This window comes from Rutidosis leptorrhynchoides, chromosome 9 (genome assembly GCF_046630445.1).
Source record: "Rutidosis leptorrhynchoides isolate AG116_Rl617_1_P2 chromosome 9, CSIRO_AGI_Rlap_v1, whole genome shotgun sequence".
In the NCBI taxonomy this organism is placed as follows: domain Eukaryota; kingdom Viridiplantae; phylum Streptophyta; class Magnoliopsida; order Asterales; family Asteraceae; genus Rutidosis; species Rutidosis leptorrhynchoides.
The window spans coordinates 280,124,932-280,197,020 of record NC_092341.1 but is presented as its reverse complement, the minus strand read 5'-3'; the positions used below and the strand labels follow the sequence as shown (position 1 = coordinate 280,197,020).

The 72,089-nt window shown below is 36.8% G+C and overlaps 3 protein-coding genes across 3 annotated transcripts; 2 read left to right on the top strand and 1 right to left on the bottom strand.

The window, feature by feature from the left end:
* Window positions 1-17,777: 17,777 nt before the first annotated feature.
* On the top strand, window positions 17,778-57,681 carry LOC139868805 (uncharacterized). The gene is made up of 3 exons (XM_071857147.1): window positions 17,778-17,990; window positions 18,548-19,162; window positions 55,096-57,681. The coding sequence occupies exons 1-3, from the start codon at window positions 17,778-17,780 to the stop codon at window positions 57,679-57,681; spliced, it is 3,414 nt and encodes a 1,137-aa protein (XP_071713248.1).
* Window positions 57,682-62,818: 5,137 nt separating this feature from the next.
* LOC139865688 (probable inactive receptor kinase At5g67200) lies at window positions 62,819-66,023 on the top strand. Its single transcript, XM_071853768.1, has 2 exons — window positions 62,819-64,476; window positions 65,163-66,023. The coding sequence occupies exons 1-2, from the start codon at window positions 63,024-63,026 to the stop codon at window positions 65,726-65,728; spliced, it is 2,019 nt and encodes a 672-aa protein (XP_071709869.1). The 5' UTR covers window positions 62,819-63,023; the 3' UTR covers window positions 65,729-66,023.
* A 192-nt stretch (window positions 66,024-66,215) lies between these two features.
* LOC139866810 (kinesin-like protein KIN-4A) lies at window positions 66,216-68,130 on the bottom strand. Its single transcript, XM_071855099.1, has 4 exons — window positions 68,037-68,130; window positions 67,114-67,390; window positions 66,886-67,032; window positions 66,216-66,812 (listed from the first exon to the last, which is right to left on the bottom strand). The coding sequence occupies exons 1-4, from the start codon at window positions 68,102-68,104 to the stop codon at window positions 66,579-66,581; spliced, it is 726 nt and encodes a 241-aa protein (XP_071711200.1). The 5' UTR covers window positions 68,105-68,130; the 3' UTR covers window positions 66,216-66,578.
* Between the last annotated feature and the right edge of the window lie 3,959 nt (window positions 68,131-72,089).

The window sequence follows — 72,089 nt, the reverse complement described above, 5'->3', positions numbered from 1 at the left end:
AAAGAGTTAATTTGATGTATACGAGATATGTATATATACATTACGCATGAGAATGTATGTGTGTATAAGTATACACATGGTTTAGGAGTGTATTATGACATGTGAGGCTTTATGATGGAGTTTAGACATATATAGGAAGCGAGAACGAAGTGTACTAGTCGCATAAATCGATAGTTGGATTAAAGTTGTCGAAATGGTCAGTGTTAGGCCATTGCCGCGCCGCGAGGGTTCTGGTCGCGCCGCGACAAATATCTCGAACCAGATTCAGGAGGAGGTTTAAACAGCTCGGATTTTATATGAAATGCCACGCCGCGGCATATGGAGGTCGCGCCGTGACCTTGCTGTCAGTCTGACTCCGAATTCAGTTTTAAAAAGGGTAATTCGAGGGTATATTCGTCCTTTCGAGTGTGGATTTGATTGGGACTCTAAATCTCAGCCACTTATCCATCTTTATTCATTTCTTTTCCATTTTCTTTCTCTATTTTTCTCTCAAACACAAAACCGATTTGAATTCAAAGTGAGATTTGAGAGTGAAGATTTGAGATTTGATCTTTGGAGCAAAAAGTAAAATTATTCTCCTCGTTCTTAGCTACGAGTGGATAGTGTTGGTAAGTCTTAACTCCGTGTTTTGAGTTTTAGTTAACTTATGGCTAGGGTTTGGCCATTTGAGACTTGTAAGACCCATTTGGGGACTTAAAGGGGTGAATTTGGGTTAATTTGATGTAAGGAAACCAAAATGATGTTTGTAACATCCCGCGTTTTTTCGTTAAATTTATTTTAACACCGTATTTTTTTTTAATAATATCTTTCGTCATTTAATTTGGCATCTTTCGTTAACTAACGTTCATAATATCCTCGTTATTTAATTATAACGTCACCCGTTTACTCGAGCGTTTTAAATATTCGTTTGGTTATTTCCCGCACCCGCTTTGAAACTAGAGGGACCAAACTTGCAAAGAGGCCAAAGATTTGACTAGGTCAACTAGTCAAACCTTCAACCTCCTCCTCTCATTCATCTCTCTCTTTCTCCTTTTGATACTTCCAAATCCTCTCAACTTTCTAACATAAATTCATCATCTAAATCCGGATTAGGGAGCTAGCAACCAAATAAATTACATATTCTTGATCCTCTCATCATCCTCTTCGATTTGATGCTAACTACTTCGATTTTGGGTAACATTTCTAAAACACTAGATTTCTTTAAATTTGTGTTCTTGACTTAAAAGTGTGTTAATTAGTGTCTATGGCTCATTGTGATGTCGTGTATGTAATTTGTATGCTCGATTTGTTGTTTTTGGTGTAACTAGCTTGGATATGAAAATTGCTTGCTTAATCTTTGATTTTGGATGATTAAAAGTTGTTTAATTGTTAAAGTTCATGTATTAAATGTGTTACTAGCATCATTAGCTTCAAATTGATGTGTAGGTTGATTAAGAAAACTTCAAAAACATGATTATTGATTTTGAGATGTTTGACTAGGGTTTGATAGTTCTTGACATGAATTTTTGGATGCTTGAATGTCATGGAATGTTAATTGTTAGTGTTTAGTAGTAATGTATGCTTCATTACCTTCAAAACGGCATATCATATGTGTGAATTGGTTTCCCGAAACTCAAAATGCAGTTGATGAACTTGAAACTTTGAAAATGGACTTTTATTGTTCGCTTGATGAGTTTTCGGCTATTGTAAATGATGTTATTGTTGGACCATAAGTGCTTAGTTGTATTCCTCGTCAAAATACCTTTCCAACGATATATGATAGGCATTATAAGTGTTTGCGGGTCAAGAGTTGGGTTGGAAAAGGTTTTGGTTCGTGCATACTTTGAAAAACTGACCAGAATTCTCTGCCCAGATGGTGGCGCGGCGCGCCCCATCCCCGCGCGGCGCGCGGATTGGCCTGGTCAGATTCTGACCTCTTTGTCCCATTTCACGTGAAATGTTTGACTAGCTACCGACCTCCGATTCACATGAAACTTGTTCTAATATACTTGTATATGAATAATTAGCATAGAAAAATAGTCCGGGACCCGACCCGAACATGTTGACTTTTTCGTTGACTTTGACCCGACCAAGTTTGACTTTTTGTCAAACTTAACCAATTAATTATGCAATCTTTCTAACATGATTCCATACTTGTATCTTGCATGAAACTTGACAATTTTCTTCACATGCTACATAATCGAGTCGTGTCGAGCCATAGGACTAATTGAACAACTTTGACCCTTCGTGACTATCGTTATTGATACAACCTACTTGTTTAGGTCGAGATTAGCTTTGTCTTTGCACGCGTTTACTCGTTGAAGTACTTTATTGACTCTTGCGCTCAAGGTGAGATCATAGTCCCACTTTTACTCTTTTTGAACTTATATTTGGGATGAGAAAACATAAACGATTCTTTTGAATTAAGTGAACACAAGAACGGGAAAACAAACATTCTACATACGAGTTTAGAACAAAAATCCTCAATTCGATTATCATTAGTTACACTTGACGGGTGTAAGCGAGAACTTATGTTATATGGCCATATGGGTTGACAACCCTCATCTTTGACGGTTCGCTACCGTCTACGGATGAAATATATTTTCGAGAATCAGTGTTTGTTCTAGCACTATGGATGGGGTATACAATGGATGGAATGTTAAGCTTTGATAATTGGGTGCTCGTGAATATTAACTTTTAGAATGTATTACTATTATTTCAACTTTGCAAACCTTGTGGTTCGACTTACTTACTTTCACTCACTTACGTACTTAAACCTATGATTTCACCAACGTTTTCGTTGACAGATTTCTATGTTTTTCTCAGGTCTTGCACGATATGTGATACATGCTTCCGCTCATTATTTGATACTTGCATTGGATGTCGAGTATACATGCATTTCATGGAGCGTCTTATGACTTTACTTTAAACCGTGTCGCCTAGATTTCATTTGTACTTATAACCTTGTAACTTAACTTTTGGTTGAACAATTCTTTTAAACTTTGGAAACAATCTTTATGTTGAAATGAAGGCGACATATTTTGGTCAAACGTTGTCATAAAGACTTATGACCAGGTAATGGGACCCATGTAGATGACGCCGTCACTTGACGATTTGTCGGGGTCGCTACAAGTGGTATCAGAGCTTTGGTTGTAGGGATTTAGAGTTCATTTGTGTCCACCCCGAGTCATAGGGTACATAGGTGAATCTAGACTACAACCGGCATATAGACTGAAGTAGGAATTACTTGACTATTTGTGCATTTATACTCGAACTCTTCTATCATATCTAACTCGTATTCGATCTTGATCTTACGTTGATAAATTTTGTTGACGCGCCACCTTGACTTTATGAAGTAATGTTAAATGCACATGAGAATCCGGGTAATATAATTTCCGGGATTATATTACGGTGATTCACATGGACGTTCCGACATTATGACATAAAGAATTTAAGGCGAGTCAAGGAAAAATTTTCTCTCTATCCTTATTCCATATCACGGTTAGTATTGTTAAGAATACTAATCAACGATATTCTTGTGTCATGAAGGAACAATGGCTCACCAAGGTCAACACAATACCCCTCTCGAAACTCTAGAACAAGCTCTTCAACGAATGATAACCACCGCCGTGGGTACGGCCGTGCCCGATCACTTTTCCAACAACACCAATCGTGGAGCCGGTAATTCAAGCGAAGGTTGCTCCTACAAGAACTTCATGAAGTACAACCCTCCCACTTTCGATGGAACCGGAGGACCGGTTGTTCTCACCCGATGGTTTGAACAAATGGAGACCGTTTTTAACACAAGCGGTTGTCGAGACCAAGATAAGGTCAAGTTTTCCACCCTCACTTTCACCGGCATTGCTCTTTCGTGGTGGAACAAGTACGTACAATCGGTGGGTATTGATGAAGCCCGCACACTCTCATGGACCGAATTAAGAGAAAGAATGATCACCGAATATTTTCTGCGCGACGAGACTCGAAGGCTCGAACAGGGTCTAAGGAATTTAAAAACGGTCGGGAATGACCTCGAAACTTATAATCAACGGTTCACCGAACTAGTCTCAATGTGTCCAAATCTCATGACTCCCGAATCCCTAAGAGTCGAACTTTACATGGATGGCCTCCCTAAGAGCATTCAACACGGGGTAATGGCATCCCAACCCACTAACATACAAGAGGCTTTAACCAAGGCCCGCCAAACTTTAGAAACGGCGAATGAAATGGAAGCACCGGCACCAATGGTCGAGAACCACCCGAGTAACAACAAAAGAAAATGGGAAGCCTCCCAATCAAGCAACCGCAACAATAACAACTTCACCAAAGAGCCCTTTTTCCCCGGCGACAAGAAAGGGTATGCCGGAAAACTACCTTTTTGTAACGAATGCCACAAGCATCACTTTGAAGGATGTGGCAGGTTTCGCCACCGGTGCCAAGGAAGTGGTCACATCGACAAACATTGTGGAAGTGCCACCCCCGTCCCTCGAAAGGGACCCAACACACAAAAGTCGGTCACTTGCTACGCATGTGGCCAAACGGGTCATTTTAGGAATGAATGCCCAAATAAGAAAATCAACCCCAACGCACGCCGTTAAACTTTCAACATCAACGCCTAGGATGCCCGAGACGATGATGGACTAGTCACGGGTATGTTTCTTCTTGAAATTCTCACGTTTCATGTTTATTCGATTCGGTTACCGTTAGACGTTTTATAAACAAGGCTCTGACTCATACTCTTTGCACTTCACCTTTTCCCCTAGACACTACTTAGGCAATTTAAGTGACCAACGGAAAATATTGTGTGCCTATAAATTTTATTGGAGGATATACGTTAAGACTTTTGACTTGACACCTATAGAACTAGGGAGCTCGGAACCTATTCGTTAAAAAGAAAACGTTTCCCCATCATCTTGTATAGATTATTGTGAACTGAGTAATTTTCGGTTGGAAACCGATACCCTCTCCCTCGCATCCATGACCTCATGATTTCTTGCATGAATCCCGTGTGTATTCCAAAACGACCTCCGTTCCGGTTATCATCAATTGGGGGTTAAGGGAGACGATGTCTCCTAAGCCATCTTCCGAACTCGCAATGTTAGTTGTAAATCTCTCTTAGTACCGTCGATTTATTTAGGACTCCGTCCGTATTCATGAACCTCCTAAACCACGTATGCAAACTTATCTAGACAAATCTGTTATCGTATTTATAGATGACATCTTAACTTATTCAACTAAGTCCAATTTTCTAGACTATGATGTTAATGGTCAAGGCATTACAATCAATCTCGAAATCAAGCCACATGTAATCAGGGAACTCTCCCAACTCAGACTTGTATTCGTAAAAATCTTAGATCTCACCGCTTCTTACCGAAAATTCATTTCTGACTTTTCTCGTGTTACACGACTTTAATCTCTCCGCGATCGAACCTTGAGCGTGATTCTTCACACCAACATTTCTAGCTAAATTCGTACAACACCAGATGGGACTCAAATATGGAAATATTTCTACTTGGACGCCGAAAGGCATACTCCCTCGACTCGAAATCAACGGAACGGAAATTCGTTATTTTGCACGAAGAATTCGAATACTAAATTGTGGATCCGATCAATATTTTCGTCATCACGTACCACACTACATACCTCTGTTATTTCACCGTTACCGTCTGATATTACTGGAAATTAAGATAACACACAATCCAACGATACTTCACTCTTCTTTGACTTAACGCCCCTGTGTTTCTGATAATCGGCCAACTATTATTCAACCCCGAACTATACAACTACGTGTACTATCTCGTTTCTCTTTCAGACTTCAACTTTTGACAACTAGAGGCACGTTATGGCAACTTCGAGATGCAAGCTCATCCTATTCTAAGTCCTCATTTCACTCCTATCTTTATCGCTCGCATTTCCGTTTAAAGAAACTCCTTGTAACATTTCTCCATGGATAGAGAAATTCCTCATATTACATTAGTATTCGCCACGAGGGTGAATAGTCCTAACGAACATTTTTCGAACCCTAACTGACCTGTTCAAACATATCTTAAGAGATTCTATTCCAACACGGAGTATCTTTGTCAATTATCCCGTATCGAAATACTCGTTTCGCCTCTAGTTTTACAAGAAACCTTGGAGACCCGCTTAGACATGAGTACCGCGTACCACCCACAAACAGACGAACCAAACAAACGAACGATTTACGTCTTCGAAAGACATGTTTCAAACTTGCATGGTCGCTTTTAGTAGATCCCTCTTACAACAGTAGTTACCACTCGTGTGTTCACACGCACTTTCCGAAACCCTATATGACCGCTAATGTCATACCCCTATTCGTTGGACCAAAGCATGTGGCAAACAAAACACCGAATCTTAACTCATCCAAGAAACAACAATTGAGATAATCCAAGTCCGAGAAGGGCTCGAGACGACCCGTAGTCGCCCAAAAGATTCATACCAAACTTAGATGAAAACCTCACAAATCCCAGTGTGTAACCGCGTAATATTGAGAAACCGCACCTTGGAAAGGTGTAATCCATTTTGGGAAATCGAGAAAGGCTATATCCGCAATATCGAACCTTTTGAAACCTTGGGGCGTATTGGAACCGCTTCCTATCGTTTAGAACTTTCGACTCAATTAAGTTTCCGTTTACCCTACATTTCGTGTAACAAACTTAGAAACGTGTCCTGCGGAACAGGAACGTGCAATCCTTCTAGATGCACCAACTATTGATGACAAACTCCTCCTCATAGGAAAAACCGGCTGAACTTGTGGATCGTAAAACCAAGCCCTAATACAACGTAACACCCCGACTATCCGGATTCATGGAATGTCCAAGAAAGTACCTTCAATCATTCGTAGAGTTACTACACTGGGTCTCGAGTAAGAGACATCGACTATTACTTCCAACTAAATTTCGGGACAAAATTTCTTTTGAGGTGTGGATAATGTAACATCCCGCGTTTTTCCGTTAAATTTATTTTAACACCGTCTTTTTTTTTAATAATATCTTTCGTCATTTAATTTGGCATCTTTCGTTAACTAACGTTCATAATATCCTCGTTATTTAATTATAACGTCACCCGTTTACTCGAGCGTTTTAAATATTCGTTTGGTTATTTCCCGCACCCGCTTTGAAACTAGAGGGACCAAACTTGCAAAGAGGCCAAAGATTTGACTAGGTCAACTAGTCAAACCTTCAACCTCCTCCTCTCATTCATCTCTCTCTTTCTCCTTTTGATACTTCCAAATCCTCTCAACTTTCTAACATAAATTCATCATCTAAATCCGGATTAGGGAGCTAGCAACCAAATAAATTACATATTCTTGATCCTCTCATCATCCTCTTCGATTTGATGCTAACTACTTCGATTTTGGGTAACATTTCTAAAACACTAGATTTCTTTAAATTTGTGTTCTTGACTTAAAAGTGTGTTAATTAGTGTCTATGGCTCATTGTGATGTCGTGTATGTAATTTGTATGCTCGATTTGTTGTTTTTGGTGTAACTAGCTTGGATATGAAAATTGCTTGCTTAATCTTTGATTTTGGATGATTAAAAGTTGTTTAATTGTTAAAGTTCATGTATTAAATGTGTTACTAGCATCATTAGCTTCAAATTGATGTGTAGGTTGATTAAGAAAACTTCAAAAACATGATTATTGATTTTGAGATGTTTGACTAGGGTTTGATAGTTCTTGACATGAATTTTTGGATGCTTGAATGTCATGGAATGTTAATTGTTAGTGTTTAGTAGTAATGTATGCTTCATTACCTTCAAAACGGCATATCATATGTGTGAATTGGTTTCCCGAAACTCAAAATGCAATTGATGAACTTGAAACTTTGAAAATGGACTTTTATTGTTCGCTTGATGAGTTTTCGGCTATTGTAAATGATGTTATTGTTGGACCATAAGTGCTTAGTTGTATTCCTCGTCAAAATACCTTTCCAACGATATATGATAGGCATTATAAGTGTTTGCGGGTCAAGAGTTGGGTTGGAAAAGGTTTTGGTTCGTGCATACTTTGAAAAACTGACCAGAATTCTCTGCCCAGATGGTGGCGCGGCGCGCCCCATCCCCGCGCGGCGCGTGGATTGGCCTGGTCAGATTCTGACCTCTTTGTCCCATTTCACGTGAAATGTTTGACTAGCTACCGACCTCCGATTCACATGAAACTTGTTCTAATATACTTGTATATGAATAATTAGCATAGAAAAATAGTCCGGGACCCGACCCGAATGTAACGACCCGACCAAATCGTCATTGACGGCGCCGCTACTTAGGTCCCGTTGCGTGGTCATAGTCCCTATATGAGACTCGTTTGACCAAAATTATGTCGCGTTCATTTGAAAGGTACAAAGTTTAGTTTAACAAACGGATCGACAATAAGTTTAATTTTACAAAGTTATAAAGTATGAATGAAATAACTTGCGACATAATTAGTTTGAAACCACAATTGCTATAAATAGCGTAAGTATGTAAACAATATGTTTGAATCCAAAAGTGATATCACTAGCGTATGCATGTATGTATGCTTGACTCCAAGCAAGAAATCAGAGTGTATGCATGTATGCTTGACCCCAAGCAAGTATGTATGTACGCGGAAGCATGTATCAAATAGCCATGTATGAACCTGAGAAACATATAGAAAACTGTCAACGAAAAACGTTGGTGAAATCATAGGTGTATTAGTAAATGTTATATTTTGAACCACAAGATTTAGTATTTCCATAAATTGATCATCCAAAAGTTGCATTCCAAAAGTTGGTTCGCGAGCACCCAATTATCAAAGCTTAACATTCCTCCCATTGTATACCCCATCACTTAGTGCTAGAACAAACACTGATTCTCGAAAATATATTTCATCCGTAGACGGTAGCGAACCGTCAAAGATGAGGGTTGTCAACCCATATGGCCATATAACATAAGTTCTCGCTTACACCCGGCAAGTGTAACTAATGATAATCGAATTGAGGATTTTCGTTCTAAACTCGCTGTAGAATGTTTGTTTTCCTTGTACTTGTGTTCAAAGTATAAAAGTAAGTAGTACAAAATGTAACAAAGTATATGTTTCTCAGCCCACAATTTAAAAGTATAAAAAGTTGTTGAAAAGGTGGGACTATGATCTCACCTCGAGTGCACGAGTATAAAAGTACTTCACAAAGTAAACGTGTGCATGAAAGTTGCTTAGTCTTGACCTAAACAAGTAAATTGTATCAATTAACCGGTTACGACACAAGGTCGGGTGAAATGTGTTCAATTAGTCCTATGGCTCGTTACGACTCGAATAGTATAGCATGTGAATCACGTTGTCAAGTTTCATGCAAGAATCAAGTATAAAAGCATGTTAGAACGATTGTAATAAAGTTTGAGTTGACATTTCAAAACCTTACCATTAGAAAGGAAATCTTATTACGTTTCCAATGATATTTGATTCATCGAAAACGGAGTTACGGTCAAAAAGTTATGGCCAAAACAAGTTTGCTGAAGTTCGGATGAAACAGGCAACTGTCACGGCGCGACAAATTGCTCCGCGGCGCGACAAATGCCTATGTTGAAGGTCAGAAAGCCTGAAAAACATGTTCTAAAATCACCCTTTGGGCCACGGCGCGACAATTTGCTCCGCGGCGCGACAATGGCCGTGGCCTGGTCCCTGGCCTGTTTCACTTGTTCAAGGCTTGGTAAAATTTCAAACAAACGCAAAACTCAAACCGTAAACAATTAGGAAGCGTATCTTATACCGTTGGAAAGCTCTTTTGACAAGGAACACAACTAAACATGTTTCATCAAACAAAAACAACATTTTCCATAACCTATTTCTCGTCAAGTGATCGTTTAAAAGTCCATTTTCAAAGTTTCAAGTTCATCAATGCATTTTGAGTTTCGGGAATCCAATTCTCACATATGATATGCCGTTTTGAAGGTAATGAGGCATACATTACAACTAAACACTAACAATTAACATTCCATGGCATTTAAGCATCCAAAAGTTCATGTCAAGAACTATCAAACCCTAGTCAAACATCACAAAATCATTAATCGGGTTTTTGAAGTTTTCTTAATCAACCTACACATCCAAATGTGGCTAATGATACTAGTAACACAATTATAACATGCACTTTAACAATCTAACAACATTAACTCATCCAAAATCAAGGATTAAGCAAACCCATTTCAAAAACTCAAACTAGTTACTCCAAACCACAAATCGAGCAAACAAAACATATATTCATGTTACACACGAGCCATAGACACTAACTAACACAATTTCAAGTATATAAAACGAATTTAGAGAAATTTAGTGTTTTAGAAATGTTACCCAAAATGGATGAAATTGGTACCAAATCGAAGAGGATGATGAGAGGATCACGAATATGTAATTTGTTTTGAAGTTTGCTTCCCGATCCGAATTTAGATGATGAATTATGTTTGTGTTCTTGAGAGAAAAAAAGAAAGAAAGAGAGAGAGAGGGAGATGATGGAAATGGTGGTGATTGGGGTGGACTAGTTGACCTAGTCAACTAGTTTGCCCCGTGTCAATTTTAGTCCCTCGAGTTTAGAAGCGGGTGCGGGATTTAACCAAACGAATATTTTAAAAACGCTCGAGTAGACGAGTGATGTTATAATTAAATAACGAGAAGATTATAAACGTTAGTCAACGGAAATTGGGAATTTAAATAGCGAAAGATATTATTTAAAAAAAAGACGGTGTTAAAAATAAATTTAACGGAAAAACGCGGGATGTTACATTATCCACACCTCAAAAGAAATTTCGTCCCGAAATTTAGTTGGAAGTAGTAGTTGTTGAATCTTCCTCGAGATTTTGTGTTGCCAATCCTACGAATGAGGGAGAAGTACGTTCTAGGGTATTTCAACGAATTTTGACTATCGGGATCATATGTTGTTTTAAGGTTTGGCTTCACGATTTATGGTTTCAACCGGTCCGCCTAGGAAGTGAGGGTTATCGTCGATAGTGAGTTCATCAAAGGAGATAACAAGTTCTCGTTTCGCAAAACACGTCTTTGAGTTGATACATCGAATGTAGGATAAACGGAGACTCAAAATGAGTCGGAAAAGTCTAAACGGCTAGCGACGGGTCCAAAACACCTCAAGAATTTAAAGGATCGAAATATAGTGGATTTAGCTTCCTACGTTTCCCGAAACGGATTGCACCTTTCCAAGGTGCGACTCTTAACGTGACGCGGTTTCCCACGCGGAATTTGAAATGTTTACGTCTAACATCGGCGTAGCTCTTGGTGATTACGAGTCGCGTAGGGTTTTACCTGAATATGAATAAATTTTCTCGGTTGCTCATGAATAACCTCGGCCCCGGTGAATTGATCATCGTTTACTTGGTTCGACAAAGGAGAATGACGTTTCCGGTCACATGTGGTTTCAAAAGGAGTGACGTTAAAACTCGAATGAAAATCATTGTAGTACGAGGATTCGGTTTAAGGAAAATACTTTTCTCAAGTAAATTTGAAGTTGGTAATACAAACTTGTATTATGGTTTCCAAGGTTTAAATCGCATGTTTGTTCGGTCCGTCGGGTTGTGGATGGTACGCGGTACTCATGTCTAAACGCGGTCCCGAGGCTTTTTGTAAGGTACTCCAAAATCTAGAAGTGAAACGAGGATCTCGATTCGAAACAAAGTACATTCCGCAAGGTATATTTGAACAAGTTTGTTAGGACAAGTTTCTCAAGAAAATTCGCGTCGCGGAAGATTTATCGTTTTCCAAAAATGTTCGTCGGGGCAAGTTCTTATCGGGTTTTGAAAACGATTGTTAGGACTATCCACCCTCGCGGCGAATATTTGTACGACGTGAAGAGTCGCTCTCCATTGCGAATTTAGAATAAGGACCTCCTGAACCGGAAGTACGAGGGTGATGCAAGAGAAGTTTCCGCCCCGATGTAAGCATAACGAGTAAATTGTAGTTAATCAATAAGACTGTGCGAGGACGAGATAGTATACACGTGTAACATACGGTTGAAGTCGAGAGGAATCGGTAATTCATTTGGAAGCATAAGTATAGTTCGACAAAAGTCGAAGGGGTGTCCCCGGTATGGCTGTTATCAATATTCTCAGAGTTTTCGGATGTCCAAACATGAAAGGATGAAGTCATGTACATGGCACATGGTGGTGTTTAGGTTGATCGAGTCTAACCACCATCACGCGTCACTAGAACTTTGGTATGTCTTACCGTAATATAACTACGTTGATCGAGTGTAGTTATATTATGCTAACTCATACCTCCATTCCCACATCACTCCATAGATTCAAGTTCGTGTCATCGCGAAAATCTAAAATGAACAAAATGTAACGACGTCTCAAACGTGACTCGTATTAAATCGAAAGAATTTCTGCAACTCTAAGGAAGCGTTCCCCGAGGGAAGTGTATAAATGATTGTTCACGTCAATGCGGTTCGAGTCAGACAATAATGTATTTAGATATGAAAAGAGTAACGAGTCATGATAACAAGTAGTACGCAACCGTAGTGATAAACAGTGATGACGATACTCATCTAGAGTGGTGGTGGTAACTTTACAACACTTGTGGATAGTAAGCTGAGACGGGGTGGATAACAACCAAGGAGTCAGAATTCCCGAACTAGAGTGACTAACGAAGTCGTGGTCATCCGTACGCGTATGAACCTTGAATTCACGTGTGTTACCAAAAAGTGGCGGAATACGAGTTCGTATGATGAAGGTTGGGTACCATTAAAAAGTTTGATTAAGAATGATTCAAGTATAATGCACAAGTAGTCAAGTAAGTGCTATCTATAGCAAATGTATGTCAGAATGCAATGGCTAACTATCCGGTTGTAGTCTAGATTCACTAATGCGTCCTAACGACTCTGTCAGACACACTAATGCACATCCTAGTTCCCTACAACCAACGCTCTGATACCATCTGTAACGACCCGACCAAATCGTCATTGACGGCGCCGCTACTTAGGTCCCGTTGCGTGGTCATAGTCCCTATATGAGACTCGTTTGACCAAAATTATGTCGCGTTCATTTGAAAGGTACAAAGTTTAGTTTAACAAACGGATCGACAATAAGTTTAATTTTACAAAGTTATAAAGTATGAATGAAATAACTTGCGACATAATTAGTTTGAAACCACAATTGCTATAAATAGCGTAAGTATGTAAACAATATGTTTGAATCCAAAAGTGCTATCACTAGCGTATGCATGTATGTATGCTTGACTCCAAGCAAGAAATCAGAGTGTATGCATGTATGCTTGACCCCAAGCAAGTATGTATGTACGCGGAAGCATGTATCAAATAGCCATGTATGAACCTGAGAAACATATAGAAAACTGTCAACGAAAAACGTTGGTGAAATCATAGGTGTATTAGTAAATGTTATATTTTGAACCACAAGATTTAGTATTTCCATAAATTGATCATCCAAAAGTTGCATTCCAAAAGTTGGTTCGCGAGCACCCAATTATCAAAGCTTAACATTCCTCCCATTGTATACCTCATCACTTAGTGCTAGAACAAACACTGATTCTCGAAAATATATTTCATCCGTAGACGGTAGCGAACCGTCAAAGATGAGGGTTGTCAACCCATATGGCCATATAACATAAGTTCTCGCTTACACCCGGCAAGTGTAACTAATGATAATCGAATTGAGGATTTTCGTTCTAAACTCGCTGTAGAATGTTTGTTTTCCTTGTACTTGTGTTCAAAGTATAAAAGTAAGTAGTACAAAATGTAACAAAGTATATGTTTCTCAGCCCACAATTTAAAACTATAAAAAGTTGTTGAAAAGGTGGGACTATGATCTCACCTCGAGTGCACGAGTATAAAAGTACTTCACAAAGTAAACGTGTGCATGAAAGTTGCTTAGTCTTGACCTAAACAAGTAAATTGTATCAATTAACTGGTTACGACACAAGGTCGGGTGAAATGTGTTCAATTAGTCCTATGGCTCGTTACGACTCGAATAGTATAGCATGTGAATCACGTTGTCAAGTTTCATGCAAGAATCAAGTATAAAAGCATGTTAGAACGATTGTAATAAAGTTTTAGTTGACATTTCAAAACCTTACCATTAGAAAGGAAATCTTATTACGTTTCCAACGATATTTGATTCATCGAAAACGGAGTTACGGTCAAAAAGTTATGGCCAAAACAAGTTTGCTGAAGTTCGGATGAAACAGGCAATTGTCACGGCGCGACAAATTGCTCCGCGGCGCGACAAATGCCTATGTTGAAGGTCAGAAAGCCTGAAAAACATGTTCTAAAATCACCCTTTGGGCCACGGCGCGACAATTTGCTCCGCGGCGCGACAATGGCCGTGGCCTGGTCCCTGGCCTGTTTCACTTGTTCAAGGCTTGGTAAAATTTCAAACAAACGCAAAACTCAAACCGTAAACAATTAGGAAGCGTATCTTATACCGTTGGAAAGCTCTTTTGACAAGGAACACAACTAAACATGTTTCATCAAACAAAAACAACATTTTCCATAACCGATTTCTCGTCAAGTGATCGTTTAAAAGTCCATTTTCAAAGTTTCAAGTTCATCAATGCATTTTGAGTTTCGGGAATCCAATTCTCACATATGATATGCCGTTTTGAAGGTAATGAGGCATACATTACAACTAAACACTAACAATTAACATTCCATGGCATTTAAGCATCCAAAAGTTCATGTCAAGAACTATCAAACCCTAGTCAAACATCACAAAATCATTAATCGGGTTTTTGAAGTTTTCTTAATCAACCTACACATCCAAATGTGGCTAATGATACTAGTAACACAATTATAACATGCACTTTAACAATCTAACAACATTAACTCATCCAAAATCAAGGATTAAGCAAACCCATTTCAAAAACTCAAACTAGTTACTCCAAACCACAAATCGAGCAAACAAAACATATATTCATGTTACACACGAGCCATAGACACTAACTAACACAATTTCAAGTATATAAAACGAATTTAGAGAAATTTAGTGTTTTAGAAATGTTACCCAAAATGGATGAAATTGGTACCAAATCGAAGAGGATGATGAGAGGATCACGAATATGTAATTTGTTTTGAAGTTTGCTTCCCGATCCGAATTTAGATGATGAATTATGTTTGTGTTCTTGAGAGAAAAAAAGAAAGAAAGAGAGAGAGAGGGAGATGATGGAAATGGTGGTGATTGGGGTGGACTAGTTGACCTAGTCAACTAGTTTGCCCCGTGTCAATTTTAGTCCCTCGAGTTTAGAAGCGGGTGCGGGATTTAACCAAACGAATATTTTAAAAACGCTCGAGTAGACGAGTGATGTTATAATTAAATAACGAGAAGATTATAAACGTTAGTCAACGGAAATTGGGAATTTAAATAGCGAAAGATATTATTTAAAAAAAAGACGGTGTTAAAAATAAATTTAACGGAAAAACGCGGGATGTTACACCGAACATGTTGACTTTTTCGTTGACTTTGACCCGACCAAGTTTGACTTTTTGTCAAACTTAACCAATTAATTATGCAATCTTTCTAACATGATTCCATACTTGTATCTTGCATGAAACTTGACAATTTTCTTCACATGCTACATAATCGAGTCGTGTCGAGCCATAGGACTAATTGAACAACTTTGACCCTTCGTGACTATCGTTATTGATACAACCTACTTGTTTAGGTCGAGATTAGCTTTGTCTTTGCACGCGTTTACTCGTTGAAGTACTTTATTGACTCTTGCGCTCAAGGTGAGATCATAGTCCCACTTTTACTCTTTTTGAACTTATATTTGGGATGAGAAAACATAAACGATTCTTTTGAATTAAGTGAACACAAGAACGGGAAAACAAACATTCTACATACGAGTTTAGAACAAAAATCCTCAATTCGATTATCATTAGTTACACTTGACGGGTGTAAGCGAGAACTTATGTTATATGGCCATATGGGTTGACAACCCTCATCTTTGACGGTTCGCTACCGTCTACGGATGAAATATATTTTCGAGAATCAGTGTTTGTTCTAGCACTATGGATGGGGTATACAATGGATGGAATGTTAAGCTTTGATAATTGGGTGCTCGTGAATATTAACTTTTAGAATGTATTACTATTATTTCAACTTTGCAAACCTTGTGGTTCGACTTACTTACTTTCACTCACTTACGTACTTAAACCTATGATTTCACCAACATTTTCGTTGACAGATTTCTATGTTTTTCTCAGGTCTTGCACGATATGTGATACATGCTTCCGCTCATTATTTGATACTTGCATTGGATGTCGAGTATACATGCATTTCATGGAGCGTCTTATGACTTTACTTTAAACCGTGTCGCCTAGATTTCATTTGTACTTATAACCTTGTAACTTAACTTTTGGTTGAACAATTCTTTTAAACTTTGGAAACAATCTTTATGTTGAAATGAAGGCGACATATTTTGGTCAAACGTTGTCATAAAGACTTATGACCAGGTAATGGGACCCATGTAGATGACGCCGTCACTTGACGATTTGTCGGGGTCGCTACAATGTTGATATAGGGTTTGGTCATGTAAATTGGGATTTGTAAGTGTTAATTGTGTTATTAGTCACTAATACACTTGTAAAATGATGAAAGAGTGTTAATGGGCTAGGTTGGACTAAAATTGTAAGTCTAAGTGTTAAAATGGGTCAAATGAGTAATGGTTGACCTAGTTGGGTGAGATGGGTATGAAATACCCATCAATTGTGTTAGTTGGTGTTAGTAGACTCTAATCACTAGCTTTTAGTGATTTATGATGAGTCATGGCCATTAATGGGCAGTTTTGGTGGATGTAAGTCATTTAATGCATTTAGATCATTAAATGCTAAAGAGTTAAGTGTTGGTGGTTAGTCCACTAGATTGTATGTTAATTAAATGCATAATGTGATAGGTGCATTACATTGAAGGTCGCGAGTTTGATTTCTAGTTCACCAAAGGCGATAAGGTGAGTGGAATAATTATATATGTATGTATATGATTTATTTGCTTGTGGGGTATGGGTTAAAGTTCGATGTTGATGATACCATATCCTAGAGGTTATTGTTTGTTTGGATGAGGGTTAAAGTTCGATGTTGACGATACCTCACGTATAGATTTAAAGTTCGATGTTGACAAAGCCATACCACTATTGTAGTGATCTTCGATGAGGGTTTAAGTTCGATGTTGACGATACAACATTTAATAGGACGAATGGGAATTATGTTCGATGTTGACGATACCATTCGTAGGGCTAGCCTTGAAATCTTGAATACTAGTGGATGTTGCAAACATCAATGTTGTGTTATAGTGTAGCATATCGTATTGCTTGGGTTATATGCTATTATTAAATTAGCTTGTGTCATCGGAGATTTAGAGTTATACTTTATGATGGTATGCTAATTACATTGCTAGTATGTATGCTGATATTGTGTAAGTGAGTGCAAGTAGGTAAGTTGTATATGTATATGTATAATTATTGCATTCACTAAGCTTTGCTTACCCCTCTCGTTGTTTACTTTTTAGGTACGAATGTGGATAAGGGGAAAGGGGTTGCTGGGAATTAGATATTCCCATATTGATGCTTGAGGAAGCTTTTGGAAGTCGACCTAGGCATTTTGGGTAGTTTAGCCCCAAACCATGCTCGAGTGTCGTTTGGTTTAAAACTATCAATTATGGGTCGAACTTGTATTGCTTTTGATTAAGGGCCTTCGTGCCCATGATGTAAACTTTATTCATGTTGTACGATTAAACGGGTTGTATGAAATGGTTTACATTGGCGATCATTCGAATGGCGTGTTATTGATATAAAAAAAAATTAGTCGGTTGAATGCGGGTTGGGTTGTTTCAAATTAATGTTGGGCCAGTCGCATATAATGAAGATGGGGTTAACAGTCATGATAAAAACTTGGGCCAAATACTTGAAAGCCCAAATATTGCAAATAATGACCCAAGTGGTATTAGTCCAGGTATCATCGACAATAATGACCACAAAGAAAACGAGAAATCTGGGGAATTGAAAGGTTCCATGGGCGACTCGATTGTAAATCCAAAACCAAATCCAACTCAAAATTAGAAAAAGAAAGACAAAATTGGTGATCAAAACAAGAAATCGAAAGAGAACGGAGTAACAAAAAAACAATGCTGCTGGTCGAATATCCGAAGATGGAAGTCATCCTCTAGAATGATGAGTATTAAGAACACGGCTAGAAGAAACAAGAATGAAGTACCACTTCGATCCAAATGCTCATCCTGTGCGGAAAAAAGTAATGGTCATAATTCGAAGAAATCTGATGGTAGGTCGATGAATTCGTTCCAATCCGAAGAAATCAGAAATTATGGAAAGAAAATTGGCCTCAAGTGGAAGGAGAAGCTTCCTTCCAATTAGTAAGTCAATCCTTTTTCTATCGTTCTGCCTCTGTTATTAATGACGAAGTTTATATCATTAAATATTAGAGGGTTTAGGCTTGCGAATGGGAAGAGTTAACTCGGGTGGGTTAGAGGTATTTTGTTGAAAGAAAAGCCATGTTTTTTGGCGCTTCAACAAACGAATTGAACACTGTGAATTATAAATGGGTTAGTTCTCTATGGGGTAATCAGGACTGCGAATTTATTCAGAAGCAGAAGGTTGGCCAATCGGGGGGACAATTGCTGGTTTGGGATACTAGTAAATTCGAGGCCTCGGATGTTTATAATTGCGATTCGGTCATTGGGGTTGGGGGTAAATGGATAAATGCAGGTGATAAGGAGATGTTTGTGAATGTTATTAACATTTACGGTCCACATGATGAAATAAAAATGCAAACACTATGGGATTCATTGTCAAATATGATAAGTAGTAGAAGAAAGGAAGCTTGGTTATTATGTGGCGATTTCAACGAAGTTCGTGAAAAAGAGGAAGGATTAAACTGTGATTTCTTTGAGGTAAGAGCGAAAAGGTTCAATAATTTTATCATGGGTAATAGCTTGATTGAGATTCCATTAGGTGGTAGATTATTTACTCGTGTGAGCGACGATGGTCTCAAATTTAGCAAATTGGATAGGTTTTTGGTTTCAGATGTCTTCTTCTCTTTTTGGAATAGTCTCTCTACTATTGCAGTGGATAGGAAACATTCTGATCACTGCCCTATCATGTTGACTGATATGGAAACGAACTTTGGTCCTAAACCTTTTAAGATCTTTGATGCGTGGTTTGATAAGGATGATATCGAACAAGTCATTACGTGTAACATCCCGTTTTTCCCGTACGTATCGAAAGGTACATACTTAATCGTTTGTACGTTTGTAACTCGTCATTTAGGCGTAATTTTGTAGATATATATATATATATATATATATATATATATATATGTACTTGTTAATGTGTGCGTATATAAGTTTGTATATGAGTTTGGTTAGTGTTAAGTCTTGTGTGGCTTAGATACGATGTTTAGACGTGTATTGGAAGCTTGAACAACTTGAATGTTGTGTAAAACGATTTTTGTGTTTAAGGTTGTCGAGATGGCCAGATAGTGCCTTAGGCCGCGCCGCGATAGACGGGTCCGCGCCGCGGCTTATCGAGCAAACCAGGGACAGAACCTGGGTTAAGAAGGGGTGATTTTCCCTTTGTTCGTCGCGCCGCGACGATTTGAGCCGCGCCGCGACATTTCTGCCAGACTGGTGCCGGTTTTAACTCAAATTAAATGACTTCAAGGGGTAAATTGGTAATTTAGCGTATAAATCTGATGGGAGCATTAAATCCCAACCACTCATCCATTTCATTTAATTTCTTTTATCTTTTCTTTCATTTTCTCTCCCAAAAAACTCAACACCCATTTAGATTAAAAGTGAGATTTGAGAGTGAAGGATTGAGGGTTGATCTTTAGAGCAAGAATTAAAGTTGTTCCTTGTGTCTCTAGCTACGCGTTGATAGTCTCGGTAAGTTCTAACTCTAAGTTTTGAGTTTTAATTGGTTAATGGTTAGGGTTTTGGTTACTAGAGACTTGTTTGACCCATTTGAGGGTAAAATGGGCGAATTTGGGTTATGTGGTTGTAATGAAACCCTAATAGCCACAATCTAGGGTTTGGTCTAATGAAAATAGGATTTGTAAATGTTAAATGGCATTTTTAGTCACTAAAACACTTGTTAAAGTTGAAAGAGATGTTAATTGGGTCATGTTTGACAAGTTTGGTAGTGAAAGTGTTGAAATGGATCCAAAATGTGCTAGTTGACCTAGTTTGTTTGAAATGGGTATAAATTACCATAAGTTGGTGCTAGTTGAAGTTACTAGACTTTAATTCACTAGCTTTAGTGATTAAATTTGAGTCTTGGCCATTAAAGGGGCGGTTGTGGTGTGTTTGAGTCATTTAATGCGAGTTGGGTCATTAAATGCTCAAGTAGGTGCAATGTGGTTAATTCTACTAGTTGTGTAATGGAATGTGTACTTATGTATTAGGTACTTTGCTTTGAAGTTCGGAAGTGCCTAATCATCACCAAAATGTTAAGGTGAGTGGAATAATTATATGCGTGCATATATGATGTATTTATTTGTGTAGTTGAGTTGTGAAGTGTCGACGTGTTAAGACACCACTCCTCACGTGGAGAGTGAAGTGTCGATGTGTTAAGACACCACTCGGGAGTGAAGTATCGATGTGTTAAGATGCCACTCCGAGAGATGTAACGAGTGAAGTGTCGATGTGCTAAGACACCACTCAGGGTGAAGTGCCGAAGTGTTAAGGCACCACCCGGGGTGAAGTATCGACGTGTTAAGATGCCACCCGTAGGGTTAGTGTACGAAGTGTTAAGTGCACTAATGGTTGTTATGAACTCCGATGGTTTTTAAACACCGTTCCCTCGTTCGTTTAGTTAGCCATGGTTGTGTGTGTGGATTGTAGCATATTATATTATTTAAACTATATGCTATTGTTATGCTAGCTCGTATGGTGGAAGGTTTAGTGTTATACTTGTGATGGTAAGAATACTTATAATGCTAGCATGTATGCGGTAAATGCGTAAGTGATTGCAAGTAAGTAGGTTGTATATGTAAATGTATAATTGTTGCACTCACTAAGCATTAGCTTACCCCTCTCGTTGTTTATCTTTTTAGAAGCAGGTGTGGACAAGGGCAAGGGGGTTATTGGGCACTATGTGTCCTTGTTGATGTTATGATGAAGCTTTTGGAAGTTGACCTACGTTTTGGGTAGTTTAGTCCCAAACCATACTCAAGGGGTCGTTTGGATTATAAACTATCATTTGTAGTTGGTCAAACTTGTATCATATTCATTAATGGCCTTTGTGCCTTTTTGTAAACATTAAACTCGTAGTATGTTTTTAATGAAGCGTGTGGAATGGTTTACATATTTAATTGGTGCGTAAATGTGTATCATTTAAAAAAAAAAATTATCGTACGGAGTACGGGTTGGGTTGTTTCAAGTGGTATCAGAGCATGGTCTAAGGGATTTAGGTGACTTAAGATAGGTGCCTAGACTTAGACTTTATTATGCATGCGCTTTTATGCGGGACTTGTAGGACTTTGGGTCTAATCGGGAATGGTTAGTACTTTGGTTTATGTGAAATAACCTCGTGCTAATTGATATGTGTTGTGTTTAGCAATCATCAAGCGAGATGGACGTTGTACTAACAAGTTAATGCGACGTGTTCGCGTAACAATGATTAGCTACCATTGTTACGGGTGCAAATCGTGTCAAACAAGTAATGTACGACGATTGTTGAGTAAGATGGAGTAGTGTGGGGTATACGTATATGCATACGTGTTATGTCCTTTTGTTTCATTTCGTCGTTTAAATCTTTTCCGTTTTATAGAATGAAGATGAGAAACGGGCACGACACCGAAAATGGGGGCACTAGTGAGGACCCCGAATTCACAGCTAAAGTCGAGGCCAATTTGAAAAGTCATCATGCGTCTTTCCTTGAAGATGTTAAGAAAATGTTTCTAGATACGATTGACGAGCAATTAGTCAACGTAGTAAAGGAGCAAATTAAAGTTGTCCTTCAAGGGGACAATGTTGGGAGACGAGACTTTTTCTATAAGAATTTTAAAGATGCTCAACCTCCTACTTTTGAGGGCGAAAGAGACCCGTTAAAGAGTGCTCGGTGGATCTCCGATATGGAGGGGGCTTTTCGAACTTGTGAATGCCCTCTTGATAAAAAGGCGAGGTATGGTAGTAGCATGTTAAGAGGTGATGCTAAGCTATGGTGGGATGCTAAAATCCAAGTTTATGGCGAGGAACAATGCATGGATTTTACTTGGGATGAGTTCAAATCGGAGTTCTTTCAAGAGTACCGAACTTCGGCCGATCTCACTAGGCTTAAGGACGAGTTGCGTTCCTTGAGGCAAGGGTCGATGGATTTGAATACTCTTAAATCCGTTTACTTGTCAAAAACTCAATTTTGCCCGGAGTATGTCGGGAATGATAAGATGTTGAAGGAAGACTTTTACCGAATCTTGAATGACAATTATCAAGAAAAGATTAGTGTGAACGTGGTGAAGAGTTTCGATGAGTTGTTTGATATGGCCAAAGGGTTTGAGTCGCTCATCTTGAGAAAGAGTGGCTTTACCTTCGGCAAAAAGAAGTTTGAAGCTATTAGTCACTCGAACTTTTCTAACAAGAAGCACAAGAAGGACTCTGAGAGTGTTGGTAGTGTTAATAAGGGTGCTTTCGGTGATTTTACTTATGCTTGCTACAATTGTGGGCAAAGGGGGCACATGGCTCGTGAGTGCCCGAAATAATCAACCACAACCAAGCTCACTTGTTTTAATTGCGGTAAAGAAGGGCATAAGAGGCCGGAGTGTCCCGACTTGCGGGGTGATCATGTTAAGAGGTTAGAAAAGGCGGCGGGCAAGGCTAAGGGACGGAATTATTTGATGACCAATGATGAGGCCAGGCATTCCAATGAAGTTGTCTCAGGTACTTTCATGGTTAATTCTAATCCGGCAAAGATATTATTTGATAGCGGTGCTAATTTGTCTTTTGTATCGCCTCGATTTGTGTCTAAGCTTAACAAACCGCTAGCTAAGTTAAGTCATCCGGTAGAAGTTGAAATAGCGGATGGTAAGACGGTGCTAGGGGTTGTTGTGTGTAACGATTGTAATGTTGTGTTTGGTACCGAAACGTTTAAAATCGATCTCATTCCGATGAATTTGGGTGAGTTTGATATTGCTGTTGGCATGGATTGGCTCGATCGTTATAGAGCCGATATTGCATGCCATGATAAGTTCATTTGTGTGAGAACCCCAAGTGGAGGAGAGTTGATTATTTATGGTGATAAACGAAGAAGACTCGTACCATTATGCACTTATGCTCGGGCACGACGTTTTCTCAAGAGTGGTGGTGTATGTTATCTCGCTCATGTAGTTGATACTCGTGATGAGCCACCACCCATTCGTAAAATTCCGGTGGTTAATGAGTTTGAATACGTTTTTCCGAATGAGTTACCGGGTGTTCCGGTGGAAAGACAAGTAGAATTTCGCATTGAGTTGATTCCGGGAGCTACTCCCATTGCTAAAACTCCTTATCGTTTAGCGCCGACGGAAATGCAAGAATTGTTAAATCAAACCCAAGAGTTGCTTGAAAAGGGTTTCATTCGACCGAGCTCCTCGCCATGGGGTGCTCCGGTCTTGTTTGTGAAAAAGAAAGATGGAAGTATGCGGATGTGCATCGATTATCGGGAGTTGAAAAAAGTGACGATCAAGAATCGCTATCCATTACCTAGGATTGACGATTTGTTTGACCAACTCCAAGGTGCAACGTATTTTTCTAAGATTGACTTACGGTCTGGCTATCATCAAGTGCGAGTCCGTGAGGAAGACATAGAGAAAACGGCTTTTCGAACGCGTTACGGGCATTATGAGTTTGTAGTTATGCCTTTTGGTCTTACGAATGCGCCGGTGGCATTCATGGATCTTATGAACCGGGTGTGCCAACCTATGTTGGACACGTCGGTAATTGTGTTCATCGACTACATACTTGTTTATTCAAAGAGTATGAAGGAACATGAGCACCATTTGCGTGAAGTGTTGAAGACATTGCGGAAGGAGAAGTTGTATGCAAAATTCTCCAAATATGAATTTTGGCTAAGGGAAGTTCAATTCCTTGGCCATATTGTGAATCAAGAAGGAATTCAAGTAGACCCGGGGAAGATAGAAACGGTGAAGAGTTGGGGACAACCGACTACGCCTACGGAAATCCGAAGCTTTCTCAGATTGGCCGGTTATTATCGTCGGTTCATCCAAGACTTTTTCTAAGATTGCTTCTCCTTTGACTAAATTGAAGAGGAAGAACGTAAGATTCAATTGGGAGAACGAGCAAGAAATCGCTTTTCAATTGTTAAAAGAGAAATTGTGTCAAGCTCCGGTGTTAGTGTTGCCGGAAGGGGTAGAAGACATGACGGTTTATTGTGATGCTTCTTTAAATGGGACCGGGTGTGTTTTGATGCAAAGAGGTAAAGTCATTGCTTACGCCTCTCGACAATTAAAGGAACACGAAAAGAGATACCCGACACATGATCTTGAATTGGCGGCGGTGGTTCATGCGTTGAAAATTTGGAGCCACTACTTTTATGGTGTCAAGTGTACGATTTATTCAGACCATAAGAGTTTGAAACATCTCTTTACTCAACGAGATTTGAATTATCGTCAACGTAGGTGGATGGATGTGGTAAAGGATTATGATTGCGAGATACTTTACCATCCGGGAAAGGCGAACGTGGTCGCGGACGCCTTGAGTCGAAAGAGTCAACATTCGGCGATACGAGTAGGATCGTTACGCATGAATATTACTAACGATTTCCTTGTAAAGCTTGGTGAGGTTCAAATAGAAGCGTATGTTCACAACAAGCACGAAGAGCGGATTGTGGGGTAAACGGAGTTCATTGCTATGGGCTCGCGTGGCTTGTTGTCGTTTCAAGGAAGAGTGTGGGTACCTAATGTGGGTGGTAACCGACAAGTGCTACTTGATGAAGCACATAAGTCAAAGTACTCCATTCATCCGGGTGCAACAAAGATGTACTATGACTTGAAGAAAGATTATTGGTGGCCCGGTATGAAGCGTGATGTGGTTAAGTATGTTGAACAATGCGTCACGTGTTTGCAAGTTAAAGCCGAACACCAAAAGCCGTACGGTAAGTTACAACCCTTGGAAGTCCCGAAATGGAAATGGGAGCACATTACCATGGACTTCATTACTAAGTTACCGAATCGGTTAGAACCCAATATGATACGATTTGGGTGATAGTTGATCGATTGACGAAAAGTGCTTTGTTTCTTCCCATACGGGAAATGATATCATCGGAGACTTTATCCAAGTTGTTTATCAAGGAGGTGATATCGAGACATGGGGTTCCTATATCTATTGTTTCGGATCGAGATACTCGTTTTACGTCCCGGTTTTGGAACAAGTTTCATGAAGATATGGGTACTCAATTGAAAATGAGCACGGCGTATCATCCTCAAACGGACGGTCAAACTGAGCGTACGAACCAAACGTTAGAGGATATGTTAAGGGCGTGTATTATTGACTTTGGTGGAAGTTGGGATCAGCACTTACCCTTGGTGGAATTCTCATACAACAATAGTTACCACACTAGTATTGGAATGCCACCTTATGAGATGCGCTATGGGCGTAGGTGTCGAACTCCCATTTGTTGGGGAGAAGTGGGTCAACGAGAAATCAGAAGTTCCGATTTGGTTTTGGAGACAAATAGTAAAATTGAGATGATTCGGGCTCGACTTAAAGCGGCGCAAGATAGATAAAAGTCTTATGCCGATAAAGGTAGGAGAACGGTAGAGTTTCAAGAAGGTGACATGGTGATGCTTAAGGTTTCTCCATGGAAGGGTGTTATCCGGTTTCGGAAACGAGGAAAGTTAGCTCCTCGGTTTATTGGTCCTTTCAAGGTTTTGGCACGTGTTGATGAGGTTGCTTATCGACTAGAGTTACCCGAAGAACTTGCGGGAATTCATAACACATTTCATGTTTCCCATCTTCGTAAGTGTCTTGTGGATGACTCGACTTGGGTGCCTTTAGATGAGATTACGTTGAATAACAAGCTAGAGTATGCAGAAGAACTGGTTGTAATCCTTGATGAGAAGGTTAAGATGTTGCGGAACAAGGAAATTAGAACTTTCAAGGTGCAATGGCGACATCGAAAGGGTTCCGAGTTTACGTGGGAATCCGAAGAGTTTGTTTTGGTTTATCTTCCGGCTTGTCATGCGGCTTGGATCGCAAGGACGCGCTCCGATTCAAGTGGGGGAGAGTTGTAACATCCCGTTTTTCCCGTACGTATCGAAAGGTACATACTTAATCGTTTGTACGTTTGTAACTCGTCGTTTAGGCGTAATTGTGTAGATATATATATATATATATATATATATATATATATATATATATATATATATATATATATATATATATATATATATATATATATATGTACTTGTTAATGTGTGCGTATATAAGTTTGTATATGAGTTTGGTTAGCGTTAAGTCTTGTGTGGCTTAGATACGATGTTTAGACGTGTATTGGAAGCTTGAACGACTTGAATGTTGTGTAAAACGATTTTTGTGTTTAAGGTTGTCGAGATGGCCAGATAGTGCCTTAGGCCGCGCCGCAACAGACGGGTCTGCGCCGCGGCATATCGAGCAAACCAGGGACAGAACCTGGGTTAAGAAGGGGTGATTTTCCCTTTGTTCGTCGCGCCGCGACGATTCGAGCTGCGCCGCGACATTTCTGCCAGACTGGTGCCGGTTTTAACTCAAATTAAATGACTTCAAGGGGTAAATTGGTAATTTGACATATAAATCTGATGGGAGCATTAAATCCCAACCGCTCATCCATTTCATTTAATTTCTTTTATCTTTTCTTTCATTTTCTCTCCCAAAAAACTCAACACCCATTTAGATTAAAAGTGAGATTTGAGAGTGAAGGATTGAGGGTTGATCTTTAGAGCAAGAATTAAAGTTGTTCCTTGTGTCTCTAGCTACGCGTTGATAGTCTCGGTAAGTTCTAACTCTAAGTTTTGAGTTTTAATTGGTTAATGGTTAGGGTTTTGGTTACTAGAGACTTGTTTGACCCATTTGAGGGTAAAATGGGCGAATTTGGGTTATGTGGTTGTAATGAAACCCTAATAGCCACAAGCTAGGGTTTGGTCTAATGAAAATAGGATTTGTAAATGTTAAATGGCATTTTTAGTCACTAAAACACTTGTTAAAGTTGAAAGAGATGTTAATTGGGTCATGTTTGACAAGTTTGGTAGTGAAAGTGTTGAAATGGATCCAAAATGTGCTAGTTGACCTAGTTTGGGTGAAATGGGTATAAATTACCCTAAGTTGGTGCTAGTTGAAGTTACTAAACTTTAATTCACTAGCTTTAGTGATTAAAGTCGAGTCTTGACCATTAATGGGGCGGTTGTGGTGTGTTTGAGTCATTTAATGCGAGCTGGGTCATTAAATGCTCAAGTAGGTGCAATGTGGTTAATTCCACTAGTTGTGTAATGGAATGTGTACTTATGTATTAGGTACTTTGCTTTGAAGCTCGGAAGTGCCTAATCATCACCGAAGTGTTAAGGTGAGTGGAATAATTATATGCGTGCATATATGATGTATTTATTTGTGTAGTTGAGTTGTGAAGTGTCGACGTGTTAAGACACCACTCCTCACGTGGCGAGTGAAGTGTCGATGTGTTAAGACACCACTCAGGAGTGAAGTATCGATGTGGTAAGATGCCACTCCGAGAGATGTAACGAGTGAAGTGTCGATGTGCTAAGACGCCACTTGAAATGTCCCGTTCTTATTGATTAAAAACGTTCCATATTAATTGATTTCGTTGAGAGGTTTTGACCTCTATATGAGACATTTTTCAAAGACTGCATTCATTTTAAAACAAACCATAACCTTTATTTCATAAATAAAGGTTTAAAAAGCTTTACGTAGATTATCAAATAATGATAATCTAAAATATCCTGTTTACACACGACCATTACATAATGGTTTACAATACAAATATGTTACAACGAAATCAGTTTCTTGAATGCAGTTTTTACACAATATCATACAAACATGGACTCCAAATCTTGTCCTTATTTTAGTATGCAACAGCGGAAGCTCTTAGTATTCACCTGAGAATAAACATGCTTTAAACGTCAACAAAAAAGTTGGTGAGTTATAGGTTTAACCTATATATATCAAATCGTAACAATAGACCACAAGATTTCATATTTCAATACACATCCCATACATAGAGATAAAAATCATTCATATGGTGAACACCTGGTAATCGACATTAATAAGATGCATATATAAGAATATCCCCATCATTCCGGGACACCCTTCGGATATGATATAAATTTCGAAGTACTAAAGCATCCGGTACTTTGAATGGGGTTTGTTAGGCCCAATAGATCTATATTTAGGATTCGCGTCAATTAGGGTGTCTGTTCCCTAATTCTTAGATTACCAGACTTAATAAAAAGGGGCATATTCGATTTCGATAATTCAACCATAGAATGTAGTTTCACGTACTTGTGTCTATTTTGTAAATCATTTATAAAACATGCATGTATTCTCATCCCAAAAATATTAGATTTTAAAAGTGGGACTATAACTCACTTTCACAGATTTTTTACTTCGTCGGGAAGTAAGACTTGGCTACTGGTCGATTCACGAACCTATAACAAATATGTACATATATATCAAAGTATGTTCAAAATATATTTACAACACTTTTAATACATTTTGATGTTTTAAGTTCATTAAGTCAGCTGTCCTCGTTAGTAACCTACAACTAGTTGTCCAAAGTTAGATGTACAGAAAAAAATCGATAAATATTATCTTGAATCAATCCACGACCCAGTGTATACGTATCTCAGTATTGATCACAACTCAAACTATATATATATTTTGGAATCAACCTCAACCCTGTATAGCTAACTCCAACATTCACATATAGAGTGTCTATGGTTGTTTCGCAATATATATATAGATGGGTCGACATGATAGGTCGAAACATTGTATACGTGTCTATGGTATCTCAAGATTACATAATATACAATATAAGTTGATTAGGTTATGGTTGGAATAGATTTATTACTAACTTTCACGTAAGTAAAATGAGTAGTTTTTATCAATCTTGTTTTACTAGCCATTTCTTCGTTTCTAATCCGTTTTGAGTGATTCCAGTGGTCACGGTTTCATATTGAACTTAACTTTATGAATCTAAATAGAAAATGTATAAGTTTATAGTCGAAAATACAATTTACAAGTCATTTTTGAAAGAGGTAGTCATTTCCGTCGAAAGAACGACATCTTGATGACCATTTTGAAAAACATACTTTCACTTTGAGTTTAACCATGATTTTTGGATATAGTTTCATGTTCATAAGAAAAATCATTTTTCCAGAAGTATAGCTTTTAAATCAAAGTTCTTCTTAGCTTTTAATTATCCCAACCAAAACAGCCCCCGGTTTTACTACGACGGCGTATATCCAGTTTTATGGTGTTTATCGTGTTTCCGGGTTTTAAATCATTAAGTTAGCATATCATATAGATATAGAACATGTGTTTAGTTGATTTTAAAAGTCTATTTAGAAGGATTAACTTTATTTGCGAACAAGTTTAGAATTAACTAAACTATGTTCTAGTGATTACAAGTTTATAACGTTGAATAAGACAGCTTTTTATGTATGAATCGAATGATGTTATGAATATCATTACTACCCCAAGTTCCTTGGATAAACCTACTAGAAATGATAAAAATGGATCTAGCTTCAAAGGATCCTTGGATGGCTTGAAAGTTCTTGAAGCAGAATCATGACACGAAAACAATTTCAAGTAAGATTTCCACTCGAAATATGATTGTTATAGTTATAGAAATTGAATTGAAGTTTGAATATGATTATTACCTTGTATTAGAAAGATAACCTACTGTAAGTAACAAAGGTTTCATGATCTTTGATGATTACTTGGAATGGATTTAGAAAACTTGGAAGTAAACTTGCAATCTTGGAAGTATTCTTGATTTTATGAAACTAGAACTTTTGGAATTTATGAAGAACACTTAGAACTTGAAGATAGAACTTGAGAGAGATCAATTAGATGAAGAAAATTGAAGAATGAAAGTGTTTGTAGGTGTTTTTGGTCGTTGGTGTATGGATTAGATATAAAGGATATGTAATTTTGTTTTCATGTAAATAAGTCATGAATGATTACTCATATTTTTATAATTTTATGAGATATTTCATGCTAGTTGCCAAATGATGGTTCCCACATGTGTTAGGTAACTCACATGGGCTGCTAAGAGCTGATCATTGGAGTGTATATACCAATAGTACATACATCTAAAAGCTGTGTATTGTACGAGTACGAATACGTGTGCATACGAGTAGAATTGTTGATGAAACTGAACGAGGATGTAATTGTAAGCATTTTTGTTAAGTAGAAGTATTTTGATAAGTGTCTTGAAGTTTTTCAAAAGTGTATGAATACATATTAAAACACTACATGTATATACATTTTAACTGAGTCGTTAAGTCATCGTTAGTCGTTACATGTAAGTGTTGTTTTGAAACCTTTAGGTTAACGATCTTATTAAATGTTGTTAACCCAATGTTTATAATATCAAAATAGATTTTAAATTATTATATTATCATGATAATATGATGTATGAATATCTCCTAATGTGATATATATACATTAAATGTCGTTACAACGATAATCGTTACATATATGTCTCGTTTCAAAATCATTAAGTTAGTAGTCTTGCTTTTACATATGTAGTTCATTGTTAATATACTTAATGATATGTTTACTTATCATAATATCATGTTAACTATATATATATATATCCATATATATGTCATCATATAGTTTTTACAAGTTTTAACGTTCGTGAATCACCGGTCAACTTGGGTGGTCAATTGTCTATATGAAACCTATTTCAATTAATCAAGTCTTAACAAGTTTGATTGCTTAACTTGTTGGAAACACTTAATCATGTAAATAACAATTTCATTTAATATATATATAAACATGGAAAAGTTCGGGTCACTACAGTACCTACCCGTTAAATAAATTTCGTCCCGAAATTTTAAGCAGTTGGAGGTGTTGACGTATCTTCTGGAAATAAATGCGGGTATTTCTTCTTCATCTGATCTTCTCATTCCCAGGTGAACTCGGGTCCTCTACGAGCATTCCATCGAACCTTAACAATTGGTATCTTGTTTTGATTAAGTCTTTTAACCTCACGATCCATTATTTCGACGGGTTCTTCGATGAATTGAAGTTTTTCGTTGATTTGGATTTCATCTAATGGAAGAGTGAGATCTTCTTTTGCAAAACATTTCTTCAAATTCGAGATGTGGAAAGTGTTATGTACAGCTGCGAGTTGTTGAGGTAATTCAAGTCGGTAAGCTACTGGTCCGACACGATCAATAATCTTGAATGGTCCAATATACCTTGGATTTAATTTCCCTCGTTTACCAAATCGAACAATGCCTTTTCAAGGTGCAACTTTAAGCATGACCATCTCTCCAATTTCAAATTCTATATCTTTTCTTTTAATGTCAGCGTAGCTCTTTTGTCGACTTTGGGCGGTTTTCAACCGTTGTTGAATTTGGATGATCTTCTCGGTAGTTTCTTGTATTATCTCCGGACCCGTAATCTGTCTATCCCCCACTTCACTCCAACAAATTGGAGACCTGCACTTTCTACCATAAAGTGCTTCAAATGGCGCCATCTCAATACTTGAATGATAGCTGTTGTTGTAGGAAAATTCTGCTAACGGTAGATGTCGATCCCAACTGTTTCCGAAATCAATAACACATGCTCGTAGCATGTCTTCAAGAGTTTGTATCGTCCTTTCGCTCTACCCATCAGTTTGTGGATGATAGGCAGTACTCATGTCTAGACGAGTTCCTAATGCTTGCTGTAATGTCTGCCAGAATCTTGAAATAAATCTGTCATCCCTATCAGAGATAATAGAGATTGGTATTCCATGTCTGAAGATGACTTCCTTCAAATACAGTCGTGCTAACTTCTCCATCTTGTCATCTTCTCTTATTGGCAGGAAGTGTACTGATTTGGTGAGACGATCAACTATTACCCAAATAGTATCAAAACCACTTGCAGTCCTTGGCAATTTAGTGATGAAATCCATGGTAATGTTTTCCCATTTCCATTCTGGGATTTTGGGTTGTTGAAGTAGACCTGATGGTTTCTGATGCTCAGCTTTGACCTTAGAACACATCAAACATTCTCCTACGTATTTAGCAACATCGGCTTTCATACCCGGCCACCAAAAATGTTTCTTGAGATCCTTGTACATCTTCCCCGTTCCAGGATGTATTGAGTATCTGGTTTTATGAGCTTCTCTAAGTACCATTTCTCTCATATCTCCAAATTTTGGTACCCAAATCCTTTCAGCCCTATACTGGGTTCCGTCTTCCCGAATATTAAGATGCTTCTCCGATCCTTTGGGTATTTCATCCTTTAAATTTCCCTCTTTTAAAACTCCTTGTTGCGCCTCCTTTATTTGAGTAGTAAGGTTATTGTGAATAATTATATTCATAGATTTTACTCGAATGGGTTCTCTGTCCTTCCTGCTCAAGGCGTCGGCTACCACATTTGCCTTCCCTGGGTGGTAACGAATCTCAAAGTCGTAATCATTCAACAATTCAATCCACCTACGCTGCCTCATATTCAGTTGTTTCTGATTAAATATGTGTTGAAGACTTTTGTGGTCGGTATATATAATACTTTTGACCCCATATAAGTAGTGCCTCCAAGTCTTTAATGCAAAAACAACCGCGTCTAATTTCAAATCATGCGTCGTATAATTTTGTTCGTGAATCTTCAATTGTCTAGGCGCATAAGCAATCACCTTTGTTCGTTGCATTAATACACAATCGAGACCTTGCTTTGATGCATCATAATAAATCACAAAATCATCATTCCCTTCAGGCAATGACAATATAGGTGCCGTAGTTAGCTTTTTCTTCAATAACTGGAACGCTTTCTCTTGTTCATCCTTCCATTCAAATTTCTTCCCTTTATGCGTTAATGCATTCAAGGGTTTTGCTATTCTGGAAAAGTCTTGGATGAACCTTCTGTAGTAACCAGCTAGTCCTAAAAACTGGTGTATGTGTTTCGGAGTTTTCGGGGTTTCCCACTTTTCAACAGTTTCTATCTTTGCCGGATCTACCTTAATACCTTCTTTGTTCACTATGTGACCGAGGAATTGAACTTCTTCCAACCAAAATGCACACTTTGAAAACTTAGCGTACAATTCTTCATTCCTCAATACTTCTAACACCTTTCTCAAATGTTCACCGTGTTCTTGGTCATTCTTTGAGTAAATAAGTATGTCATCAATGAAAACAATGACAAACTTGTCAAGGTATGGTCCACACACTCGGTTCATAAGGTCCATGAACACCGCTGGTGCATTAGTTAAACCAAACGGCATGACCATAAACTCGTAATGACCGTAACGTGCTCTGAAAGCAGTCTTTTGAATATCATCTTCTTTCACCCGCATTTGATGATACCCGGAACGTAAGTCAATCTTTGAATAAACAGACGCGCCTTGTAGTTGATCAAATAAGTCGTCGATTCTCGGTAGTGGGTAGCGGTTCTTGATGGTAAGTTTGTTCAACTCTCGGTAGTCGATACCCAACCTGAATGCACCATCTTTCTTCTTGACAAACAAAACAGGAGCTCCCCACGGTGATGTGCTTGGTCGAATGAAACCACGCTCTAAAAGTTCTTGTAATTGGCTTTGCAGTTCTTTCATCTCGCTGGGTGCGAGTCTGTAAGGAGCACGAGCTATTGGTGTAGCTCCTGGTACAAGATCTATTTGAAATTCAACGGATCGATGTGGGGGTAATCCCGGTAATTCTTTCGAAAATACATCCGGAAATTCTTTTGCGACGGGAACATCATTGATGCTCTTTTCTTCAGTTTGTACTTTCTCGACGTGTGCTAGAATAGCATAGCAACCTTTTCTTATTAGTTTTTGTGCCTTCAAATTACTAATAAGATGTAGCTTCGTATTGCCCTTTTCTCCGTACACCATTAAGGGTTTTCCTTTTTCTCGTATAATGCGAATTGCATTTTTGTAACAAACAATCTCTGCTTTCACTTCTTTCAACCAGTCCATACCGATTATCACATCAAAACTCCCTAACTCTACTGGTATCAAGTCAATCTTAAATGTCTCGCTAACCTGTTTAATTTCTCGATTCCGACATATATTATCTGCTGAAATTAATTTACCATTTGCTAATTCGAGTAAAAATTTACTATCCAAAGGCGTCAATGGACAACTTAATTTAGCACAAAAATCTCTACTCATATAGCTTCTATCCGCACCCGAATCAAATAAAACGTAAGCAGATTTATTGTCAATAAGAAACGTACCCGTAACAAGCTCCGGGTCTTCCTGTGCCTCTGCCGCATTAATATTGAAAACTCTTCCACGGCCTTGTCCATTCGTGTTCTCCTGGTTCGGACAATTTCTAATAATGTGGCCCGGTTTTCCACATTTATAACAAACTACATTGGAATAACTTGCTCCGACACTACTTGCTCCGCCATTACTAGTTCCGACACCATTTGTTCCTTTCGTTCTGTTAGCCCCTGGTTCGTAGACCTCACACTTCGCCGCGCTATGACCATTTCTTTTACACTTGTTGCAAAATGTGGTGCAGAACCCCGAGTGATACTTTTCACACCTTTGGCATAGCTGCTTCTGATTGTTGTTGTTGTTGCGGTTATTATTGTTGTTGGGATGATTGTTGTAGTTGCTGTTGTTGTTGTTGTTGTTGTTGTTGTTGTTGTTGTTGTTGTTGTTGTTGTTGTTGTTGTTGTTGTTATTGTTGTTGTTGTTGTTGTTGTTGTTGTTGGGCCGTTTGTTGTAGTTGCGATTGATGTTGCGATTGTTGGGAAAGTTGTTGCGATTATTGTTGTAATTGCTGTTGTTGTTGTATTGGTGATTCTTATCACCGTTTTCCTCCCACTTTCTTTTGACTTGCTTCACATTGGCCTCTTCAGCAGTCTGTTCTTTAATTCTTTCTTTAATCTGGTTCACTAGTTTGTGAGCCATTCTACATGCCTGTTGTATGGAGGCGGGCTCGTGTGAACTTATATCTTCTTGGATTCTTTCCGGTAATCCTTTCACAAACGCATCGATCTTCTCTTCCTCATCTTCGAACGCTCCCGGACACAATAAGCACAATTCTGTGAATCGTCTTTCGTACGTGGTAATATCAAATCCTGGGGTTCGTAACCCTCTAAGTTCTGTCTTGAGCTTATTGACCTCGGTTCTAGGACGGTACTTCTCGTTCATCAAGTGCTTGAATGCTGACCACGGTAATGCGTAAGCATCATCTTGTCCCACTTGCTCTAGATAGGTATTCCACCATGTTAACACAGAACCTGTGAAGGTATGCGTAGCGTACTTCACTTTGTCCTCTTCAGTACACTTACTTATGGCAAACACCGATTTGACCTTCTCGGTCCACCATTTCAATCCGATCGGTCCTTCGGTTCCATCAAATTCCAAAGGTTTGCAGGCAGTGAATTCTTTGTAGGTGCATCCTACACGATTTCCTGTACTGCTAGATCCAAGGTTATTGTTGGTATGTAGCGCAACCTGTACTGCAGCTATGTTTGAAGCAAGAAAGGCACGAAATTCCTCTTCGCTCATATTCAAGGTTTGTCGAGTAGTCGGTGCCATTTCCTTCAAATAGTCAAATGAAACAAGTTAATCATACAGAATATTAGGAGTAGTCAATAGTATCTCGTAGCATAATATGAACTCATTTATAAAAGCTTTTTCTTCATATTAGCGTTTTATAAGTTTAAATTCGGGTAGTACCTACCCGTTAAGTTCATACTTAGTAGCTAATATACAATTCAACTACTACAATTCTATATGAAAAACTGATTATAATAATATTTCGCGTTCAAACTTTTACACAATATTTTACAAACTTACAATACCGCTTATTTTACATATAGCATGAAATATAGCACACAATAACTTTGATACAAGATAGTTGTGAAGATAATTCTAGCTAGTACACAAGTCGTTCAGTAAAGGCAATAAAGACACGTAATTCATACGTCCAGAAACAAGTCATGCATTCTGGTTTTACTAGGACTACTTCTCATCCTTGGTCTTGTGGAACATAACCGTTATGGCCGTTAATAAGATAGCGTGTTGTAACGTCGTCAAAGGGACGAGGGTTACGTAATATCCAACAGTCCCTTAACAATCTAAAAACCTCATTTCTTACCCCAATTACCGACTCCGTCACTTGTGGGAACGTTTTGTTTAATAGTTGTAGCCCGATGTTCTTGTTCTCACTTTGGTGAGAAGCGAACATTACTAAGCCGTAAGCATAACATGCTTCTTTATGTTGCATGTTAGCCGCTTTTTCTAAATCACGAAGTCCTATATTCGGATATATTGAGTCAAAATAATTTCTTAACCCGTTGCGTAAAATAGCATTTGGGTTCCCCGCAATATATGCGTCAAAGTAAACACATCGTAACTTATGGATTTCCCAATGTGATATCCCCCATCTTTTGAACGAAAGCCTTTTATAAACCAAGGAATTCTTGGAACGTTCTTCGAATGTCTTACAAACTGATCTCGCCTTAAATAGTTGTGCTGAGGAATTCTGACCGACTCTATGTAGTGACCCGAACTTTTCCATGTTTATATATATTAATTGAGATTGATATTTACATGATTAAATGTTTCCAACATGTTAAGCAATCAAACTTGTTAAGACTTGATTAATTGAAATATGTTTCATATAGACAATTGACCACCCAAGTTGATCGGCGATTCACGAACGTTAAAACTTGTAAAAATGACATGACGATATATACATATGGTTAACATGAGATTATGATAAGTAAGTATCTCCATAAGTATATTAACAATGAGTTATATACATATAAACAAGACTACTAACTTAAGGATTTCGAAACGAGACATATATGTAACGATTATCGTTGTAACGACATTTAAATGTATATATATCATATTAAGATATATTAATATATCATAATATCATGATAATATAATAATTTAACATCTCATTAGATATAATAAACAATAGGTTAACAACATTAATTGAGATCGTTAACTTAAAGGTTTCAAAACAACACTTACATGTAACGACTAACGATGACTTAACGACTCAGTTAAAATGTATATACATGTAGTGTATTTAGATGTATTAAAATACTTTTGGAAGACTTCAAGACATATATTAAAACACTCATACTTAACGAAAATGGTTACAGTTACTTTCCCATTCTTTTCTTTCATCAAGAATTCTAGTCGTATTCTTACCCGTATTATACACAGCTTCAAAACGTACTTACTATTGGTATATACCAATAGGAACTAGCATGGGATTCCACTCTTGATTATGTCATGTATGACTAATCAATTTTAACTTCTACCATGAGCTAGTCACCTAACTAGAACTCCTTTTAACCCCACTCACCACTCACCAATTACCACTCATCATTCACTCCATTTCACTTCCAATTCTCTTTCTAATTCTCTCTCAACACACACACACTATTATGAACGTATTTTTCCAGTAGTTAATCATAATCTTCATCAAAAATCACTTCAAGAATCAAGATATAATCATCATAGGAAGAACACTTCAAGAACACTTCAAAAATCCCTTCAAGTTTACTAATTTACTTCCAAGCTTTCTAATCCATTCCAAGTAATCATCTAAGATCAAGAAACCTTTGTTATATACAGTAGGTTATCTTTCTTATTCAAGGTAATATTCATATTCAAACTTTGATTCAATTTCTATAACTATAAACTATCTTAATTCGAGTAAAAATCTTACTTGAACTTGTTTTTGTGTCATGATCCTACTTCAAGAACTTTCAAGCCATCCAAGATCCTTTGAAGCTAGATCATTTCTTGTCACTTCCAGTAGGTTTACCTACCAAACTTGAGGTAGTAATGATGTTCATAACATCATTCGATTCATATATATAAAACTATCTTATTCGAAGGTTTAAACTCGTAATCACTAGAACATAGTTTAGTTAATTCTAAACTTGTTCGTAAACAAAAGTTAATCCTTCTAACTTGACTTTTAAAATTAACTAAACACATGTTCTATATCTATATGATATGCTAACTTAATGATTTAAAACCTGGAAACACGAAAAACACCGTAAAACCGGATTTACGCCGTCGTAGTAACACCGCGGGCTGTTTTGGGTTAGTTAATTAAAAACTATGATAAACTTTGATTTAAAAGTTGTTATTCTGAGAAAATGATTTTTATTATGAACATGAAACTATATCCAAAAATTATGGTTAAAATCCAAGTGGAAGTATGTTTTCTAAAATGGTCATCTAGACGTCGTTCTTTCGACTGAAATGACTACCTTTACAAAAACGACTTGTAACTTATTTTTCCGACTATAAACCTATACTTTTTCTGTTTAGATTCATAAAATAGAGTTCGATATGAAACCATAGCAATTTGATTCACTCAAAACGGATTTAAAATGAAGAAGTTATGGGTAAAACAAGATTGGATAATTTTTCTCATTTTAGCTACGTGAAAATTGGTAACAAATCTATTCCAACCATAACTTAATCAACTTGTATTGTATATTATGTAATCTTGAGATACCATAGACACGTATACAATGTTTCGACCTATCATGTCGACACATCTATATATATTTCGGAACAACCATAGACACTCTATATGTGAATGTTGGAGTTAGCTATACAGGGTTGAGGTTGATTCCAAAATATATATAGTTTGAGTTGTGATCAATACTGAGATACGTATACACTGGGTCGTGGATTGATTCAAGATAATATTTATCGATTTATTTCTGTACATCTAACTGTGGACAACTAGTTGTAGGTTACTAACGAGGACAGCTGACTTAATAAACTTAAAACATCAAAATATATTAAAAGTGTTGTAAATATATTTTGAACATACTTTAATATATATGTATATATTGTTATAGGTTCATGAATCAACAGTGGCCAAGTCTTACTTCTCGACGAAGTAAAAATCTGTGAAAGTGAGTTATAGTCCCACTTTTAAAATCTAATATTTTTGGGATGAGAATACATGCAGGTTTTATAAATGATTTACAAAATAGACACAAGTACGTAAAACTACATTCTATGGTTGAATTATCGAAATCGAATATGCCCCTTTTTATTAAGTCTGGTAATCTAAGAATTAGGGAACAGACACCCTAATTGACGCGAATCCTAAAGATAGATCTATTGGGCCTAACAAACCCCTTCCAAAGTACCGGATGCTTTATTACTTCGAAATTTATATCATATCCGAAGGGTGTCCCGGAATGATGGGGATATTCTTATATATGCATCTTGTTAATGTCGGTTACCAGGTGTTCACCATATGAATGATTTTTATCTCTATGTATGGGATGTGTATTGAAATATGAAATCTTGTGGTCTATTGTTACGATTTGATATATATAGGTTAAACCTATAACTCACCAACATTTTTGTTGACGTTTAAAGCATGTTTATTCTCAGGTGAATATTAAGAGCTTCCGCTGTTGCATACTAAAATAAGGACAAGATTTGGAGTCCATGTTTGTATGATATTGTGTAAAAACTGCATTCAAGAAACTGATTTCGATGTAACATATTTGTATTGTAAACCATTATGTAATGGTCGTGTGTAAACAGGATATTTTAGATTATCATTATTTGATAATCTACATAAAGCTTTTTAAACCTTTATTTATGAAATAAAGGTTATGGTTTGTTTTAAAAATGAATGCAGTCTTTGAAAAACGTCTCATATAGAGGTCAAAACCTCGCAACGAAATCAATTAATATGGAACGTTTTTAATCAATAAGAACGGGACATTTCAGTTGGTATCCGAGCGTTGGTCTTAGAGAACCAGAATTTTGCATTAGTGTGTCTTATCGAGTTTGTTAGGATGCATTAGTGAGTCTGGACTTCGACCGTGTTTACTTGAAAAATGATTGCTTAACAAATTTTGTTGGAAACTATATATTTTTAACATGTGAATATTATGTGATATATTAATCTCTTAACGCGTTTGATATTGTGTGATAGATGTCTACCTCTAGAACAAGTCCCATTGACTCACCTAATAATAATGAAGAGTCAAATGTAAATTGGAATGATTCGTGGACTGATTCACAAGTTCCCGAAGAGGAACCGGAAGAAGAGTCGGAACCGGAAGAAGAATCGGAACCGGATGAAGAAATAGAACCGGTGGGGGAAATAATAAAACGGTTAAGTAAAAGAAAATCCTCAACCAACCGACCAAGGTTAATTATGGTCAATGATGTTTCCGCCAAGGAAGCAAAATATTGGGAGGATTACCAATTCTCCGATGAATCGGATTCCGACGAGAATTCCGATGATGTTATAGAAATTACCCCAACTGAATTTAAAAAGGCAAAAGAAAATAATAAGGGAAAGGGCATAAAATAGAGAAATCTAATTCCAACCCCGATGAACTTTATATGTATCGTCAACCCCCGAAGTCCTTAAGTTGTAACAATGACCCGGGAACCTCTAAACCACCAGGTTTTTCTAAACCAATGTGGAAAACGACGGCTCGTATTAGGGGAACATCATATATCCCTAGAAACTTGGCAAAACGAACCAAAACCGAAGAAGAAGAAACAAGCGAGTCGGAATAAGATAGTTGTATTCGTGTGGTGTAATATATGTAATATAGTGTGCTTATGCTTTATGATATATGTAAAAATTGCTTGTATTAATAAGTATTTTTTTTTATGAATCTAACTCTTGTCTATTTTACAGTATAAAAACATAAAATGGATAGACAACCCAATATTTTAAGAGACTTACCCGGAGACATGATTGATGAAATCTTGTCTAGAGTCGGTCAGAATTCTTCGGCACAACTATTTAAGGCGAGATCAGTTTGTAAGACATTCGAAGAACATTCCAAGAATGCCTTGGTTTATAAAAGGCTTTCGTTCGAAAGATGGGGGATATCACATTGGGAAATCCATAAGTTACGATGTGTTTACTTTGACGCATATATTGCGGGGAACCCAAATGCTATTTTACGCAATGGGTTAAGAAATTATTTTGACTCAATATATCCGAATATTGGACTTCGTGATTTAGAAAATGCGGCTAACATGCAACATAAAGAAGCATGTTATGCTTACGGATTAGTAATGTTCGCTTCTCACCAAAGTGAGAACAAGAACATCGGGCTACAACTATTAAACAAAACGTTTCCACAAGTGACGGAGTCGGTAATTGGGGTAAGAAATGAGGTTTTTAGATTGTTACGGGACTGTTGGACATTACGTAACCCTCGTCCCTTTGACGACGTTACAACACGCTGTCTTATCAACGGCCATAACAGTTATGTTCCACAAGACCAAGGATGGGAAGTAATCCTAGTAAAACCAGAATGCATGACTTGTTTCTGGACGTATGAATTACGTGTCTTTATTGCCTTTGCTGAACGACTTGTGTACTAGCTAGAATTATCTTCACAACTATCTTGTATCAAAGTTATTGTGTGCTATATTTCATGCTTTATGTAAAATAAGCGGTATTTTAAGTTTGTAAAATATTGTATAAAAGTTTGAACGCGAAATATTATTATAATCAGTTTTTCATATAGAATTGTAGTAGTTGAATTGTATATTAGCTACTAAGTATGAACTTAACGGGTAGGTACTACCCGAATTTAAACTTATAAAACGCTAATATGAAGAAAAAGCTTTTATAAATGAGTTCATATTATGCTACAAAATACTATTAACTACTCTTAATATTCTGTATGATTAACTTGTTCCATTTGACTATTTTGAAGGAAATGGCACCGACTACTCGACACACCGTGAATATGAATGAAGAGGAATTCCGTACTTTTTTAGCTTCAAACATAGCCACAGTACAGGCTGCGCTACATACCAACAATAACCTTGGATCTAGCAGTACAGGAAATCGTGTAGGATGCACCTACAAAGAATTCACTGCCTGCAAACCTTTGGAATTTGATGGAACCGAAGGACCGATCGGATTGAAACGGTGGACCGAGAAGGTCGAATCGGTGTTTGCCATAAGTAAGTGTACTGAAGAGGACAAAGTAAAGTACGCTACGCATACCTTCACAGGTTCTGCATTAACATGGTGGAATACCTATCTAGAGCAAGTGGGACAAGATGATGCGTACGCACTACCGTGGTCAGCATTCAAGCACTTGATGAACGAGAAGTACCGTCCCAGAACCGAGGTCAATAAGCTCAAGACAGAACTTAGAGGGTTACGAACCCAAGGATTTGATATTACCACGTACGAAAGACGATTCACATAATTGTGCCTATTGTGTCCGGGAGCATTCGAAGATGAGGAAGAGAAGATCGACGCGTTTGTGAAAGGATTACCGGAAAGAATCCAAGAAGATATAAGTTCACACGAGCCCGCCTCCATACAACAGGCATGTAGAATGGCTCACAAACTAGTGAACCAGATTGAAGAAAGATTTAAAGAACAGGCTGCTGAAGAGGCCAATGTGAAGCAAGTTAAAAGAAAGTGGGAGGAAAACGGTGATAAGAATCACCAATACAACAACAACAGCAATTACAACAATAATCGCAACAATTATCCCAACAATCGCAACATCAATCGCAACTACAACAAACGGCCCAACAACAACAACAACAACAACAACAACAACAACAACAACAACAACAACAACAACAACAACAACAACAACAACAACAACAACAACAACAACAACAACAACAACAACAACAGCAACAACAGCAACTACAACAATCATCCCAACAACAATAATAACCGCAACAACAACAACAATCAGAAGCAGCTATGCCAAAGGTGTGAAAAGTATCACTCGGGGTTCTGCACCAAATTTTGCAACAAGTGTAAAAGAAATGGTCATAGCGCGACGAAGTGTGAGGTCTACGGACCAGGAGTTAATAGAACGAAAGGAACAAATGGTGTCGGAACGAGTAATGGCGGAGCAAGTAGTGTCGGAGCAAGTTATGCCAATGTAGTTTGTTATAAATGTGGAAAACCGGGCCACATTATTAGAAATTGCCCGAACCAGGAGAACACGAATGGACAAGGCCGCGGAAGAGTTTTCAATATTAATGCGGCAGAGGCACAGGAAGACCCGGAGCTTGTTACGGGTACATTTCTTATTGACAATAAATCTGCTTACGTTTTATTTGATTCGGGTGTGGATAGAAGCTATATGAGTAGAGATTTTTGTGCTAAATTAAGTTGTCCATTGACGCCTTTGGATAGTAAATTTTTACTCGAATTAGCAAATGGTAAATTAATTTCAGCAGATAATATATGTCGGAATCGAGAAATTAAACTGGTTAGCGAAACATTTAAGATTGACTTGATACCAGTAGAGTTAGGGAGTTTTGATGTGATAATCGGTATGGACTGGTTGAAAGAAGTGAAAGCAGAGATCATTTGTTACAAAAATGCAATTCGCATTATACGAGAAAAAGAAAAACCCTTAATGGTGTACGGAGAAAAGGGCAACACGAAGCTACATCTTATTAGTAATTTGAAGGCACAAAAACTAATAAGAAAAGGTTGCTATGTTGCTCTAGCACACGTCGAGAAAGTACAAACTGAAGAAAAGAGCATCAATGATGTTCCCGTCGCAAAAGAATTTCCCGATGTATTTCCGAAAGAATTACCGGGATTACCCCCACATCGATCCGTTGAATTTCAAATAGATCTTGTACCAGGAGCTGCACCAATAGCTCGTGCTCCTTACAGACTCGCACCCAGCGAGATGAAAGAACTGCAAAGCCAATTACAAGAACTTTTAGAGCATGGTTTCATTCGACCAAGCACATCACCGTGGGGAGCTCCTGTTTTATTTGTCAAGAAGAAAGATGGTACATTCAGGTTGTGTATCGACTACCGAGAGTTGAACAAACTTACCATCAAGAACCGCTACCCACTACCGAGAATCGACGACTTATTTGATCAACTACAAGGCTCGTCTGTTTATTTAAAGATTGACTTACGTTCCGGGTATCATCAAATGCGGGTGAAAGAAGATGATATTCCAAAGACTGCTTTCAGAACACGTTACGGTCATTACGAGTTTATGGTCATGCCATTTGGTTTAACTAATGCACCAGCTGTGTTCATGGACCTTATGAACCGAGTGTGTGGACCATACCTTGACAAGTTTGTCATTGTTTTCATTGATGACATACTTATTTACTCAAAGAATGACCAAGAACACGGTGAACATTTGAGAAAGGTGTTAGAAGTATTGAGGAAGGAAGAATTGTACGCTAAATTTTCAAAGTGTGCATTTTGGTTGGAAGAAGTTCAATTCCTCGGTTACATAGTGAACAAAAAAGGTATTAAGGTGGATCCAGCAAAGATAGAAACTGTTGAAAAGTGGGAAACCCCGAAAACTCCGAAACACATACGCCAGTTTTTAGGACTAGCTGGTTACTACAGAAGGTTCATCCAAGACTTTTCCAGAATAGCAAAACCCTTGACTGCATTAACGCATAAAGGGAAGAAATTTGAATGGAATGATGAACAAGAGAAAGCGTTTCAGCTATTGAAGAAAAAGCTAACTACGGCACCTATATTGTCATTGCCTGAAGGGAATGATGATTTTGTGATTTATTGTGACGCATCAAAGCAAGGTCTCGGTTGTGTTTTAATGCAACGGACGAAGGTGATTGCTTATGCGTCTAGACAATTGAAGATTCACGAGCAAAATTATACGACGCATGATTTGGAATTAGGCGCGGTTGTTTTTGCATTAAAGACTTGGAGGCACTACTTATATGGGGTCAAAAGTATTATATATACCGACCACAAAAGTCTTCAACACATATTTAATCAGAAACAACTGAATATGAGGCAGCGTAGGTGGATTGAATTGTTGAATGATTACGACTTTGAGATTCGTTACCACCCGGGGAAGGCAAATGTGGTAGCCGATGCCTTGAGCAGGAAGGACAGAGAACCCATTCGAGTAAAATCTATGAATATAATGATTCATAATAACCTTACTACTCAAATAAAGGAGGCGCAACAAGGAGTTTTAAAAGAAGGAAATTTAAAGGATGAAATACCCAAAGGATCGGAGCAGCATCTTAATATTCGGAAAGACGGAACCCGGTATAGGGCTGAAAGGATTTGGGTACCAAAATTTGGAGATATGAGAGAAATGGTACTTAGAGAAGCTCATAAAACCAGATACTCAATACATCCTGGAACGGGGAAGATGTACAAGGATCTCAAGAAACATTTTTGGTGGCCGGGTATGAAAGCCGATGTTGCTAAATACATAGGAGAATGTTTGACGTGTTCTAAGGTCAAAGCTGAGCATCAGAAACCATCAGGTCTACTTCAACAACCCGAAATCCCAGAATGGAAATGGGAAAACATTACCATGGATTTCATCACTAAATTGCCAAGGACTGCAAGTGGTTTTGATACTATTTGGGTAATAGTTGATCGTCTCACCAAATCAGCACACTTCCTGCCAATAAGAGAAGATGACAAGATGGAGAAGTTAGCACGACTGTATTTGAAGGAAGTCGTCTCCAGACATGGAATACCAATCTCTATTATCTCTGATAGGGATGGCAGATTTATTTCAAGATTCTGGCAGACATTACAGCAAGCATTAGGAACTCGTCTAGACATGAGTACTGCCTATCATCCACAAACTGATGGGCAGAGCTAAAGGACGATACAAACGCTTGAAGACATGCTACGAGCATGTGTTATTGATTTCGGAAACAGTTGGGATCGACATCTACCGTTAGCAGAATTTTCCTACAACAACAACTACCATTCAAGCATTGAGATGGCGCCGTTTGAAGCACTTTATGGTAGAAAGTGCAGGTCTCCGATTTGTTGGAGTGAAGTGGGGGATAGACAGATTACGGGTCCGGAGATTATACAAGAAACTACCGAGAAGATCATCCAAATTCAACAACGGTTGAAAACCGCCCAAAGTCGACAAAAGAGCTACGCTGACATTAAAAGAAAAGATATAGAATTTGAAATTGGAGAGATGGTCATGCTTAAAGTTGCACCTTGGAAAGGCGTTGTTCGATTTGGTAAACGAGGGAAATTAAATCCAAGGTATATTGGACCATTCAAGATTATTGATCGTGTCGGACCAGTAGCTTACCGACTTGAGTTACCTCAACAACTCGTGGCTGTACATAACACTTTCCACGTCTCGAATTTGAAGAAATGTTTTGCTAAAGAAGATCTCACTATTCCGTTAGATGAAATCCAAATCAACGAAAAACTCCAATTCATCGAAGAACCCGTCGAAATAATGGATCGTGAGGTTAAAAGGCTTAAGCAAAACAAGATACCAATTGTTAAGGTTCGATGGAATGCTCGTAGAGGACCCGAGTTCACCTGGGAGCGTGAAGATCAGATGAAGAAGAAATACCCGCATCTATTTCCAGAAGATTCGTCAACACCTTCAACAGCTTAAAATTTCGGGACGAAATTTATTTAACGGGTAGGTACTGTAGTGACCCGAACTTTTCCATGTTTATATATATTAATTGAGATTGATATTTACATGATTAAATGTTTCCAACATGTTAAGCAATCAAACTTGTTAAGACTTGATTAATTGAAATATGTTTCATATAGACAATTGACCACCCAAGTTGACCGGCGATTCACGAACGTTAAAACTTGTAAAAATGACATGACGATATATACATATGGTTAACATGAGATTATGATAAGTAAGTATCTCCATAAGTATATTAACAATGAGTTATATACATATAAACAAGACTACTAACTTAAGGATTTCGAAACGAGACATATATGTAACGATTATCGTTGTAACGACATTTAAATGTATATATATCATATTAAGATATATTAATATATCATAATATCATGATAATATAATAATTTAACATCTCATTAGATATAATAAACAATGGGTTAACAACATTAATTGAGATCGTTAACTTAAAGGTTTCAAAACAACACTTACATGTAACGACTAACGATGACTTAACGACTCAGTTAAAATGTATATACATGTAGTGTATTTAGATGTATTAAAATACTTTTGGAAGACTTCAAGACATATATTAAAACACTCATACTTAACGAAAATGGTTACAGTTACTTTCCCATTCTTTTCTTTCATCAAGAATTCTAGTCGTATTCTTACCCGTATTATACACAGCTTCAAAACGTACTTACTATTGGTATATACCAATAGGAACTAGCATGGGATTCCACTCTTGATTATGTCATGTATGACTAATCAATTTTAACTTCTACCATGAGCTAGTCAACTAACTAGAACTCCTTTTAACCCCACTCACCACTCACCAATTACCACTCATCATTCACTCCAATTCTCTTTCTAATTCTATCTCAACACACACACACTATTATGAACGTATTTTTCCAGTAGTTAATCATCATCTTCATCAAAAATCACTTCAAGAATCAAGCTATAATCATCATAGGAAGAACACTTCAAGAACACTTCAAAAATCCCTTCAAGTTTACTAATTTACTTCCAAGCTTTCTAATCCATTCCAAGTAATCATCTAAGATCAAGAAACCTTTGTTATATACAGTAGGTTATCTTTCTTATTCAAGGTAATATTCATATTCAAACTTTGATTCAATTTCTATAACTATAAACTATCTTAATTCGAGTAAAAATCTTACTTGAACTTGTTTTTGTGTCATGATCCTACTTCAAGAACTTTCAAGCCATCCAAGATCCTTTAAAGCTAGATCATTTCTTGTCACTTCCAGTAGGTTTACCTACTAAACTTGAGGTAGTAATGATGTTCATAACATCATTCGATTCATATATATATAAAACTATCTTATTCGAAGGTTTAAACTCGTAATCACTAGAACATAGTTTAGTTAATTCTAAACTTGTTCGCAAACAAAAGTTAATCCTTCTAACTTGACTTTTAAAATTAACTAAACACATGTTCTATATCTATATGATATGCTAACTTAATGATTTAAAACCTGGAAACACGAAAAACACCGTAAAACCGGATTTACGCCATCGTAGTAACACCGCGGGCTGTTTTGGGTTAGTTAATTAAAAACTATGATAAACTTTGATTTAAAAGTTGTTATTCTGAGAAAATGATTTTTATTATGAACATGAAACTATATCCAAAAATTATGGTTAAACTCAAAGTGGAAGTATGTTTTCTAAAATGGTCATCTAGACGTCGTTCTTTCGACTGAAATGACTACCTTTAAAAAAATGACTTGTAACTTATTTTTCTGACTATAAACCTATACTTTTTCTGTTTAGATTCATAAAATAGAGTTCGATATGAAACCATAGCAATTTGATTCACTCAAAACGGATTTAAAATGAAGTTGTTATGGGTAAAACAAGATTGGATAATTTTTCTCATTTTAGCTACGTGAAAATTGGTAACAAATCTATTCCAACCATAGATTAATCAACTTGTATTGTATATTATGTAATCTTGAGATACCATAGACACGTATACAATGTTTCGACCTATCATGTCGACACATCTATATATATTTCGGAACAACCATAGACACTCTATATGTGAATGTTGGAGTTAGCTATACAGGGTTGAGGTTGATTCCAAAATATATATAGTTTGAGTTGTGATCAATACTGAGATACGTATACACTGGGTCATGGATTGATTCAAGATAATATTTATCGATTTATTTCTGTACATCTAACTGTGGACAACTAGTTGTAGGTTACTAACGAGGACAGCTGACTTAATAAACTTAAAATATCAAAATATATTAAAAGTGTTGTAAATATATTTTGAACATACTTTAATATATATGTATATATTGTTATAGGTTCGTGAATCAACAGTGGCCAAGTCTTACTTCTCGACGAAGTAAAAATCTGTGAAAGTGAGTTATAGTCCCACTTTTAAAATCTAATATTTTTGAGATGAGAATACATGCAGGTTTTATAAATGATTTACAAAATAGACACAAGTACGTGAAACTACATTCTATGGTTGAATTATCGAAATCGAATATGCCCCTTTTTATTAAGTCTGGTAATCTAAGAATTAGGGAACAGACACCCTAATTGACGCGAATCCTAAAGATAGATCTATTGGGCCTAACAAACCCCATCCAAAGTATCGGATGCTTTAGTACTTCGAAATTTATATCATATCCGAAGGGTGTCTCGGAATGATGGGGATATTCTTATATATGCATCTTGTTAATGTCAGTTACCAGGTGTTCACCATATGAATGATTTTTATCTCTATGTATGGGATGTGTATTGAAATATGAAATCTTGTGGTCTATTGTTACGATTTGATATATATAGGTTAAACCTATAACTCACCAACATTTTTGTTGACGTTTAAAGCATGTTTATTCTCAGGTGAATATTAAGAGCTTCCGCTGTTGCATACTAAAATAAGGACAAGATTTGGAGTCCATGTTTGTATGATATTGTGTAAAAACTGCATTCAAGAAACTGATTTCGATGTAACATATTTGTATTGTAAACCATTATGTAATGGTCGTGTGTAAACAGGATATTTTAGATTATCATTATTTGATAATCTACATAAAGCTTTTTAAACCTTTATTTATGAAATAAAGGTTATGGTTTGTTTTAAAAATGAATGCAGTCTTTGAAAAACGTCTCATATAGAGGTCAAAACCTCGCAACGAAATCAATTAATATGGAACGTTTTTAATCAATAAGAACGGGACATTTCACTCTAGACAAGATTTCATCAATCATGTCTCCGAATAGGTCTCTTAAAATATTGGGTTGTCTATCCATTTTGTGTTTTTATACTGTAAAATAGACAAGAGTTAGATTAATAAAAGATACTTATTAATACAAGCAATTTTTACATATATCGTAAAGCATAAGCACACTATATTACATATATTACACCGCACAAATACAACTATCTTATTCCGACTCACTCGTTTCTTCTTTTTTGAACTTGGTTCTTTTTGCTAAGTTTTTAGGGATATATGATGTTCCCCTAATACGAGCCGTCGTTTTCCACATTGGTCTAGAAAAACCTGGTGGTTTAGAGGTTCCCGGGTTATTGTTACAACTTAAGAAATACGGGTGTTGACGATACATATAAAGTTCATTGGGGTTAGAATCAGATTTCTCTATTTTTATGCCCTTTCCCTTATTGCTCTCTTTTGCCTTTTTAAATTCAGTTGGGATAATTTCTATAACATCATCGGAATCCTCGTCGGGATCCGATTCATCGGAGAATTGGTAATCCTCCCAATATTTTGCTTCCTTGGCGGAAACACCGTTGACCATAATTAACTTTGGTCGGTTGGTTGAGGATTTTCTTCTACTTAACCGTTTTATTATTTCCCCCACTGGTTCTTCTTCCGGTACCGATTCTTCTTCCGGTTCTGACTCTTCTTCCGGTTCCTCTTCGGGAACTTGTGAATCAGTCCACGAATCATTCCAATTTACATTTGACTCTTCATTATTATTAGGTGAGTCAATGGGACTAGTTCTAGAGGTAGACATCTATCACATAATATCAAACACGTTAAGAGATTAATATATCACATAATATTCACATGTTAAAAATATATAATTTCCAACAAAATTTGTTAAGCAATCTCTTTTTTTTTCGTTTTTTTTTCAAGTAAACACGGTCGAAGTCCAGACTCACTAATGCATCCTAAAAAACTCGATAAGATACACTAATGCAAAATTCTGGTTCTCTAAGACCAACGCTCGGATACCAACTGAAATGTCCCGTTCTTATTGATTAAAAACGTTCCATATTAATTGATTTCGTTGCGAGGTTTTGACCTCTATATGAGACGTTTTTCAAAGACTGCATTCATTTTAAAACAAACCATAACCTTTATTTCATAAATAAAGGTTTAAAAAGCTTTACGTAGATTATCAAAAAATGATAATCTAAAATATCCTGTTTACACACGACCATTACATAATGGTTTACAATACAAATATGTTACATCGAAATCAGTTTCTTGAATGCAGTTTTTACACAATATCATACAAACATGGACTCTAAATCTTGTCCTTATTTTAGTATGCAACAGCGGAAGCTCTTAGTATTCACATGAGAATAAACATGCTTTAAACGTCAACAAAAATGTTGGTGAGTTAAAGGTTTAACCTATATATATCAAATCGTAACAATAGACCACAAGATTTCATATTTCAATACACATCCCATACATAGAGATAAAAATCATTCATATGGTGAACACCTGGTAATCGACATTAACAAGATGCATATATAAGAATATCCCCATCAATCCGGGACACCCTTCGGATATGATATAAATTTCGAAGTACTAAAGCATCCGGTACTTTGGATGAGGTTTGTTAGGCCCAACAGATCTATCTTTAGGATTCGCGTCAATTAGGGTATCTGTTCCCTAATTCTTAGATTACCAGACTTAATAAAAAGGGGCATATTCGATTTCGATAATTCAACCATAGAATGTAGTTTCACGTACTTGTGTCTATTTTGTAAATCATTTATAAAACCTGCATGTATTCTCATCCCAAAAATATTAGATTTTAAAAGTGGGACTATAACTCACTTTCACAGATTTTTTACTTCGTCGAGAAGTAAGACTTGGCCACTGGTCGATTCACGAACCTATAACAAATATGTACATATATATCAAAGTATGTTCAAAATATATTTACAACACTTTTAATACATTTTGATGTTTTAAGTTCATTAAGTCAGCTGTCCTCGTTAGTAACCTACAACTAGTTGTCCAAAGTTAGATGTACAGAAAAAATCGATAAATATTATCTTGAATCAATCCACGACCCAGTGTATACGTATCTCAGTATTGATCACAACTCAAACTATATATATATTTTGGAATCAACCTCAACCCTGTATAGCTAACTCCAACATTCACATATAGAGTGTCTATGGGTGTTCCGCAATATATATATAGATGGGTCGACATGATAGGTCAAAACATTGTATACGTGTCTATGGTATCTCAAGATTACATAATATACAATATAAGTTGATTAGGTTATTGTTGGAATAGATTTATTACTAACTTTCTCGTAGGTAAAATGAGTAGTTTTTATCAATCTTGTTTTACTCGCCATTTCTTCGTTTCTAATTCGTTTTGAGTGATTCCAGTGGTCACGGTTTCTTATTGAACTTAAATTTATGAATCTAAATAGAAAAATTATAAGTTTATAGTCGGAAATACAAGTTACAAGTCGTTTTTGAAAGAGATAGTCATTTCTGTCGAAAGAACGACATCTTGATGACCATTTTGAAAAAGATACTTTCACTTTGAGTTTAACCATGATTTTTGGATATAGTTATCATAAGAAAAATCATTTTTCCAGAAGTATAGCTTTTAAATCAAATTTCTTCTTAGCTTTTAATTATCCCAACCAAAACAGCCCCCGGTTTTACTACGACGGCGTATATCCAGTTTTATGGTGTTTATTGTGTTTCCGGGTTTTAAATCATTAATTTAGCATATCATATAGATATAGAACATGTGTTTAGTTGATTTTAAAAGTCTAGTTAGAAGGATTAACTTTATTTGCGAACAAGTTTAGAATTAACTAAACTATGTTCTAGTGATTACAAGTTTATAACGTTGAATAAGACAGCTTTTTATGTATGAATCGAATGATGTTATGAATATCATTACTATCTCAAGTTCCTTGGATAAACCTACTGGAAATGAGAAAAATGGATCTAGCTTCAAAGGATCCTTGGATGGCTTGAAAGTTCTTGAAGCAGAATCATGACACGAAAACAATTTCAAGTAAGATTTCCACTCGAAATATGATTGTTATAGTTATAGAAATTGAATTGAAGTTTGAATATGATTATTACCTTGTATTAGAAATATAACCTACTGTAAGTAACAAAGCTTTCTTGATCTTGGATGATTACTTGGAATGGATTTAGAAAACTTGGAAGTAAACTTGCAATCTTGGAAGTATTCTTGATTTTATGAAACTAGAACTTTTGGAATTTATGAAGAACACTTAGAACTTGAAGATAGAACTTGAGAGAGATCAATTAGATGAAGAAAATTGAAGAATGAAAGTGTTTGTAGGTATTTTTGGTCATTGGTGTATGGATTAGATATAAAGGATATGTAATTTTGTTTTCATGTAAATAAGTCATGAATGATTACTCATATTTTTGTAATTTTATGAGATATTTCATGCTAGTTGCCAAATGATGGTTCCCACATGTGTTAGGTAACTCACATGGGCTGCTAAGAGCTGATCATTGGAGTGTATATACCAATAGTACATACATCTAAAAGCTGTGTATTGTACGAGTACGAATACGGGTGCATACGAGTAGAATTGTTGATGAAACTGAACGAGGATGTAATTGTAAGCATTTTTGTTAAGTAGAAGTATTTTGATAAGTGTCTTGAAGTCTTTCAAAAGCGTATGAATACATATTAAAACACTACATGTATATACATTTTAACTGAGTCGTTAAGTCATCGTTAGTCGTTACATGTAAGTGTTGTTTTGAAACCTTTAGGTTAACGATCTTGTTAAATGTTGTTAACCCAATGTTTATAATATCAAAAGAGATTTTAAATTATTATATTATCATGATAATATGATGTATGAATATCTCTTAATATGATATATATACATTAAATGTCGTTACAACGATAATCGTTACATATATGTCTCGTTTCAAAATCATTAAGTTAGTAGTCTTGCTTTTACATATGTAGTTCATTGTTAATATACTTAATGATATGTTTAATTATCATAATATCATGTTAACTATATATATATATATATATCCATATATATGTCATCATATAGTTTTTACAAGTTTTAACGTTCGTGAATCACCGGTCAACTTGGGTGGTCAATTGTCTATATGAAACCTATTTCAATTAATCAAGTCTTAACAAGTTTGATTGCTTAACATGTTGGAAATACTTAATCATGTAAATAACAATTTCATTTAATATATATATATATATATATATATATATATATATATATATATATATATATATATATATATATATATATAAACATGGAAAAGTTCGGGTCACTACACCATTCGGGGTGAAGTGCCGAAGTGTTAAGGCACCACCCGGGGTGAAGTATCGACGTGTTAAGATGCCACCCGTGGGGTTAGTGTACGAAGTGTTAAGTGCACTAATGGTTGTTATGAACTCTGACGGTTGTTAAACACCGTTCCCCCGTTCGTTTGGTTAACCATGGTTGTGTGTGTGGATTGTAGCATATTATATTGTTTAAACTATATGCTATTGTTATGCTAGCTCGTATGGTGGAAGGTTTAGTGTTATACTTGTGATGGTATGAATACTTATAATGCTAGCATATGCGGTAAATGCTTAAGTGATTGCAAGTAAGCAGGTTGTATATGTAAACGTATAATTGTTGCACTCACTAAGCATTAGCTTACCCCTCTCGTTGTTTATCTTTTTAGATGCAGGTGTGGATAAGGGCAAGGGGGTTATTGGGCACTAGGTGTCCTTGTTGATGTTATGATGAAGCTTTTGGAAGTTGACCTACGTTTTGGGTAGTTTAGTCCCAAACCATGCTCAAGGGGTCGTTTGGATTATAAACGATCATTTGTAGTTGGTCAAACTTATATCATATTCGTTAATGGCCTTTGTGCCTTTTTGTAAACATTAAACTCGTAGTATGTTTTTAATGAAGCGTGTGAAATGGTTTACATATTTAATTGGAGCGTAAATGTGTATCATTTTAAAAAAAAAAAAATTTATCGTACGGAGTACGGGTTGGGTTGTTTCATTACGGATGCGTGGAAAGAACCGATTAAAGACAATAGACGTAAAGATTGTGTTTTTAGAAACAAACTCAAAAGGGTTAAGGAAAATTTAAAAGTCTGGAGTAACAAAAAATTTGGCCATCTAGGCGGTGAGATAGAAGTCCTAAAGTGTACTGCGAATAACCTGGAATTAAAAGCCGAAAGTGGGCTGTTGGATGAAGGCGAAAAAAATTTATGAGCTGAATCACGAAAGTTATGGTTGGAAAAGGAAGCAATCAAGGTGAGTATGCTTCAACAAAAATCACGAGAGAGATGGATATTAGATGGTGACGAAAACTCGAAGTATTTTCACGCGATAATCAATAGAAAGAATAATAAAAGTAATATTAGAGGTCTAAATATAAAAGGTATCTGGAACGTCAATCCGGGCGATATCAAATCAGAAACTGTGGAGCATTTCAAGCGTGTTTTTGAGAAATCTAATGTGGATAGACCAAGCCTCGATGATCTCAGGTATCCTATACTTTCGGTTGAAGAAGCAGAAGCCCTTGAATTACCTTTTAGTGAGAAAGAAATCCATGATGCTATCTTAGAATGCGGTAGCACTAAGGCGCCGGGCCCAGACGGTTTCAACATGCGTTTTTTCAAAAAAAATTGGGAACCAATCAAAGTCGAACTCGTAGAAGCTGTTGAGTGGTTTTGGAAAATGGCTGAATTCTCGAAGGGGTGTAATGCATCCTTTGTATCGTTAATTCCAAAAAAGAGCTGTCCGATGGGTCTTGGCGACTTTCGTCCGATTAGCCTCACCGGTAGTTACTACAAAATCATTGCCAAAATGCTTTCGAATAGACTTAGAAAAGTTGTTCCTTATCTTGTGGGGCCTGAACAAAGCGCCTTCCTTAGAGGCAGGTTCATTTTATATGGCGCATTGATCATAAACGAATCTCTTGATTATTTGAAAGCTAAGAAGCAAAAAAGTTTCGTTTTTAAAGTCGACTTTGAGAAAGCTTTCGATTGTATCGATTGGGACTTTTTGATGGAGGTCATGAAAAGCATGGGGTTCCGAAATAAATGGAGGGATTGGATTTTAACATGTATGAAATTAGCGTCTATTTCAGTCCTTGTCAACGGCTCCCCTACAAACGAGTTTTCTTTAGGGAGGGGTTTTCGTCAAGGCGACCCATTGTCCCCGTTCCTATTTATCCTCGCGCCCGAGGTATTGAACATAATGACGAAATCTGCAACAGAAAGCGATTGTTTCAAGGGAGTCGAGATCGGGAAAGACAAAGTGTCAATCTCTCATCTACAATACGCCGATGACACTATCTTTATCGGGGAGTGGAGTAAGCGAAATGTGTATAACCTTCAAAAATTACTCAAATGTTTTGAATTAGCCTCGGGTTTGAAAGTCAACTTCCAAAAAAGCTTTCTATACGGTGTTGGTGTCGGAATAGATGAGTTGAATCATGTTGCTAAACGTATTGGTTGTCAAGTCGGGAAATTCCCCTTCACTTACCTCGGGATTCCCATTGGAGCAAAGATGAATAAAAGAAAAGAATGCGATGTTGTGATCAATAAAATAAAAACAAAATTGTCGGATTGGAGAATGCGATCGTTGTCTTATGGTGGAAGGGTAACTCTTATTAAATCGGTTCTTAATAGTCTCCCATTGTATCTCTTCTCGTTTTTTCGTGCTCCCCAAAGTGTGATTCAAATACTTGAGAGTGTGAGGCATGATTTTTTTTGGGGCGGGTCAGACTCGGGTTCTAAAATGGCATGGGTAAAATGGGATTGTGTTATCTCTCCTTTTGAACATGGGGGGTTAAATTTGGGTTCCTTAAAAAGTAAAAATCTTGCGTTATTGGGGAAATGGTGGTGGAGGTTTAAATCCGAAGCCAATTCCCTTTGGGTCAAATTAATACGTAGTATTCACGGCCCGGACGGGGGTTTGGGTTTGGAGGGTAACACCCTTCGATCCCAAACTTCCGGTATTTGGCACAACATTGTTGCTGCAGGAAATTTCTTGGAGTCCATGGACATTCTTTTTAGAGCTTCCTTCAATAAGATTGTTAATGACGGGTCTTCTATGCTGTTCTGGGATGATGTCTGGATTGATGGTGTCAAGTTGAGCCAAAGATTTTCGAGACTTTACAAGCTTGAAAGAATCAAAGACGTTCGAGTTATAGATCATATTGATGTGGGTGTATCTAATTCAACAGCAAACTTCGATTGGATCAGGGTACCTACAGGCCGAACGAGATCAGAATTGGAAGCACTTGAAAAGGTTATCGCAGGGTATAATTTCGATAAAAATAAAAGTGATTGCTGGTCTTGGTCACTTTCCACTAGCGGTGTATTCTCGGTCAAACAGCTTGCTGCGGTAATCGTCGAGCAGTCCCTGGTCAGTCACCTTCCTTCGGGTGAGACTTTACGCAATAATTTAATTCCTAAAAAATTCGAGGTCTTCGCTTGGAGGGTTGGTAAAAAACGTGTACCGGTGAGAATCGAGCTTGATAAAAGGGGAATTGATTTAAACAGTGTTCGTTGTCCAATATGTGACAATGGTTTAGAAACGGTTGACCATGCGTTTATATTATGTGATCATTCATTGGATGTGTGGAGTAGAGTATGTAGATGGTGGGGATTCGGTAATTTTTCAAACTTAAGCTCCAACGAAATTCTTAAAGGCAATGCTCCGGTTTCCATGTCACCACTCGGGAAAAAAAACTGGCAAGCGGTCGAATGGGTTTGTGTGTACTTCATTTGGAAAAACCGGAACAACAAAGTTTTCCGCGGTATATCGTTGACCGCTCCGGTGGCTCTAAATGAAATCCAAAACAAATCGTTCGAATGAATCTCAAAAAGGATTAAAGGGAAGAATATTGATTGGCAATCGTGGCTCTTCAACCCAAGCGTGTTCCTCAACTTATCTTAATCGTGTACCTTTTGTTTAGCTTAGATGTTTGCTAGCTCGCAAACTTGTTAACATATTGTGATGTAGCTTTTGCAGTGTGTAGTTGGCATCTTATGCCCAACAGTATTGTACCAAACTTTGATGAGTTTAATACAATCTTGCTTTTCAAAAAAAAATATATTAATAAATACTTAATTCTTATCTATTTTTTTTTGTCTTTTCACAGCATTCCTTTATTTTCTCAAAGTGAAATGGCTCCCACAAACCATTCACTTGCTCAAACACTTTGGCATAAACAAAGACCTCCCTTTATGAATCGTGCATTTTTTTATTTTAATTATTGTTAACAGTCTGTTAGAGGTGCCTTTAACGTCTTCATCAGGAAATCAGTAGCACAATTATGTGTTGGTCGTCTTTCAATGAAAACATCTAAGTAAAGACAATAATGCAATGATGTTAGATCATTTCATTTTTTAAAATTATATATTAATTTAATTTAATGTATTATTGATAAGAGAGGTAATATGTCCAAATCTATTTTTTATAGATCCACGAGTTATCTTCTTAGACCATTTCTTACGGTGCATGTGATGTCACGGACAGTTTCTGCATTTTTTACCTAAAAAGTGCAAACTGACTGAGTCAGCAGGGTCAGTTTCTGACATTTTTCAACAGTGGGTGTCAGTTTTTTGTATCAGTTTTCAGTAGGGTCCATCAATTTTTTATTTTTGACATTTTCTTTATATTTCTAACACATTATTTAATTAAACTAATAATATAAAATTCATTAAATAAAAAAAATACAAACTACAAATGAAAAAAAATACTTAAAATAAAATAACAAAAATACAAATGAATTAAAAATAGTTAAAAAAGATTACATAAATAAAACCTATTTCGTAGTTCGAAAAGGATGCCATAAAAATTGAGAAAAAAAGTTGATTTTGTGTGTATAGAATGGGTGGGAAATGAGGTATAAAAATTTTATAAAAATTGGAAGAAAAAGTTTATTTTGTGTGTATAAAATGGGTGGAAAATGAGTTATATATATATATATTATATATTAAAAAAACAACTGTGTAACGGCATTATAGCCGTTGAACAACATATGAAAACGTGGCCCAATCACATCCTTACACGTGTAACTAACGATTTTTCTGGTTTCCGTCAATTTACTAACGCCCAAAGTTAACGGAAACTGATGCCCGGTTAACGGCCGTCAATTTCCGTTAGATTCGCCACCTCATCTGACGGGCCGGATCCGACGACCACAAGGATCGGTCTTAAAATACTCTCAAATAAATTGTAACATCAAAACTTGTGTCATTATCAATTAAGGTTATTTTAGTTCATTTAGGCTTAAAAGTTCAAATTTTAATTATTTCAACAATGCATCTTTGTAAAGTGTTGACGTGGCGTTAAATTAAATGAAAATTAATTTCTGCAATCATCTATTGGGAGTGAGCGTGTGAAATTATTGTGGTACATGATTGACTTCTCAGGTGTTATTTAGTGCAAGTTGGAGATTAACTTTCCGCTGAATTATTCGGCCCGTGTTGTGCGAATACGTGGTTTTTTGTAGTTTACAATTGTTTGTTGGTGCTTGTGTAATGTATTCTTCAATGTAGCTAGGGTCCGGATAAACGGTTGTTCAAATAGATAGTTAAGTTGGATGTAGCCCATGAGACGTGTTATGGTTTAAATCAATTTTGTAACTCAATTAGATCAATTAGATCGTTGAATCTATTTTGATTTAATTTGTAACTCAATTAGATCCTTGAATCTATTTTGATTTAAAATGATGTTTTTCACCAAAAAAATGTTGTCTAGTGGTGCAACTGTTTTTTTATTTATCAACAAATACTCAGTATACATATACCAGTTATAGTATCAATTTATACTTTTATATGCAAAAGTAGACTCTTTTAATAGTGTCTAAACCGACCCTTTTAAGGGTACCACTTGGATGCATGCGCCCTTTTTGCTGGAAGACACTGGAAAAGCTCTTTCGCCATAAAAATATCTTTTCAAAACATCAAAAACTAACAATTTTCATGGATAATACAATGCTTTATACAACAAGAAATTAGAAACGTATTGGGAAATTAAGAAACCAACTCTACAGACACCATGAAATTTAAAGCTCTGTCATTATGTAAATGGTTTTGTCGGCATTGTTCGGAAAATGAGCAAAAGATTGTGATATTAACCAAATAACACAAGACTAAATATGGTCATTTTGGTTGTGAACCCAATGGGCTTGTTACGGTTTCAGAGTGCAAAGAAGTTGTGAAACAAAGCTTGTAACAGTAAATACGGGCTTGAGATTTAGGTAGCCATTTATTTCTACTATACCTCGTGTAGGGTATATCCGTGAAGTGAGGGTAGGGTGAATGTTGGAATGAAGTTTTAAAGTTGGCCTCGAGACATTAACTTAATTGTACCATTTTGTAAAATGCATTATCATTCCATTCTTTGAAATATATTTCAGAGTACAATGTAGACATATGGCATTACATCATTCTAATGCTTTCTACTATTATATTATTATTATTATGTGAGCCTGTGAGGTCTACCAGGCACTCTACTTACTTTTGACTAAGTACACACCTAAGTCAAAAATTAAGTCTAGAAACTGGATTGAAAAAGATGCAAGCTTAAACAATTGATTAATAGGAGAACGAAGAAAAGCAAATTAAAGGCTAATAAATAAATGTGTGAGTTCTTACCTCTTACTACCTCGTATAAAATTGAGTGATCTAGAATTTTAATAAATTCATCATTTGTATGCACTAAATTTGCATTATACACATATATAATACATATTTATAACGTAATTATCGAAATTAATGGTGGGTTTTTATTGCTCACGTTATTCAGGGAGTACACATATTTTCATTCAAATGTAATCGGAATTATTTCATAGCTGGTTTCAATATTTTTCTTAACCACCTTAAGATATGCAACTAATGAACTTTGAATTTGATTAGAAAAAAATACTAATCTCATCCCGTATAGATGAGTAGGGGTGTTCAAAATATCCGAATCCGAAATCCGAATCCGAATTATCCGAAATCCGAATCCGAAAATATCCGAAAAATCGGATATCCGAAAATTCGGATATCCGAAAATCGGATATCCGATTTTTCGGATTCAGATATCGGATGGAGTTTTTAAAATTTTCGGATATTCGGATATCCGAATATCCGAAAATTTCTAAAAAATCCGAAAAAATCCGAAAAATATCCGAAATATCCGGAAAATATCCGAAAAATATCCGAAATATCCGAAAATTATCCGAATATAAACAGAGGAAAAGTGATACAAGCCCTAAACATAATTACTCTATATATCTAAAAGATGAATAGTAAACTTTTTAAACTTCACAAATTTACCACAAACTTTTCATTCTTTTACAAATCACCCACAACATCTATGATACTAAACTTTATATTTTTCTAAACTTACCACAAACTTTTCACATTTTATAATTTAACCATAAAACTTCTCATTCACTTAAATCCACCACACACTTTCTACTATCTAATAACTATTATTATTATTATTATTATTATTATTATTATTATTATTATTATTATTATTATTATTATTATTATTATTATTACTATTATTATAATCATTATTAAATCAATCACATAATTTTTCACTTTATTACTCTTTAACTTTTTCCTTTATTACAAATTAATCACGTAACTTATTTTTCTATAACTGTTCTAACGCTAATATATAATAGTAAACTTTTTAAACTTCACAAATTTACCACAAACTTGTCATTCTTTTACAAATCACGCACAACATCTATGATACTAAACTTTATATTTTTCTAAACTTACCACAAACTTTTCACATTTTATAATTTAACCATAAAACTTCTCATTCACTTAAATCCACCACACACTTTCTACTATCTAATAACTATTCATTATTATTATTATTATTATTATTATTATTATTATTATTATTATTATTATTATTATTATTATTATTATTATTATTACCATTATTATTACTATTATTATAATCATTATTAAATCAATCACATAATTTTTCACTTTATTACTCTTTAACTTCTTTCTTTATTACAAATTAATCACGTAACTTATTTTTCTATAACTGTTCTAACGCTAATATATATATATATATATATATATATATATATATATATATATATATATATATATATATATATATATATATATATAGTTTTTCTTATTTTATTGAATAGTTTGTACCAGTGGCGGAAGCATAATTTTTTTTCACCGGGGGTATTTTTTTTTTTTTAACGTAGTATTTTTTGGAAAAAAAATGGAGGTTTTTGGGCAATATATGGAGCTTTTTCGACAAAATTTGAAGGTTTTTGGGCAAAATTTGGATGTTTTTAGACAACATTTGAACGTGTTTGCGGCAAAATATGTTTTTTAGACAACATTTGAACGTGTTTGGGCAAAATTTATTTTTTAATTCGAAAAAAAAAATTAACACCCACCATAAACTTTAACGGGCCTTGCCTTCCTACTCGCCGCGAGTTAATTTTCGCCACTACCACCATTAACCTTGAAATAATTTTACGAACAAAACGAGACTAACTACGTTCGAACCAGACACTTTTTCAAAAACGCTAATTACACCGACATCTAAAACAGGTCCTACCAAATGGGCCGTTTACCACTCTGTACATACACAACGCTACGTTAAATACGAATATGCAGGCTGATAACCGCCGCCGCATAGCGTGGGCCGATTGGGACTAGTTGTTTCCTAATAAGAATTTACATTTGACATTCTACAATCTATATTCACGTTATTGGTACTTTATATAGAGGAAAATTGAAAGAAAAAAAAAAGGCTAGTTTCTAGCCGTTGCAATTCAATTTTTTTTTTAAAATTTAATTTTATTACATTAAATAATAAAAATAAGTTAAAAGAATAAAATAAAACAGGAAAATACAAAAATAAATGCCACATCAACATTCCACACCCACAACACCAACTTTCAACACCACCATTACTTCACCCTCTCCCACAATACATCTTAATCATCAAAAAAACTCACAACATCACACTGCAACATAGAACACCACCATTACAAATGGTCTTATATAGTTAAATCCAGCACTAGCATGTTTTGTCATTTTCTTGACCTTGGTTCCTGTTTTACAATTCCCTTGTTTAATGGAAAATTGATTCATCAAAAAAAGAAAAGAAGCAAACAAAAACAGACAACTCACTCCTCTCTTTTTTCTTAGTCCACTCCTCAAACAATGTGCACTCTACCAAAACTCCACCACCACCACCACCACCACCATATGCTGTCCCTGTTTCTCATCCTCGCCGTCACACTCCCCACCACCATCTCCACCACCACAGTAACACCACAACTCCCCTCCGACGCCGTAGCCCTACTCAAGTTCAAACAACAAGCTGACATTACAAATAAACTACTCTACAATCTCAACGAACGGTTCGACTATTGTCAATGGCAAGGGGTCAAGTGTGTTCAAGGTCGTGTGGTTCGTTTCGTCCTACAAAGCTGCAGCCTAACTGGCACCTTCGCCGACAACACATTATCCCGGCTAGACCAACTACGAGTCCTAAGCCTCAGAAACAACTCACTCACCGGACCATTACCTAACCTTTCTTCTCTCACTAACCTCAAAACCCTATTCCTTGACCACAACACTTTTTCTGGAACCTTTCCGTTGACTTTACTCTCACTTCACCATCTACACTCACTTGACCTCGCTCGTAACAACCTATCCGGTCCACTTCCGGTTCAGCTTTACTCACTAGACCGGCTTGTCTACCTTAAGCTAGAATGGAACCGGTTCACCGGTCCTCTACCGGCTCTAAACCAAACCGCTCTCGAAGTTTTCAACGTTTCCGGTAATAACCTGACCGGAACGATTCCGGCGACGTCTACTTTCTCTAGATTTGGCGTTTCGTCGTTTTTATTAAACCCTGGCTTATGCGGTAAGATTATTAACAAAATATGCGATTCGAACTCGCCGTTTTTTGATACGCCGTCCGGCGGCGTAACGGCTCCGGCGCCGGTAGTTCAAAACGCTGAATCTCAAGGTTTAATCGTTTCTCCACCGTCTAGGCACAGGCATAAACGACTAGGTATAATCCTAGGGTTTATAATCGGATTCCTAATCATTTTAGCCCTTGTTTTATCGCTTTTTGCTATTTTAAATAAAAGGCGGTATCAATATCAGTCGAAATCAGTTGCGTTTAGTTCTGATGATGAAATTGGAAACGAAAACGTTAACGATAACGCCGTTGTTGCACATTCAACTAATAATACTGTAAATACAGTACGAATCGTTAACAAGGAACTTGAAATTGAAGAGAAGAAAATGCAATTACCTCAACAACACCGAGAGAAGACCGGTAACCTAATATTCTGTGAAGGAGAGTCGGCGATGTACGGACTGGAACAGCTGATGTCAGCATCGGCGGAGTTGTTAGGGAGAGGAACGATTGGAACGACCTACAAAGCGGTTATGGATAACCAGCTGATTGTGACAGTGAAGAGGTTAGACGCCGGGAAAACGGCGATAACGTCCGGTGAAGCATTCGAGAAGCATTTGGAAGCGGTTGGAGGTCTACGTCATCCTAATTTGGTTCCGGTTAGGGCTTATTTTCAGGCAAAACAAGAGAGGCTTGTTATCTATGATTATCAACCGAATGGCAGCTTGTTTAACCTAATCCATGGTAAGTTAAATATGCTGTTATTAATCCTTTTGATTTTTAGATTATGTAGTACATTAAACACATCTCTATACTTGATGAATGGAACATAATTAGGAAATCATACAAATAATCATGTTGCTTTTATAATTGATAATCATTAAAATACGTGTAGACGATTTTGTATTGTTTTGACTATTACTGAGTTCACTCAACGAGTTTGACTCAGTTAAGTGGCAGCCTGTAAACTTTATTAGGATAATATTAGAGCTATCGCTGTATGGGGACCGTGCTTACCTGTTACCTATTTGGATTTGACTATACACTGGAATAAAGTGTGTTGACCAGACTAGTAAGCATGAAGTCATCATCATGATGCAATTGTGCCAAACAATCTACTAATCCAAATTCTTAAGGTGGCAAAATATTTTGTTCCACCTAGGCCTAGTACAGTAGTACATGGTACAAGTTGGTCATCTTAAACAAACCTAGACCACCCTAGTTTAGATGAAATTAGGGCTGCAACCGAGCTCGACAAGTCTCAAGCTCGGGTCGACAGATTTGGGCAACGAGCCTTTAATAGGAGATTATCAGTTTTTATGGTTTCAACATTATTAGGGTTATTATAGTTGTTGCTTGACCTTAAATGTCAAAATGCATTATTTTTGGATTATTCTATAACTTGAAGTAATTACTCATTATGTGAACAGGATCAAGATCAACAAGGGCAAAACCTCTGCATTGGACATCATGTTTGAAGATCGCCGAAGATATAGCATTAGGGCTTGCTTACATCCACCAAGCGTCAAGACTGATTCACAACAATCTAAAATCCTCCAACGTCCTACTTGGCACCGACTTCGAGGCCTGTCTCACAGACTACTGCCTCTTGGCCCTTGCGGACCACACTTCTATTGATGAATCCATTTCCACCGGTTACAAAGCCCCCGAGTTAAGAAAATCCTTCCATCGAGCCACAACCAAATCCGATGTCTATGCGTTTGGAGTCCTCTTGTTAGAGCTTCTATCGGGTAGGCCTCCATCGCAGCATCCACATCTTGTCCCTGAGGATATGGCGGAATGGGTGAGAGCGATGAGAGAAAATGATGACATGCCAAATGATAATAGGCTCGGGATGCTTGTTGAAGTGGCAGGCGTTTGTAGTTTGACATCACCGGAACAGAGGCCCGTAATGAGACAAGTTTTAAAGATGTTACAGGAGATTAAGGAGACTGCTAGCTTGGAAAATGATAACACGTATAACGGATATTCGTAGCTACTAAACACGAGAATATGGTAGAAGCATATGGTTACATTATTGTCGGTTGTGGTAATAGTTTTGGAGATGCAACCACAGAGAAATGGCAAGAAAGAAATTTGCAGTGACGAACTTCACATTTATGTACAATCTGACGATACTGGTTTCTTGTGAGAATTCATTCGTGTGATTTATCGCCAGTATTGTAAAGATTAGGTATTGAAATATGAAGCTAAATCCTACAAATATCTCTTATATATAGATATGATGATATGATATATGGATATGGATATGGATATACTTTGGTTATGGGGATACCTGTTATTGTTTAAATTTGTGTCTTTACATTAGTTGAAGATACTTATAGCTGTTCTTAGGAGATAAAGAGGCTACTATAATCATGTTTGCAACAATGAACTACATATACATTCTCCATGTCCCATATCTTTAGAATTTAACAAAATAATACAAAATTTGCTAAAAAATGAAAATGTAGCCTAATAATTAGAGAGAATGTTATACTAACAAAATCAACAAAACAGTTAATCAGCTAGTCTTTGGTTCCCTTTTGATCCAAATTCTTATACAGTGTCCCCCAATTTTAGTTTAAAATATGTATGCTTAAGTCAATTACCTTTGCATCTCTACACTACAATGTCTTCAACATGATTGAAGCTCTCACAATTGATAAAACCATCTTCCCTTGTTTTTAAGGATACTTTTAGTTTTATTTTAGAATTTAAATTGGTGGGCTGGAAATGAGAAACAAGAGGATGAAGGGTAACCTTGAAGGCTTCAATGTTGTAATTACATTTGAAGTTATGAACCCAGCAAGTGAAGGTAGAAGAGTCCAATAATGAGATGATGATCATGTGGTTTGACTTTGACCAAGCCTAAGAGACAAATCTTGACCCTTTAATGTCTCATCACTGTTTCTGATCTGATCACTGGTTCTGATCATATGCGAAAGCTTCCATGGTTTTTGCCACCTCCACTTGAACTGTATCAGCCATTCGTCATGGCCCCGTCTCCACCTCGAAATTTTCCTCTTCTGTTCACCGAGTGGCAACTTTTTCATCGGCAGATGCGCAATTGGTATCATCTGTACAAACCAACAATTAGTAAAACTCATTAAAGAAATATTAATTTAAATTTTTGAAAAATGCAAGGTTCACCTTTTCCGTTTGTTTATAAACTACTTGGAGTGGTCTATTGCAGATACCAGCTTTAGAGTCAAGTTCCCTTGATTCTGGGAACGGTAATGGAGATTCAATACCCATATCTGCAAATATATCTAACGCAGTTGGAGCTGGAGCCTTTCCCTGTTATAACCATCCAATAATATAAAACCTTAATCGGAATTCGAACTGTTAACACAAAAAGAAATAAAAAAATTAGCTTACTTTTGCAGAAGAACTTGATTTAGATGTACTAGTTTGCCCTTCAGTTTCTTTCGATTTCCTTGAAGGTGTTTTATCTCTTGAATTTTGTAAAGCTCTTTCTTCAATATCTTTCCATTTCTTTGTAAGCCTACTTACTTTTGCAGTTTGGGTAGAAGTTGTTTGTATTGAACTTGAACTAACATCTGTATCCCTATATTTATCACTTTGTTGCGACTTGAGCTCATTTAACTGTGCTTTTGTCTCCTTCGTTTCGTATTCCTTTTCCAACACCCAACGTCTGCCAACCAAATATATAAAACTAAGTCAGTAACTAGTATACCTGGCAAAGCAAACCTAAAGTCCTAAAAATGGTCAGAAGGGTTTGTCTAAAAACCCATTGGGTCTTAGACAAACATAAAGAAATGGGTCAACTGGGTCAAAATCCGTCAAGTCCAACAAATAGAGACGGGTCCAAAGGGTCTTGTATATGGGTCCAACGGGTTGAGCTATAAAGTTTTCAGTTTTTAGTTTCGCGTTTCTGTTTTTAGCACTTTTGCATTTCAGCCTTCCGTTTCCCATTTCAGTTTTGAGTTTCGCATTTAAATTTACACAAAACTTCGAGAATCTAACAATTAAAACACAAATCTGTAAATTGAAACGCGAAACTGAAAACTGAAACGCGTTGCGCAAAACTAAAATAAAACCATGAAGCTGAAAATTGAAACGCGTATCACGGAACTTTGAGAAACGGGTCTCAACCAGCCCGACCCAACCCATTTAGACCCGTCCAAAATTTTTGACCCGTTTTGAACCAAAACCCGTTCAGGTATCGACCTAACCCGGCCCGTATTCCAGGTATAATAACTAGTAACTCAGGCTCAATATGAAATTTGTATGTTGAATACGAAATACTGAATTTTAAAAATTGTTGTGTCATATGTTACCTCGACTCAATAGCAATATTAAATAAGTGCTGAAGTAAATCCTTTGCATCTCCTAACGAGTGTAACATTTTCCATCGTCCAGCAGAGTTATGATCTCCCCTCCCAGCTTCTGAAATTTTTGAAGATAACGCAGCAAGGGCAGTAGACGACAATTTTAGCCTGCTTTCGAGTGAAACGATCCTTGCCGCTCTTGTATTTGGTGATAAGCTAGGCCCTCTGACAGATAAATAACAACAAAAATCATAACAAACACTGTTATTTAGTACTTTGAATTTCAAAAAAGAGGTAAAAAAGAAGAATTAAGTCATTCTTATACCTCTGAGGTGTTGATGAACGGGAAGAAGCTTTTTCCTGATGTTTCAGAAAGCTTAAATCCTCTTTAAGTTTCGCGTGGCTGGATATACAAGAGAGAAATCGATATGAAGGATAGTAAGTGATTGAGCTGAACTAAACAGTACGAGTGTAAATGAACCGAGCTACTCGTGAGCTACTAGAACTCGATTCGTTAGAAACTCGATTCCATCCCAGCTTAAGTGAGCTCGGGCTTGAATATATTTTGAAGATCGTTTAGTAAACGAGCTTGATCAATCCTTAATTAGCTATGTTACTTAATTACGGATTGAGTGCAATAAGATTACAATAGAGGATGGGATGTTTGATGATTATTTTGGGCCCCGATGATCGTCTTTCACTTTAACTATCAAGTGATCAACCACCCTGACCCGGTCTTGATTGTTAATTAGCATAATTCACCTTTGCGCGATGTAAAAATCCCTTGGGCAAGATCACAAGTGGAAATTATAAAGGCTTAGGCAAAATGGCAGAGAATCAACAACCCATAAATGAGAGGCCATGCTCCCTATTTATAGTATTCGAGGTATCCGCAGTCTACAAGTCACTTAACTATCCGCGGAAACTCAGCGGATTAAACCGCAGTCATTTGCTAGTGCGAAAAGATAACTGCTGATCTTATTTTCAGCGAACACTTCATAACTTTGCCTTATAGTCCGCGCAGTTCTGCCCTGGGCCTTTAGCAAATAAAATATACATATACAATGCTATGTATATGATCAAGTCCCCCCAGTTTATTATGATACATATCGCAAAGCAAATGTATCATTATAAACTCTAAAAATGCGCAGTTTTTGCAACCATCATCCGCACTTAGTCATTTTCGCATTTACTTAGTTACAGGGCCGGTCCTGTCATTTTTTATGCCCGGTGCGTAGATATAAAAATATGCCCCTTTAATTTTTGTAAGCAAATAGTACTATTATTATAAATATAAGTATAAATAAATGGTCATAACCTTGTGTTAAATTTTATGTTTTATTTAACTGAATATATGTTATAGAAGAATATAGACACTAAAAAAATATAACCTCACTTCAAGTCAACTTGCAAGGTTTATTAATACATGCTACATATGTTCTATTGAGAAATATTCATTTAAATCCTTAATTTTGTTTGAAAAGCGAGAGCTAAAACTCAGCCTTTGGATTAAAATAATCAATGGCTAGAATTTAAATCAAATGTGATTTGGCGGATCCATCGCATGTGATTGTCATGACAATCACATGTGATTGTAAAATCCAATCATATGTGATTGTACGATTCTCAAACAAAATTAAGAATTTAAATAAATGTTTCACTTATTCTAGTTTGTAAAATATCACGGTCATATTAATATATTCATTCAATTAGATTTCAAATATGCTTATATATTAATATTAAAATACTTTTTTATTAATTTATTATTTAAACTATATCTTTTAGTCTAGATATAAATTGACACAAACTAAATAACATACGAGTAGATTATATGGTCCTATTTTATTTTGTATTACAAGTACAAAATTGTTCTTTAATTCCTTAATATACTCACATACAGTACTACTCGTATATAATTACAATAATGGAGTATTAATAAAAAAGTATTAAATAATAAAATCTAAAGAGAATGGTTAATATGTAAGTTAGTATAATAGTGAAGGGGTAAGTAGCAAAAAAGTTAATTGATCGTGTCAGGTAATCATCTTCCCCAAATTTTCCCCAAAATTCTCTGCAACATCCTAACCCCATAAAACCTAAATGAAGCTTTTAAGTTTGCGCCAAGAAACAAAAATTAACCATCTAAACATACTATATATAAGTATAAGTATTGTATAACATAATTAAATTGTTCAAAACTCGATTTTTACACACTTACACATCTCAAATCTGTAAAAACTCAAGAACAACCATTGAACACATGATGCCCTCTCTTTCATGATGCCCAGGTGCGGTTGCACCTCCAGCTCCACCCCAGGTCCGGCCCTGCTTAGTTACCGTTGCAGGACAAAAGTTACCGTTTGAGTTATCACAACGGATAATTAATATAATCGCTTACCACTCTTATTTCCCCTATATATATCGTGATTCACAATCACTAATTTTCCACTTGCTTTCTCTACCACCATTCGCAATTATATACATTCGCTATTAACCTTTACAAGTTCTTCAAACACAGCTTCTCCACTTTAATCAAAAATGAAAATTGACGAGGTCGATCGTAAGGTGGATCCTAAAGCTTTAATTACAAAGTTGCTAACGAGCCCGAAGGCTAAATCGTCGGCATCTACCGAGCATCAAATCAAACAGGAGAAACAGGCTATTCCCGTCGTTGATTTGACGTCGAAATCACCAACATCACAACCAAGTTCCACAAAACGACTTCTGCAAACGCCACCATCATCGCAGAGCAAGAAACTCAAACAAAGCACTCCTTTATACGATAATCCGATCATATCGGATTATGAAGGAGACCAACAAACCGGTATAATGCAATCATCTTTGATTCATGCCAGTTTTTATAATATTTATTGTTGCGATTATAATAATTGCATTGTTTTGCAGGAGGCTCGCCTTTCAATCCAGTTTTTCCTAGCCCTGATTCCGCGGCACAAATCACGGAGCTATTCCGCACTCCCCCTGACTCTTATGGGGTGCGGATTGATGGTCGATCGGGATATACTTATGCATCAGCTGGCGCTGCTCTGGATCAGCGCCAACAAATGAAGTTAGCAATCCCCGGCGAGCTTCGCGGCGAATTCTCCAAACTTTCTGCGCTTGATGCGCACAATAGTTTTATTCAAAACTTCTACATGTGCTTCAACTCGGCGTACGATATGATATGCCGGCAAGAACAATTTTTCAATGTGCTTGGAGCTGAACAGCAGAAGTACAATGCTGAGAGGATCAAGGCTGAAAACAGCGAGAAACGTTGTGTTGATCTCTCCTATGAACTCACTGCGGCCAAAACCGCGGTAGATGAATTGAAGCTACGGGTGTCTACTGCAGCTGACAAACAAAACAATCTTCAGACAACAATCTCCTCGCTACAAGAGGAGGTTTCAAAGCTTACTGCGGAGCGAGACAATGCTCTGGCCTCCGCAGCCTCTGCGAAATTTGAGTTCTCCCAACTCCGCAAACACTTACCGGAGTTTGCTAAAAAGGTTCTCAATTCGCGTCCTGTGAATGTTCTGTTTTCTACTTATGCAGCTGCTTTACGACTGCGCGAGAGAGTAGAGTTTCTGGATGAAATTGCTCCACATTGCACCACACCAGATCCACTACCTCCCGCCATTAGAGATCGCGTTTGTTCACTTGCAGAAGCACGTGAAGCAGCTGCTACCGCACAAGCAAGCTTAGCGGATATTCCAATCGACAAAGTTACTGCAATAAGTTAACAAGATTATGCCACTTTAAAAGACATCTTTGAACTTGACTTATCTAAAGCTAGAATAGAATATTGTAGAAATTAGCGCGCAGCTATCTCTGCACCGTTATCAATGAAACTTTATTTTTCATATTTATTCGCGAGTACTCTTTATTTATATAGCGCTTTTATCAACAATATTCATAACACAAACTTTGTCCTTTGCAATTTCCAACATATATTATTGTGCATATAATAAATGCGTACTTTTGCGAAACAATCTGTATGCGTATATGCTTATACGTTATGAATCTTCTAAGTCCGCCGAAACGATCCTTAGGCAATTAATCAGCATT

What these genes read in the sequence shown, in the direction of transcription:
- LOC139868805 (XM_071857147.1), top strand. Translation starts at nt 17,778, where the DNA reads ATGCGGGTTGGGTTGTTTCAAATTAATGTTGGGCCAGTCGCATATAAT. An exon ending in GTTCCATGGGCGACTCGATT is followed by an intron (nt 17,991 to 18,547) that starts GTAAATCCAAAA and finishes TGGGGTAATCAG; the next exon opens with GACTGCGAATTTATTCAGAA. An exon ending in ATAAGGATGATATCGAACAA is followed by an intron (nt 19,163 to 55,095) that starts GTCATTACGTGT and finishes TGGTTGGAAAAG; the next exon opens with GAAGCAATCAAGGTGAGTAT.
- LOC139865688 (XM_071853768.1), top strand. Translation starts at nt 63,024, where the DNA reads ATGTGCACTCTACCAAAACTCCACCACCACCACCACCACCACCATATG. An exon ending in CTTGTTTAACCTAATCCATG is followed by an intron (nt 64,477 to 65,162) that starts GTAAGTTAAATA and finishes TTATGTGAACAG; the next exon opens with GATCAAGATCAACAAGGGCA.
- LOC139866810 (XM_071855099.1), bottom strand. Translation starts at nt 68,104, where the DNA reads ATGTTACACTCGTTAGGAGATGCAAAGGATTTACTTCAGCACTTATTT. An exon ending in AATATTGCTATTGAGTCGAG is followed by an intron (nt 67,391 to 68,036) that starts GTAACATATGAC and finishes TTTGGTTGGCAG; the next exon opens with ACGTTGGGTGTTGGAAAAGG. An exon ending in AATCAAGTTCTTCTGCAAAA is followed by an intron (nt 67,033 to 67,113) that starts GTAAGCTAATTT and finishes TGGTTATAACAG; the next exon opens with GGAAAGGCTCCAGCTCCAAC.